The 57,500-nt window shown below is 43.0% G+C and overlaps 4 protein-coding genes and 1 pseudogene across 5 annotated transcripts in view; 4 read left to right on the forward strand and 1 right to left on the reverse strand.

Moving 5' to 3' along the window:
* The window catches only part of bloc1s1 (biogenesis of lysosomal organelles complex-1, subunit 1), a 3,661-nt gene extending 1,011 nt beyond the window's left edge, over positions 1 to 2,650 (forward strand). The window contains exons 3-4 of the mRNA XM_083667452.1: positions 349 to 481; positions 1,546 to 2,650. Of these exons, the coding sequence (XP_083523578.1) occupies positions 349 to 481; positions 1,546 to 1,656 (244 nt within the window). The 3' untranslated portion in view covers positions 1,657 to 2,650. The remainder of the gene's footprint in view (positions 1 to 348; positions 482 to 1,545) is intronic.
* Positions 2,651 to 5,555: 2,905 nt separating this feature from the next.
* Positions 5,556 to 8,209, forward strand: rdh5 (retinol dehydrogenase 5 (11-cis/9-cis); the record flags this gene model as incomplete). The annotated part of the gene is made up of 5 exons (XM_083667670.1): positions 5,556 to 5,904; positions 7,031 to 7,289; positions 7,488 to 7,651; positions 7,867 to 8,088; positions 8,152 to 8,209. The coding sequence occupies 4 exons, from the start codon at positions 5,556 to 5,558 to the stop codon at positions 8,085 to 8,087; spliced, it is 993 nt and encodes a 330-aa protein (XP_083523796.1). The 3' UTR covers position 8,088; positions 8,152 to 8,209.
* Positions 8,210 to 9,177: 968 nt separating this feature from the next.
* Positions 9,178 to 21,169, forward strand: gls2b (glutaminase 2b (liver, mitochondrial)). Its single transcript, XM_083668064.1, has 18 exons — positions 9,178 to 9,222; positions 9,536 to 9,635; positions 10,212 to 10,336; positions 11,968 to 12,097; positions 12,346 to 12,425; positions 12,687 to 12,850; positions 14,045 to 14,103; positions 16,776 to 16,808; positions 17,252 to 17,310; positions 17,450 to 17,516; positions 17,824 to 17,874; positions 18,254 to 18,430; positions 18,802 to 18,933; positions 19,218 to 19,310; positions 19,577 to 19,638; positions 19,890 to 19,966; positions 20,154 to 20,217; positions 20,544 to 21,169. Exons 1-18 carry the CDS (start codon positions 9,197 to 9,199, stop codon positions 20,692 to 20,694), a joined length of 1,650 nt encoding a protein of 549 aa, XP_083524190.1. The 5' UTR covers positions 9,178 to 9,196; the 3' UTR covers positions 20,695 to 21,169.
* A 1,722-nt stretch (positions 21,170 to 22,891) lies between these two features.
* LOC310803033 (chymotrypsin-like elastase family member 1) lies at positions 22,892 to 32,692 on the reverse strand (annotated as a pseudogene). Its single transcript has 6 exons — positions 32,667 to 32,692; positions 32,159 to 32,258; positions 27,521 to 27,665; positions 24,111 to 24,211; positions 23,571 to 23,693; positions 22,892 to 23,060 (listed from the first exon to the last, which is right to left on the reverse strand). The product of its transcript is annotated as a chymotrypsin-like elastase family member 1 (transcript).
* A 13,140-nt stretch (positions 32,693 to 45,832) lies between these two features.
* The window catches only part of asic1b (acid-sensing (proton-gated) ion channel 1b), a gene marked incomplete at its 5' end in the record, with an annotated part of 123,170 nt that continues 111,502 nt past the window's right edge, over positions 45,833 to 57,500 (forward strand). The window contains 2 exons of the mRNA XM_083669100.1: positions 45,833 to 46,206; positions 53,594 to 53,789. Coding sequence (XP_083525226.1) covers positions 45,833 to 46,206; positions 53,594 to 53,789 — 570 coding nt within the window. The remainder of the gene's footprint in view (positions 46,207 to 53,593; positions 53,790 to 57,500) is intronic.

The following is a 57,500-nucleotide window of genomic DNA, read 5'->3' on the forward strand; positions in this document are numbered from 1 at the left end:
TAATATTATTTAGGCTACCCTTGTGGAGAACATAATAGATGTACTGTTATCTGGTTGACTTTAGCTGAGTGATACTCACAGTGAAGCCTTCAGAGACCCGGGGTGGTCAAGTGGTCTAGCAGTGGTCTGTCGGCATGGGTTTAAATCCGGCCCATACTATCATACCCTCACCTCCCTACTTTCCTGTCTCTCCCCACTATTTCTATCCAATAAACTAAACACAAAATGGAATTTGACCGCTAGTTTAAAAATACCTGATGTTTGTTATCTCACCAACTCACTCACCCTCTCTTTAAAGTCATGGACGTTGTTAACCTCCTCTCACAGTGGCTGTGTGCTTCATCTCAGTGTTTCCCAGGCCTATGTGAACCAACGGAAGCTTGACCACGAGGTGAAGACCCTGCAGGTGCAGGCCAGCCAGTTTGCCAAGCAGACGGCTCAGTGGATCGGTATGGTGGAGGGCTTCAACCAGGCCCTAAAGGTACAGTAGGCTAAACAGCAAAACCCTTATTCACTCTACAGAGCCAAACTGAGCTGAGCCAAGCTGAATTGTATATGTGTATATATACTGTGTGTGTGTGTATATATATATATATATATTTGTATATATATATAGGTTTGTTTAACACTTTTTTGTGTACTACATAATTCCATACGTGTTCCTTCATAGTTTTGATGTCTTCAATATTATTCTACAATGTAGAAAATAATAAACATAAAGTAAAACCACTGAATGAGAAGGTGTGTCCAAACTTTTGACTGGTACTATATATATATATATATATATATATATATATATATATATATATATATATATGGCCTTGAATTAGTCTCTATCATTCTATGGTGAATGAGGGATTGTGAAAAGACTACGTGTGTGTTTTTCAGTTGAGATCACATGGAGTATATTACTTTCCTCTTATATCAAAACGTGATGAACAAAACTTTTTTGTGTTCAACGCTTTAGCCCTCCAGCAGATCAACGGGTTGGATATCAGTGACTCATAGAGATACTATTTTACCAAGACTCGTCCCAGCTGTAAACCAATCTCTAAAGGTGTCTTTGTTGTCATTGTCTTCACTAGAGGTGACAATGGTACAGATGGAAATCCAACTCCTTGTTGTCGAATATCAAACAGCATATCCATGCAATTTATGTTTTTGTCAAGTAAACTGAGAGGAGCAAGTACATTTGCTCCCCTGAGGGACATTGGGATGACGAGGATGAACAGAGGGAGAGTCGTGTTGGATTGTCTCATTACCATCAAAAGACCTCTGAGTCATCTCAGTCAAAGCTGGTCTTTGCTTAGTCACTTTACTGAATAGGAGTCATAGAGAGGATGACTTGCAGGTCTGGCCATATGGTGACAAGAAATAGCCTGCCAGGTGCTCAATCATAAAGTTGACTGCTGTATATCGCCCTCTTGTGGTAGAAAATAGGAATATCCAAAGAGGTAAAATTCCTGGCATGCTTATTCGTGGGCTTTTGTTTGCTGAGGTGCTGAGTTGTAACCACTCCTGTCGGATCTTTTGTTTGTTGAACAGGAAATTGGAGATGTGGAGAACTGGGCGCGGAGCATAGAAATGGACATGAGGACCATCGCCACAGCTCTGGAGTACGTACACAAGGGTCAGCTGCAGACAGCTTCCTCATAGCCCAACACTAATGGACTGCTAGGGCTGGCAGCTGTGTACATAGTTGAGACTCTTGCTTTGGAAGAATGATGCGCTAACTAACCGTGGGTACCAGAGTTCTGGTCGAACAAACCATCACAGAGGATTCTCCTTGAGAAGACTTCAGAGACTACCAAGGATACAAGAGTCTACTGCCCCTTTCCTAGTGGGCTTAACCAGTGTTGAGCAGCTTGTTGTTAGGAATGTCTATTGGAAAACAAATCTTATTTCCGAAATATTACCTAAATTGCTAATCTGCAATGTTGCTTTATTTAAAACTCAGACATTCTTTAGCATGTGGATAGCCTATTCTGTACCAAAACTACTGTCAGTGTCAACTGCAGAGTGGAAATGTATTAAAAATCCTCAAACCTTTATATAGAAGTATAAAGCCCCCACTTTTCCCATAGATTAGTTTTTCATTCACAATTAGAGAATAATCCAGTGGGATCTGAATGAAGCATGTTAACCATGAGAGAGAATCATTGGTGCACCAGTATTAGAAAGGTTAGTTAGTGAAATAGCCACATGTGAGATGCAAGCATTGATAATGTGGATGCAAGCCCAGGTGGTGCTTCGATTTGGTCCATGTGAATTTAGTGACAGACCACTTCATAATCTATCTCTTCCATGCACGACTTAGAAAGTTTGATTAACGAGAGCCGCTTCGAGCAGATCCCTTGTAACTGAACAAAAGAGGCTTTGGATGTGAAACTGTAGCGTGAAGAAATAGGATTGATTTGCTTTTAATTGGTTTAAGGGCTGACTGTCCTGTCTGAATGGAGTTACTAGTACGCTTCTTCAGCAACAGTCATCTCAATAATCGCTGATTGCTTGAATTCCTTTGATGATCATGTCTTTGTTAATCCGTTTGTTAACCATATCTTGTGTAGGAGAAACAAATGTTCATCTTTAAACTCTGTATGGTGTTTTAATGTAATGTTGCTTTGCTTCATTGATTAAAATATCAAGTAATGATGGATTAAGTCTTGACATTTGTGTTTTTCTCTTGGCTGTGGGGATGGGGAATACAGTTAAAGATACACTTCTGTCGTAGATTGAAGACCCATCTCTTCAGGCTACATCTTAAATGTCCCCCCTGAAGACCTCTTCATCCCCACTACCCCCCTGTGCAAGTTTCTCTCCTGTATAAAAAAAAAAATTCTTCCTTCTAGCATTGTGACTGCCAATAGCCCCTGGTCCGAGCATAGATTACTTTTTCTTATGATGACTGATGGATAGATGATTCACTTACTTAGACAAATGTATTGTTGCAAGCCGCTTTGGTTAAAGGCGTCTGCTAAATGCCGTAAATGTAAATGTCCGCTATAGAAGTTGAACCAGACAATCATTTGTTTTAACAAACGTTTGCAGAATACGCTGATACCCATGTATATGGAGAGGTGTACTGTATCCCAATTCTGTCCAATGAGGTTATTTCTGGACGTTATTTATGGCTATTTAAGTGGAGCCCTTTTTGGCTCAAGAACACACCCAGTTGCCAAATCTTAAAACATAGTAAATCCGTGGCAGAAAGTAATGTCACAATAAGGCACGTGTTAGTGGAGCTCAGCCACTTCACTACATTCCTGTTTGGTAACTACAGTCCTTCAATTCACTCAGCCTAATGACGTTAGTGTTGGATTATTTGAGCATTACATACGCAGATGTGCGTACACAGATTATAGAAGGGATTGATCAAATTCTATATAGTGTGCTATTTTGGGATTTATAAGCTACACACAAATTTAAAATAATATCCAACATAGACACATTCTTTGAGTTAGTTCTGATACAATCATATTGTGATAGCATTTCTTTATGTAGTTAGAGTCAGCTAATGAGCAACAAAGTTAAGCCTAGTTGGTGACCTAATTTACCAGGATGGAGTGTCATTCAATTAACTTGTACCTGGTGTGGCTGTTTCACATCATGGATATAGGTCAACATGCAGAAGGTGCTTTGCAAGTAAGTTTCAGCTTTAAAATACATGTAACTGTTCAATATTTTGCATGTAAACCAGATTATCTACACATGTTTTAGAAGGGCACATGAGGCTTCCCCACATATAGGATTAATGTGTGTTTATTTAACCTTCTTTAAGAGAAGCATGTATCAAAATATGAGAATTATTTATTTATTTATTATAATCTGTCCCTCTGTATCCAGTAATTCCACATCTCCCAATGCACGCATGCACACACAACACACACACACACACACACACACACACACACACACACACACACACACACACACAGATTGCAGATTAGAAATTGAGGACTTTAGGGATAGACTGAGGGGGATAAAGTCTTTCTTCGCTGGTCACACTCAGAGGCAACAGGGAATATAGTCTGAGAGGGAGAGTGAAGAGGAGCCACAGCTTTGGGAGCTCAATCACGTTTAAAAAGGGCAAAAGGTAGGTTCATATTATATCATAAATCATTGCATTCAGAATATATTATTATATGTCAACAAATATATTTTCTTCTAACACATTTTCAAAAGCCAAAATGTGTAATAATCAAATGAAAGGTAGAGACAATAATTTGACGTATAGTTATATAGCCTTGTTTCATTGTTCATACGTATGTAATGTATCGTAAAGGATTCATTTTCATTGCTTAATGGTCAAAATGTGTTGAGCATGTGTAGGTGCAAAGTTTACAAAGTTGCAAAGTTATTTCCCACAGAGAATAAATTATAAAATACTAATCAAAAGGTAAAAATTAACAATATCAGAAGAATAAAAACGGTCACCCTTGAATTAAAAATCTGTCTGAGTCTTTCATATTAATATTTTATATATTTCATATTAATATACACTCACCAATACTCTAATAGGCTGTGGCATTCAAGCGATGATTGATTGGTATTAACGGGCCCAAAGTGTGCCAAGAAAACATTCCCCACACCATTACACCACCTCCACCATGAGAAGGTGTACAGGTATTCCTAATAAAGTTCTCAGTGAGTGCATATAATCACTAATTCATGTTCGAAGTGATCAATGAAATGCTTGAGTTGTGCTTTACAATTTGTGATTTTGATCTTAAAAGAAAGTTGCAGTGGTGCCAGTGTGCCAGTTGGTGTGCACTACAGTACATTAGTTACCCAAAGCTCCCATTGGTCCTTGGCCCCTTGTTTCCATAATATGAGGCCCTTCTGTGTGTTTTCAAGGCATCACGCTCCCTTCCTCCTACTAATAAGCCTGAAAGCTAATAGGTTTGGAGCAGTGAGAGGCTTACTGAGCTTGGACAAAAGCACTGCATTTATGCTACAAACCAGGGCCCTCTAAACCTCGATGCTCTTGCCAATACCTCTCTTTGTTTCATAAGAGCATTATCCAAAGATTACTCATGTGCTCTCATGACAATTGCCTCATTATGCATGTTGTCATGTAAGACTACAGAATAAAGCACCAAAACGTGTTTAAAGATGTCAAAATAATTACATTCCATAATGTTGCAAAATGTTAATTGGATGAAATACTAGATTTAAAAGTTTCATCAGCTACAGCTTTGTAATAGTTTATACCATCATATTGACAGCATTCCTACACAGGTCCTAAAGAACAGAATCATCTTTCTATTTTACTGGTAACATTAAAACTGTTTTTCAGCAACCTCAACTCTCACAGGGATTCACTTCACCATACAGAATCATCTATCAAAACACAACATGGATATGGATTCTGTGTATGAGTTTTTAGGGTAAGATAGAGCAAATTTCTCCTACTGTATGTATTCTGAATCCTAAATTTAGATCCTTCGATTTATGCATACAGTACATCTTTCAAGTTAGGTTTTGCCATTAGAGATGATGCGAATCAAAATGCCTATTCAATGCATAATCAATCAATCAATAAGTCAATTAACCAAATGATCTGCGTTCCGATCTGCAGGAGGGAGCACATGTGTTGTTATGGCGCCACCACCTTCGTGGTGCTGTGGGTGCTGGTGTGGCTGTACAGGGACAGCCTGGAGACAGACAACATCAAGGAGAAGTATGTCTTTGTGACCGGCTGTGACTCTGGGTTCGGGAACCTGCTGTGTAGGAAGCTAGACCGCCGTGGGTTCAAGGTGCTAGCTGGGTGCTTAACAGAGAAAGGAGCGGATGACCTGAAGAGGGCTGCAGGGCCGAACCTGAAGACCGTTCTGCTGGACGTGACGAGTCTGGACAGCATCCAGAAAGCCATGGAGTGGACCAAGAAGGAGGTCAGAGATAAGGGTGAGAGACTACTGAGGTTTAGGTCTTTTCTATTGGGGTATTCTTGATTTTTGTTTTATTTTTTATGATGTAGTATGATGTATGATGGATGTGTATGTAATGGTCAGACTGGTGAACCCAAGTGCAGAACACAGACTAGGAGCCGAGATCAGTGAAACCCCAAACTGGGGTGTATTTATTGAGGAAAGGCTGAATGAGCCGATATTTAGGCAGGTAGTCTGGTAAGGGTCAGGCAGGCGGTTGGTCAGGTAGGCAGGGATCAAACAGGTAAGCTGGCAGGCAAGACAGGCAGAGTTCAGGCAGGTAATTGGATTGGCAGACAGGCATAGGTCGAGCAGGGAGGTGGGTAATCAGACAGGCAGAGGTCGGGCAGGCAGGCGGGTAGTCAGACAGGCAGGGGTCGAGCAGGCAGGCGGCTAGTCAGACAGGCAGAGGTCGGGCAGGCAGGCGGGTAGTCAGACAGGCAGGGGTCGAGCAGGCAGGCGGCTAGTCAGACAGGCAGGGGTCGAGCAGGCAGGCGGCTAGTCAGACAGGCAGGGGTCGAGCAGGCAGGCGGCTAGTCAGACAGGCAGGGTTCAGGCAAGCAGGTCGGGACAGGAGTCAGGAGGAACTGAGGTCACAGAAACAAACAGGGTAAGGAGGCAGGGAAGGCTAAGAAGCAGGAACTATGAATAGTTGCTAGAAGCGTGACTAACAATAACTGAGGTTACGGTCAGGGTAGTGAAGGTTGAATCGGGTATATATGGCAAACACTGGTAATGAGGATGGGAAGCAGCTGGTCATCTGAGTCCTGCACACCTGACACCACTCCTGAAATCAGCCTGACCAGACGAGAGAGAGAAAGACTGCCCTCTACCTAGAGGTAGAGGATGTGACAGTGTATGTGAGTGTTGTTCTTTTATGAGTTGTCACCAGACAACCTTGGTTGGTATGGCAATAAAGTATTGAATCTTGAATCTTTTTTTAGGGAAGGGGTTACTTTGGCAGCTACTGTTATGTATATGTAACTTACTGGGTTTGAACCTAGGTCACATGCGTGGTAGCCTGCCGAGCTAAAGCCTATATAAAAATAAATAAATAATATATATATAAAGATCATTCTTCATCCTTATTTCATGTTGCACAGGACTATGGGGTATAGTGAACAATGCTGGACGCTCCCTCCCTATGGGGCCGTCGGAGTGGATGAAAGTGCAGGACTTTGACAGCACACTGAAGGTCAACATGACCGGAGTGATAGCCATGACCCTCACCTTCCTGCCGCTCATCAAGCAGTGCCAAGGCCGCATCGTGAACGTGGCGTCCGTGCTGGGCAGGGTGGCAGCTAATGGCGGTGGATACTGCATCTCCAAGTTCGCCGTGGAGTCCTTCTCTGACTGCCTAAGGTACAGGCACTTTCTCAACTCGATTCCCTCAACGTCCTCTCCTTCGTTCTCTCCTTGCTTCCTTCAAAAAGCACTGTCATTGATATACTGTACTATAGTATACTATAATCTATTTAAAGCAGTCAACAATATGGAATGTTGTTTATTGTGGGTTTTTTTAGAAGCCCTGTCAAGCCATGCTATTTCCTTTTTTTTCAGGAGGGATATCCACTATTTTGGGATCAAGGTGTGCATCATTGAACCAGGGTTCTTCAAGACTGCTGTGACCAGTCTAGACCCCATAGAGAGAGAGCTGCATCGCCTATGGAACGAGCTGACACCTGAAGTACAGGCCAGTTATGGCGAAAAATACCTGGATAAGTGTAAGTAGACAGTTGTTGTTTTAGAACCGTTTTATCTTAGATACATATATCACCTAGCAGATGACTCCTTTGTAACGCAACGCAACTGAAAAAACACACCAGTTCCTTGTATATGTTCCAAGCAGTCCGCACCTTCTCCTCCATTGTACAAAAACATTTCCTAGCAATTGTGTCAATATCAGTATTTGTTTTCATTCTCTTCCCAACCTATGTAGATATCAATGTCCAGCGTTTGATCATGAACGCTATCTGTGACTCTGACCTGAGTAAAGTGACCAACTGCATGGAGCACGCCCTGACTGCTGCCCATCCTCGTACCCGCTACAGCGCCGGCTGGGACGCTAAGTTAGGATGGATCCCCCTCTCTTACCTGCCCTCCTTCGTCATTGACATCGCCCTGAAGCTGGTGATGCCGCGCCCTGCTAAGAGTGTGTAGTGTCAGCCAGTTCAGCCAGTTCAGCCAGTTCAGCCAGTTCAGCCAGTTCAGCCAGTTCAGCCAGTTCAGCCAGTTCCATTCAATAGATTTGAATTGTGTGAACCACCCTACTGTGCCTTTTTTTTCTCCACCAATATTTATGTTGCTTATAGCTCAATATTCTTTACTCTGTAGGCAAAATGAATGTGGATTTTATAATCATATTTTGTTTGTTGGAATGCACTGATCAACTTGACATTCAATAAGGGTTATTATTGAAAGAACTGATGTTCATTATATGAACACAAATAATAAAATAAAACATAATGATTAAAGACATTTGGTTTGGGTATGTATCTGCTCCACAGACATCTCTTTACTACGCTATTGTCATTTCAACGCATGTAGCCGGATTCTCACTAAACTGAACGTATACATTTCTTACACATGGCTGTTTGACTACAGTATTTGTCAGGAAAGAAAACGCTTTATTCATAATATAGCCTACTTGCCATAAATGCAATCATTACATCCCTAGTTATAAGTCAAGTTAGACTAGTCAACATTGTGGTGTTGCATCATATAAGTGGTTGATTATGGACAGGTTAGAGGAGTTGATTTGAACTTCCTGTGTCTTTGGCGCCGTTTTAGCGTCGTTAATCATCACCTGAACTGGCACGTGGCTTTATGCTTTATGCTTTCTCATTGGTCACTGCACTGACCAATACCCTGTCAGATACTGGCGGAGTCGTGGCTCTTACGCTCTTCTTAACAGAGACGGTTAACTTCTAATGAGAGATAACGGCATTTTTTATTCCAACCTTACTTCGACGGTTAACCGAACGAAAGTGTGGACTATTCGACACATAACAGTCAAGTAGAAATATCGAAGCAGTCTCGTCACCTTTTATCTCTCTATCTATTGATTACATGCGTAGAGTGACGCCATGCACTGTTTGAAAATATTGCGCTTGACGAACTCAGCAGCTGTGGAGTGCTTGGTGAAAGACGCGACTAAGAAAGTTGTATTGGGTTGTTCTAATGGCGCCTTGGTGGGTTTTCGTAACGTACAACCATCGCAAAGTCTCAATACAAGTTCAGCAAGCCTTCACCGGCGACCTCCCGCAGACATGGAAAACGCGCATCTCAAAGAAATGTAAGTTTGTTTCATGGTCTTATGAGTCCAATAGTATTACCTGTCTAGTGGTTCATTGTGACATTTGCCCTCATATTATAGGGAGGCAAGGTAGATGGTGTCTATTACATTAGTAGGGCATATTATTATTGTCACTATCTTTAGCCTATTGGCACACTTATTTGGTTTGATAAGCCATGTGGAATAACTTCTGCTGCTGTTTCCGAAGCACTGGTCTGTCTATGAATAGGAATCCAATGACATAAGAATTCAATTACATTAGTCTGTCTGTGTTATTTTAAGCTCTCAACTGTATCCCCTTGTGTTGCTGTAGGAGTATGAATGGAAAGGGACTCTTCTCAGGGGTAGAAGATATGCTGTTCTACACTATCACAGAGGGGCAGGAAAAGGTCCCGGTCTCTCACTTTATCTCTGTGAGTCATGCACCCACACACACAACAACCAGGCACACCCTCACATTCCCTCACATTACCTCACACACACACACACACACACACACACACACACACACACACACACCACTGTGCCCTCACACAGATATAAAGACATTAGGTCTCTTGAGACATTTACCATGCATGTTATGCGATGTTCTGCATTGTTGGTATAGCACAAACCTTCACCTGTCACCACTTGAGCTATACATACTCTTGAGTGCAAAGGCTATCTGGGACCTGAGCCACCATGGAATGGTCTCTTCTTGCACTGACACACTCTTTCCAGTGTCCACAGGAAATAGATAAAGTAAGAAATGACAAACAAGTCCCACAAGTTCATTTTTGTAAATGTGCCTCAGGCAAAGATAGCTTTAAGTTAGCCTGGTTCCAATCCAACTGCCTCTTCCAACACACACACACACACACACACACACACACACACACACACAGAATAATGAGTTGTGGTGTTGAATGACAGGGTACTAGGCCAGTGTAGTTGATTGTTTTTGTTTGGCTGATAATAACATGAATGTCTCCTGATCCTAACCCTTGTAGGCCCTGAGGAGCACTGGTCTTCTCACATCCGACCCCCGTCTCCGAGAGTGTATGGGCAAGCTCCGGCGTTCCGTACGGGAAGCCGCCGGTGGTGAGGTCATGATGGACCGAGAGCTCTTCCGGAAGTAAGTTCTGGTCTGAGTAGGGGGGAAGTGGCCCATAGATGCTGATCTGGGCTCAGGTTTGTGTTTTCCCCACTGAGGGTTAAAGGCAGACTCTGGGATATGACGTCATCGCGAAATGCACCTCCTGTATGCTCTGCCATCTTCCGTCAGAGGGACAGTGAAACAAGTGGACACTCTTGTTCACTACAATATCTCTGGTGAAAGTTGCTCTGTTTTCAGAGGTGTTATGTCATATCCCAGAGTCTACCTTTAAGGTTAGAGTTTAGGGAGGGTAAACTGATCCTAGATCTGGGCTTAGGGACAGCGTCCCGGTCAGATAGATCCCTGTCTCTGTCTCTCACACACACTCACCACATTTCTGTCTCCTCTTACCGTGAGGTGTCATGGTGGAACTGGGCTATATTTAGTCTGTCCTCTCTGCATTCCACGTTCGCCAAGGGTCTGTTGTATCTTCCTATCTCTTTCTCTCTCTCTCTCTCTCTCTCTCTCTCTAACATACACATTTACTTTCTATGCCTCTCTCACACTGTCTTGTCTTTTGTAGTGTCAGTATAAGTAAGATTGAGACTCAACAGCATTATGCTGTTATGACTATGAAAGCATTATGTGCTTCTTGTGCAGCATGAATTTGAACCTAATCTTGTCTTGCTATAGCTATAGGGCTCTGGTCAGATTGATGGCTGACAGCTGCTTTCTGCCTCAGGCAACACACACACACGCATGCATGCGCGTACACACAAGCACGCGCACACACACACACACACACACACACACACGCCTGTCTAGCCTTTGAGAGAGGAGCCCCAACTCTATGGCCTACAGTGAAATTGGGCCAGTGTGTGTTACAGTATGTGACCCCTATCCCACTTAGTTGTTGTCGTCGTCGTTGCTTGCTTCCTGATTGGAATTATCATGGAAAACACAGTTAGAGTTGAGCTACGGGAGAATGCAAATTCCATTCTCTGTGCGCACACACTGCTAATTATATATGCTCTGTCCTATCATCCTCCAACACATGGCTTTATTTCCTGCCTGAGGTCTTAGCTGAAAGTGAAAAACTGAGGCATAGCCTATAACCTCACTCAGCCTCTGAGGTTGGAATTGGCTGAGCGTTTTACTCCTTAGCAGGAATCAGAGTCTGCTCATTTAAATAGATAAAATAAGTAATCTCCATAGCTGATAGCCTGTCTTCATAGCTGAAACACTGCTTGGTGGGAAAAGCCAATATCGCTATGAAAGGCCATGGGTCTGTAGAATGTAAACAACTGGAGACATTAGTTAATTAATGGTAAAATAGGATATGGACTGTTTTGCCCCAAGGTAAACAAAGTTGAAGAGTAATTCACTTGTATTTACGGTTAATAAGCAACCGAATTAGCAATTAGACTCTCTCCCATCTTAACATTACAGCCTGTCTCAAAAAATGATGATTTGTTTTATGTTTACATTCTGCAGTCTATGACAAATTGTCTTTCATAGCATATTGAATCCTTCACTTCAACTAGATTTCTGCTGCAATTCATGCCCTAGCAAATATGCTCTATGACTCTCGGTTTGAGTATTGTTCATATCATTATTGGCCAATCAGGTGTGTTGGAGGTAACATCGCTGTGTTGTTGACTCATCCCCAGGTGCGTTGGCGGTAACATCGTCCTCCTGATCCAGGCCTTCAGAAAGAAGTTCATCATCCCAGAGTTTGATAAATTTGTGCATAAAATAGACCAGATCTTTGACAGCGTTCAAAAGCAAGAGCAAGGACAAGTACGTCTCTCTGCCCCCCCCCCCCCCCCCCCCCCACCCACACCCTGGTACAGCTTTCACATCCTGTTTCTGTCTCCTCCTAGCTGACTCTCTCTCTCTCTCTCTCTCTCACATCCTGTCTCTGTCTGCCTCCTCCTAGCTCTCTCATTCCAAATCAGGAGATGACATTACAGTACAAGTACAGTCAGGCAACGTGTGATGTGTGTGTGTGTGGTGTAATACATGAACATCTGCTTCTCTGGATTCAGGTAGCAGATTACATTCCCCACCTGGCCAAGTTCAGCCCTGAGCTCTGGGGCGTATCTTTGTGTACAGTGGACGGACAGAGGTGAGTGGAGCTGGCCAAGAGGTTAAACACAGGCTATGGAAATCTTAGTGCTACGAAGTTTTACGGAAAACGCACTCCTCTATGTTTGTGGCTTAAAGGGGCAATCTGGGATTCAAACAATAACAAAGCGGTTTCGGTTAACAGCTGGGATGGGGCTGGAGAAATGTATACACTCTAAAATGTACACTCTCCCACCCCCCCTGTCCTCCTCTCCCTCTCCCACCCCCCCTGTCCTACTCTCAATCTCTCCCCCCCGTGCAGACACTCAGTAGGGGACACCAAGGTGCCTTTCTGCCTGCAGTCGTGTGTGAAGCCTCTGGAGTACGCCATTGCCATCCACGAGGCCGGGACAGAGAAGGTTCATCGCTATGTAGGAATGGAGCCCAGCGGGCTCAAGTTCAACAAGCTGTCTCTGGATGAGGAAGGTTGGTAAGGGAATTCCATTCTTCTATCTCTGCCTCTGGGTCAATGCTAAGTGGGATCCTTGGGACAGCCGACTCTGACGTCAACCCATTGAAGATGAGATTTTAAACAGTTAAGGTTAAGGTTAGGGTTATGGTTAGGGGAAGTTTACCCGAAATCCATAATGCATCCATAATGCATGGTCAATTCATAATGCATACCGCCTTGAACTATCACCATTTCGGGTGCAGCTGCATCATAGCTATCGAAACGCGAGATCTGTGTTTACTTCCTAGAAAATTGTCATTCCGCATTAAAATACGTTAAACGAGAGTTTTTGAACGTTTTTGAAAGCAACAAATTCACAAGATTACAGGGGAAAATTCCGTTGTCAGGGTTCGGGTTAGTTTTTAGGGTATGGTCATCCCAAGGATCCCACTTAGCATCTTACCACTCTTTCTCTGCTTCTGGGGCTCATTTGTACTGTGGCTTTCTTTTGAGGAAAGATTCAATCCATTTCAGTAAAGCTTTATTGTCCCACACAAACATTGCCCATACATTTTACAAGTACACAATGTAAAAACACGATAAATGGGTTCACAATCACAAATGCACAGACATAGTGATTAGATACCGCCAGTGCAGCCAGGGCCATGTGAGGAAACAATATTGTTCCTCAAGATCGAGTCAACATGATAGCTTTATCTCCTGTTCTGGTCTAATTTCTAGAAAGACTGACTCACCTCTCAAAACATTAAATTATCCATTCTGCTTCCTTGAGTCTAATGTATTAACATTTCAGTCAGGACCCTCATGTCAGTTTAATCAGAACTTGAATGAAAATGGTAATACATTTAACTTTGGCGTAATTGGATGGCTCTGCTCTGTATAGCCCATGACTTATCAACCCCACCCCCCACCCCCCCCCCGTAGGTAGGCTAAATACAGAGCGACCTAGTGGATGGAGGCTGGGGTGGTGGGGTGGTGGGGTGGTGGGTGGGTGGGTGGGACGACCAACAAGGATTACTCATAGTCAGTGGCGTCACACTGTTTAATCATGGTGGAGTGTTGCAAACCCGGCTGCTTTTCAGCCTTGTCCCTGAACATGTGATGTTTTAGCATCCAGGTGAATCAGCTGTCCGTCACCTAGAGTGCCCTGCCTGAACCAACGCAAGCTTCACAGCTGATAACCAACCGACTTGTTTTCTTTCCCTTAGACAAACCCCACAACCCCATGGTGAATGCAGGTGCCATTGTCATCAGTTCTCTTATCAAGGTAAACATGGTTTTACATTTACATTTAAGCCATTTAGTAAACAGACGCCCATGCTTGGCCTTGCATGTTGACGCTCAATCGGCCCATAAAACCACCTCTCTCAATAGTCTGCTCACGTCACTGCATCAAGTCACTGACACCGCGGTCAAGATAACCTGGCTCTGTAGTGTCACTCTCTGTGTCACTGTAGTGCAGTTTCAAAACAAGACTTTCTGATGCACTGATTGTATTTGTGTACAACAAATCTCCTCTACATCTATCCTCATACTGGACCATCTCCATACACACCTGTATGGAGCCTGTACCCTCTACAGTGCCTTCAGAAAGTATTCAGACCCCTTCACTTTTTCCACATTTTGTTGTGTTTCTGACTCAATTTAAAATGGATTAAATAAAAAGAATTTGCCATCAATCCACACACAATACCCCCGAATGACAAAGTGAAAACAGGTTTTTAGAAATTTCAGTAAATTTATTAAAATTGAAATACAGAAATACCTCATGTACATAAGTATTCAGACCCTTTGCTATGACACTCTCAAAATTCTTTTATTTAGCTAAAATGCAAAAATAAAAGAAATAAATAAATACAATCTCATGTACAGTAAATGCTATAATAATGCTTGCATTTTTTGGAGATTCATAACAAAGTGGTATACAGTATAAATGCATGTCACCACTGCTCAGACCACCTAAGTCCATTGGAGGTCCGTTGGCTGAATGTTTGGCAGGTGAAGCAAATGTGAAGTTTTGGGACGGCATCAAAATCCAGGTCACCTGAAAGCCTTTGCCCCCATAACCGACTTAGTGGACCTTGTCCCTGAAACATGCTGTTGGCTGGGGGAGACTTTGGCCACGTGTACAGTACAGCAGTGTAGTGTGTCTCTTCTCTCTCTCTGACCCTGGTCTTCCACTGCCTCCTGTCTCAGTGCTGGGTTCACTCTCCCCATGCAAGGAGGATTAATTAAGGAGCCAATTAATGGGGCTCTTTGTTGAGGGTCTGTGTCTGTGTGTCTGTGTGTCTGTGTGTGTGTGTGTGTGTGTGTGTGTGTGTGTGTGTGTGTGTGTGTGTGTGTGTGTGTGTGTGTGTGTGTGTGTGTGTGTGTGTGTGTGTGTGTGTGTGTGTGTGTGTGTGTGTGTGTGTGTGTGTGTGTGTGTGTGTGTGTGTGTGTGTGTGTGTGTCTGTGCTATCTCCGACAGAGAGAGAAGTCAGATAGACTGAGGAAAGGTTAACTGATAGGGAACAGAGCATAAAGACTTCTCTGAGCTCTATCTAAGTCAAGTGGTAGTGGAGGCAACTTATGCCTTGCTATTCAGAATGCTCTTATCTAAATACATATGTAGGACTAGGTCGGGAATGTATCGGTAGATTAATCAAGTAATAGGAAAACATGTACAAAATTAAAAATGAGTTAATACATTTGTACCTATTATTTGTTTAATCTACCGATACTTTACTTTACAGCCCTAGTCCTACATATGTATTCATATGTAACATTCACACACACACCCTCTACAAGGAGCCCCAGTAATGCTATACAGAATGCTCTTATCTGAATACATATGTAGGACTAGAGCAGTAAAGTATCGGTAGATTCATCAAAAAAAATGTAATGGACTACAGCCCTAGTTTAGTATTATCTAATGCCCCAAAACATGTGTTTGACGTGCTGAGTTTAACAACATGATTATGATCTTGAACCTCGCTCTGTGCTGCATCCCCTGATGACCTCCTGTCTTTCACCACCTTGTGTCAGCTGAGGTTAGGGCTTCAACATGTGGAATCATTTACAGTGCCTTCGGAAAGTATTCAGACCCCTTCACTTCTTCCACATTTTGTTGTGTTATAGACAAATTAAATTAAATTAAATTAAAATAATTTGCCATCAATTCACACACAATACCCCAGAATGACAAAGCGAAAACATGTTTTTTGACATTTCAGTACATTTATTAAAATTGAAATACAGAAATACCTCATGTACATAAGTATTCAGACCATTTCTATAAATCAGAGACCCTATAAAAAATTACATGTTATTATCCTTGCATTAAGATGGACTTAATTCAATTTATTGAGTGATTTGTTGGTGACATTTTTGCATATTAGCTAATTTTAAGAGTTTCATAGCAAAGGGTCTGAATACTGATATACATGAGGTATTTCTGGATTTCAATTTTAATAAATTTACTGAAATTAAAAAAAAAAACTTGTTTTCGCTTTGTCATTCTGGGGTATTGTGTGTGGATTGATGGCAAACCATTTTAAATTGAGTCTATAACACAACAAAATGTGGAAAAAGTGAAGGGGTCTGAATACTTTCCAAAGGCAGTATATAGTCAAATGGATAGCCTTCTATTTACAGTATTGTATCCTGCAATCCTTTAGAACACTGCCCCCCAGTAGCAGACCAAACTAAATGCACATGGGATTATTTGTAAGCATAAATGCACAACAGGGTGTGTATTACCAGCCGGCATCCACACACACTCTCTTCCTGCGGTGTGACACGAACGAGACCACATGTCTGCGCCTTTGACCGCAGCAGAGTCCGTGGTTAAACCACGATTTCGCACACCCCCTTGTGTGGTGTTGCTTTTATAAGCACATTGGTACTGTATGGTCGCCTTTTGTTTACGTGGTTGTTTTTCCTGTCGCTTTATCTCATCAGCCCGGCGCTAACAAGGCAGAGAAGTTTGACTATGTAAGTAGATTTCATGTGTTGTCATTCACTTCACCTCTCTTTCTTACAATCCCTGAAATACAATACACCATACCAGCCACATCGACTCAGACTCATACAGGACACCTTTACTGTTAATAAATAATCATAATTAATTATTATTATTTATTTTTTTAATTGGCTTCTGGCATTACGACTGCCAATGGCCCCTGGTGTGAGCATTGATTACTTTGTCTTATGATGACTGTTGGATAGTCACTTACTTAAACAAATTTATTTGTTGTAAGTCGCTTTGGATAAAGGCGTCTGCTAAATGCCATAAATGTAAAATGTAAATGTACTGTGACAGACTACATACCAGAGGACATGCTCTTCAAAATCAAGGACATGATTTCTACCTCCACCAGCCTCCGCTGGTATATACTGAACATGTTTGTCAATTAGTCCATATTATTACTCCTCAGGTGATGGACTTTGTGAAGAAGATGGCAGGTGGAGAGTATGTCGGCTTCAGCAACGCCACGTAAGTGTGTATGCCATGTCCCACTCGTCCATTTATCTGCAGTTATAAAGTGCTAAAGCAGTGTCAGTTTCTCCAATATTTGCTGCATTATTTATGTTATTGTATTGATTGAGGCTTTTGTTTTTTGTGTGTGTCTCAGGTTCCAGTCAGAAAAAGAAACAGGCGATAGGAATTTTGCAATCGGATACTACCTCAAGGAGAAGAAGGTCAGTGGAGAGATGGGGAGAGAGAGAGAGAGGGGGGAGACAGAGAAGGGGATGGGGGGGAGAAGAGAGAAAGAAAGAGAGAGAGAGAAAGGGGCTTTGATGTTGTAAAGAAAAATGGAAATTGAATCTGTTGGTTTTTTTAATAGGACATTTCACCATCACATAACATAAATAACAACAGAACACACAACAAGACAGCAAAATGTAATCAGTATTGAAACATAGCTCCTGACAGTGAGAGAAGTTGATATTCAAGACATCTACCTGTGTGATATTAATAATTGTCATAACTGATCTCCATCTCCAGTGTTTTCCTGGTGGAGCAGACATGATTGATGCGCTGGACTTCTATTTCCAGGTGAACTACACATGATATGATGTTTGGCTGTTTTTGTACAGCAGGCGAGGCTGGTGGAGGTAGAAATCAGAAGACGGGCTCATTGTAATGCATGGAACGGAATGAGGAATGGTATCAAACACAATGACATCCGCCACATTTGACTACTTCCTCTCCCTCTCACCTGTGGCCCACTTCTTTCTCAAAAAGCATTGAAGGACAATATGTAAGGGGAGGAGCCTCCATCTTCTCCTTTAATGACTGTTGAGTAGCAAGCGAGTGGAGAGGACACAGGAGAAGATGTTAGGAATCGAGTTTCTAACATTTGAGAAAGGGCCTGTATCTCCTCTGTCTGACCTGACCCGCCCTTCACCCCCCCCCCCCCCCCCCTCCACCTCAGCTATGCTCCATCGATGTGACCTGTGAGTCGGGGAGTGTCATGGCCGCCACACTGGCCAACGGGGGCATCTGTCCAATCACAGGAGAGGTTGTCCTGAGTGCCGAGGCTGTGAGGAACACCCTGAGTCTGATGCACTCCTGTGGCATGTACGACTTCTCTGGCCAGATGGCCTTCCACGTGAGTCATCATCGGAGAGGGGATTGGAATGCACTAGTCTAACAGGACCTGACACACACGCATACAGACACACACACTGAAGTTGGCGGACGGATTCTCTGACCCACTCTAAGCCTGGACTAGTCCCGGGCTAGTCCAGGCTTATCTTCAAAGTGTTTGTACCCGCCCTGTACGGTATGGTCAAAGAGAAGTATTCGCTGATTCATAAAAGCACAACATGCAAAATGAACCACATATTGAACTGACCCATACAGTACTATGTTCATCAACTGCATCATATATCCTGTTTCAACCCCCCCCCCACACCTCACCCTTCACAGGCAATGGCTGGATCTTTCTGGTTCTATCCCTCTGCTCTCTCCCTGTCCTAGGTGGGCTTGCCAGCCAAGTCTGGGGTGTCGGGGGCCGTGCTGCTGGTGGTGCCCAACGTCATGGGGGTGATGTGTTGGTCTCCTCCCTTAGACAGGGTGGGGAATAGCGTCCGGGGAATAGACTTCTGTCAGGTGAGACGCAGGGTCAAACATTACTTTTCCATACTATAAATGTTAATTGATTCAATTACTAAAAATGTTTAGAGGGAAAATACACTACGTAATGTTATGGCCATCCAATAATTAGTTTTTCATATTATAATATAGATGATGAAATTAGACATCTTTAAACATATCTTTCTTTTGAGTGAACATACACTACATAATGTTATCCTGGGACTCACTTACACACCCATATAGCTTATCAGATTCAAATAATCCTCTCAACTCTCTTTTTGTCTTGCTCTCCGCATTAGGAGCTGGTGTCCTTGTTTAACTTCCACAACTATGACAACCTGAGACACTTTGTTAAGAAGCAGGACCCTCGCAGGCAGTACGGGGACGACATGGTAAGTGACAGGTAGTGTTGCATGGCTAGACAGCTTACCTATTCTTTTTGAAGATGATGCAATGTTAAAGCAACAGGAAGGAGGGTTTGTTATTGTTAAAGTCAGAACTATGAAGGATGATGATGATGTTTTTTGGTTACTCCGTCTAAACATAGTATTTGTGTCTGTGGTGTATTTGTGTCTGTGGTGTATTTGTGTCTGTGGTGTATTTGTATTTGTGTCTGTGGTATGTGTGTGGTGTATTTGTGTCTGTGGTGTATTTGTAGAACAAGTCTGTGGTGAACCTGATGTTTGCAGCCTACAGTGGGGACGTGTCAGCCCTTAGGAGGTACGGTACCGTTAAAGCACTGTCTGACTGTTTACTGTTTACTGTCTGGTTTTATATGTGGTCCTTTGAATATCCGCTGCTGGAAATGATGGACCCCTTGGGGGTTAATACAGTACTACTCAAAATCAAGTATGCTTTTAGTTCTTGTTTTAGTTTCAACACATACGCTCTGTGCTTTTCATACCCCCTCCAATCTGACACCCATATGATGTGAGGTATATTTGATGCTGTCTCCTTCTCTTGCCTGTCAGGTTTGCTCTGTCGTCCATGGACATGGAGCTGAAGGACTACGACTCTAGAACAGCTCTTCATGTGGCTGCTGCAGAGGGTGAGGACCACTGGTTGCTCTGTCCTTCTTATTGTGGCCTGCTTTTTCAGACCCTTATTAAAGGGGCGGTCTGGGATTGGTACATACATGTTTAGGTTTAATCTGGTTCTGAGATGTTCATGGTGATTATTATAATGTTCATGTTCATTCATCAGAGTCTATAGAGTGACTTTGTGGTTGTGTTCAGGTCATGTGGAGGTTGTTCGGTTCCTGACCGCCATCTGCAAAGTCAACCCTTTTGTGAAAGACAGGTAAGAGGAAAAACAGCATCTTCAACCATCTCCACTCTCTCACTGCCTCACCTTGACATCTTTCATTTACAGGAAATTATATTTCTCTCTTCTGCTCCCTCATTATTTCTATCAGCCAGATGCTCATTCACTCAGTTTTCAGCTTTGTGGAAGTGGATAATATACAATAACTTTATTTTTCAATTGAGAGAACATATTTTTGCAGTGGTAGGCTGGAAAACAAGTGTGTACCTGTAAGGTACTATACTATCCTCCCCTCTCCTCTCCTCATTCCCCTCTCCTCATCCCCTCCTCATCCTCTCCTCATCCCCCTCATCTCTCCCCAGGTGGGGCAGCCTTCCCCAGGATGATGCCATGCAGTTTGGCCATGAGGAGGTGGTGAAGCTCCTTCAGGAGTACCAGCTGCTGTGCACCGAGAAGGAGAGGCCGCCGGAGGTGGAGCCCCCCAAGCTGGAGACTGTGGAGGGCATGGTGTGAGCTGTCACCACCCTACCGCTACCACTACTACAGGAATCTAAACAGAAGGAAGGGTCAGTTACGTCGTAAACCCCAAACTAATGCCGCACTGGGAGCCAGATTTGGAATGGAATGGAATTTCATTGAAATGTGGCATTAGTTCAGGGTAGATGACATAGCTGATTCATTAGGTTTAGATTCCTTGCCGTATGTAAGGAAACAAGGCCAAGATGTACAGTATGCATGTCTAGTCCTATGACTCCCATTCAAGATTTCTCTGCCTGACATTTCTGAGCTCTTCTCTCATACAGTATTTACACCCTCCTCTTCACCTACAATAGACAGGGTGAATTCAAACTCCCAGGACACTTCTGTGTGGCCCTTGTGAGAAATTCGACATATGTACACGCAGTAATTGACAATGACATGCAGAAATTCGACATATGTCATTGGAAGAAAAAAAGAGATTGATTGATGACATGATATGGATGGACAAAAACAGCTGAACCTTTCACCTCGATGAGGGTGATTATGTGTATCACATTAGAGAAACCCTTTGACTTTGCTGTGCGTAGGTGATCCATTACATTGGATACATGTTGCTAAATGTTACCATGTATTTATCATACAAAATCGTAATAATCAAGATTGATTACAACTTCAAGAATATGATTATTATCTAAGTAACATAGCTACTGTCCTTTCAAAATGTATCATACATACAGAGTTTATGTCATGACAGCAATCATTTTAAAAAAGAGAAATGTTTATATATTTTTTTTTTTAAATGGTGGATATTGCGTTTTGCAACAACTTCATTTTGATCCTCATTTTGCTGTATGGGCTCAGTCAATACTAAGGGGTCTACAACACACTATAAAGTCAAATCTCAAAAGTCTTTCCTTGATTCCTCACGTCCTCACTTCCTTCTCGAAACGCATTGGAGGAGAAGTTCTGAGGGGAGGATCGAGGGAAGACTTGAGAGTTGCCCTACGTCTCTGGGCACCTCTAACTTTATGGGGTTTTGTCTCATTGGCACCCAAACAAAACTCCATATTTGCAGTTAAGTATGATTCTAATGATGTGCCCTATGTGCCAATAGAATTCTGTCCCCTCAGTGGCCAAACTGTTGATAAAGGAGTGTGAGGGAAACTGTAGACTACAGCTCACTGTTCATCTTTCTAGAAGACATCAGCATGGGACTTACTGTAAATACTGTATTGCTCAAATGTAAATAAGAAAGTATGTCTTTTTTCCCTGACTATTTTATGGTATAGATTCTTTCCCAACATTGTGTGTACCGTTTAACTTATTCTTCATTACTTCAAATTCACTAAAGTGATTTTTATGTTATGACTCTGAATATGTCTAAATTGTTGAAGAGATGATCAATTACAGAATTGTTTATGTTTTCGTTCAATGTGTACCTACGTTTCTTTTCTCACATGGGATTTCTAAAGTGTTTGATTGTAATTTCAAATGGGATTTCAAATTGCAAATGTATCGCGATGGTGTTAGGCCTAACATCAATGTACAATGTATAGTCAGTAGATATCTGTTCATTTAAATGTTTATTTACAGTAGAACCAATAGATCCTATGTGGAGAGGAGATCAGTCAGTCTTTGTTGATGTTAGACACTCACCACTGCAGTCTTATTGGTTGCTTCTCAATCCATGATCTGTGGTAGGAGGAGCATTGATTAGCAACAGGTACACTATATGAGCAATTACTACTGAGTACAACACATGATGGCAGTTAATGAGTGGCAGTTAATAATAATAACATACAGTTTTAGATGATTTGTATGAGACCACCATCAGTTAAGAATGAATAGGTACAAGTCTTAATACAGCAGATCTTTAGGAACTGTTCAGTTAGTAGTAGGCCTTCATTCACTGGAAAGGAAAACTTAACGGGGGCTCTGGCTGATTCCACTGATTCCTGTTTAATGACCCTTAGCCTCCACCAGGGGGCAAAGTCTGACCATACAACTCAATGCATTCACTCACAGGGGTGTGTGTAACAATTTGTGTATTGTTGTACAACTCTGTATTTTAAATATGTAAATACACTCTGGATGTGTATAATCACAGTTAATTTAGAGGATTGCATCCACTTGTCTTTATAACTCTGTAAATAATTAATAATACTATAGTTCAGTAGATGTAGCATTCTGGGTACTACTGTATAGTTGAGTAAGTGCAACATTCTGAGTACTACAGTCCAGTAGAAGTAGTATGTAACTCACTCTGGGTGCGACCCCAGCCGGTGATGTAACAGAGGTTGTTGTGGGGCAGGACCTGACCAGAGGCAGGCAGAGCACCCATCTGGATGTAGGAGTTGAGGATGGCCTCGGAGGACAGACGTAGCAGGGCACTGTCATACCTGAAGAGTGGTAGAGAGATGGATCAAAGTGAGATGAGGATATACCCGAAATAACCCTCCTCTGGTTCTTACAGACCTTGATAAGAAGAATATAATAATTAAAGCAATATTTTTGCATTCATTTGTCATCGACTCAAGGGAACTGATTTAATTCAGAGGTTTACGTTTTTAATAGACAAATGTGATTAATCAGGCATAACAAATTGTGAAAATGGATTGTAATTCGGCTTGAGGTCTATTAGTCAGGGAGTGTTCACGATAACCTCCTTTTCGGGAATATTGGAAACAAATACAATGACCTCGGCAAATCAATTAACTAATCAAATAATACAGGTTTTTCCACTGACTGGCCCATATATGTGATTGTTAATTGATTATGCATTAATCAACTAACTGATTAATTCATGATTACACTGATAAATGAGATTATTCCAGTTCATTGATTATACTGTAAATGAATCAACTAACTGATTAATTAACACAGATAAATGTGATTTTTCTTCCACTGACCCATTGGCAACACAGTTGGAGTTCCAGTTGGGGTGGATGTACACACGGCTGACTGAGATGTACCGCTCCTTCCCCTCATGCTGAGAGATGTGATCCCCAACAACTACACACACACACATGCACGCACGCACACACAGACACACACACACAGACACACACACACACACGGAAGCGCACGGACACACATGCAAACACACACACACACACACACGTTGGTGAATGGAGATTCAAGAAACTTGTTTCTTTCTTCTGTGTAACTCCTCATTCATGCCTATGCCTATTTAAGGATGAGTCATCTTTTACTTGTGTAGACACAAGACATGTCACACATTCCTCCTACAATAAACCAACAACATGAATTAATTTACACCACCGCCACTAATCCTGTATCATCCAATCTCCCACGTCTGCAGGTCTCTCATAGCTCCAACAGCCGTTAATGGTCGCTGTTTCATACCAGGGATATGTCAAAAATCTGGTATGAAACAGCTACCACTAACAGGTGTTGGGGCTAAGTCTCTCCCCTACTGTTACCATTACCTATCCACGCAGTGAGCAGCCATCATCACCCATCCTCTCCTGATCAGAGTGCCTCCGCAGGTGTGGTGGAGGGAACTGCCAGACTTGAACTGGAGAGAGATCTGAGGAGAGCAGAGGAAGGAACAGCGTGTTTCCTGAACTGAACCATGTCCAAACAAGAGCTAGCTTGGCAGCAACGCAGGGCATATGCCATTGGCACCTCAACCAGGAGTATCTCATATGCAGTGGTGGAAATAGGGAGGAACACATGAGAACCTGGTTCCTAGAGTGAACTTGTTGGTGTTAAAATATCATCATTCCAGTTCCAGCATTTAATTTGCCATGGTTCCTCTAATGAATTTGTTACATTTCCACCACTGCTCATATGCATGCAGTACTGAATCTATGCGGTTGGACCCAAGGGGAGGCTGGGACCTAGGGGAGGCTGGTGGAGGTAGAAAACAGAGGACAGGCTCATTGTAATGCACAGAATGGAACGAGGAATCAAATACGTGTTTGATACCGTTCCTTATTCCATTCAGTGCATTACAATGAGCCCATCCTCCACCAGCCTCCACTGAGCCTACTGTACACCTGGAGTAAAAAGCACTTTCAGTGGAGATCATCTCAACAGCTGAATGGACTACCTACCTATCACTGTGTTATGTGCTGTTTTAGTCTTCTGTCTGGTTACAGTAACTGCTGTCTTGAGTGTATGAAAGTATGGAATCCTGTAAATGTCTACAGTCTAGGTGATGTGTTTGCTGGTCTCTTTATGTCAGCCATGACACCAAACTGCGGCCCGTTGCCCGTTTTTAAGTGGCCCGGCATGAATTTTAAAAATGAAATGGAATATGGCCCCTTAGAAAATAGTCTCTAATAATAAATTGCATTGTATGTACATTGCACTTCTTAGTTTCAACACTAGGGGTCATTTTTGAACAACTACTAGACCGACCATTGCAATGATTGCTCATCGATGAAAACTTTTACCTCAGTTTAAAAAAAAAAAGTACGTTTACCTCAGTTGATTAAACATGGCGGAACCGAAAAGACGGAGAATAGCAAGGGAGTGCGAAACCATTTAAGATACAGTGGGAAAATGAATACTTTTTCACGGAAGTCAAAGGGAAGTGTATTTGTTTGATTTGCATGGAATCTGTTGCAGTGATGAAAACGTATAATGTTCGAAGGCACTACGAAACGAAACATCAGTCAGCTAGCCTGTTAGCTCAACAGCAGTATTGTTTTCGTGCCAACAAAGTACAGGAAAATGCCACAATGGCTAGCTACGAGGTAGCTCAGCTCATCGCCCAGCACGGACAACCCTTCTCGGATAGTAACTTTATTAAAGAGTGCCTCACTAAAGTTGCCTGGATAATGTGCCCAGAGAAAACTCAAGTCAGCTAACTTAAAACAGCAAGTGTCAGGCAAAGCTAGTGCATTTCATTTTTACTCGATTGCATGTGACGAGAGCACAGATGCTACGGACACAGCCCAGCTGTTAATTTTTTGCGGGGAGTTGACTTCAACTTTTGCATCACCGAGGAGCTGCTTGATCTTAGGAGTCTAAAGGGCACCACGACGGGTAAGCACATTTTTTAATCTGTATCCGCTGCGATCGATGACATGAAACTGCCTTGGGACACTCTGTGTGGAGCTACAACGGGATGAGGCTCCAGCAATGACAGGCGAGCGGAATGTGATGGCTTCTATGGTGTGCAGGAAGGTTCACGACAGTGGAGGTGAGGCTGTTAAAATGCACTCTATTATAATATATGCCATTTTGCTGATAATATATGCCATTTAGCTGACGCTTTTATCCAAAGCGACTTACATTGCAGTGAGTGCATACATTTCAGTATATATGGTCCCAGCAGGAATCAAACCCACAACCTAAGCGTTGTTAGCGCCATACTCTACCAACTGAGCCACAGAGGACCACATATTATCCACCAGGAGGCACTCTGTGCCAAGGCAAACCCACAACCGGTGATGTGATGAACGTTGTGGTGAAAACATATCAACCTATTTCGAGCACGAGCACTCTCAGACAATTCCAGGCTTTCCTATCTGAAGTCGATGCTGAATACGGAGATGTAATCTACTACTCAGATGTGCGATGGCTCAGTCGCGGCTCTGTACTGCAGCGGTTTTATTCACTGAGATGTGAAATTGACCAGTTTTTGAAAGAGGAAGAACGACCTCTTCATGAACTGAGTGACCCTCGGTTGTTGAGATGCGAAGTTGTTGAGGCAGACCTGGCTTTTTTAGTTGATCTGACGAGCCAACTAAACACACTGAACATGAACCTGCAAGGCAAAGACCTCAACTGTACGCACACCTGAAAGTGTTCTGTGTGAATCTCCGTCTCTTCAAGACACAACTACGCAACTTCAATGTAGCGCACTTCCCCACACTGTTGGAACTTAAGGCCGCTTTCGCAAATGCCAACCTTTCTGCAAAAAAAGGTGAAATGTGTCTGTGATCACATCTCTTCTGACAGAATTCAATCAGCGCTGCCATTGAGAAAGACGTCAAGCTCTTCACGTTCCCCTTCTCGATTGACGCGGCAGAAATCGATGAGCATGCAATTGGAGGTTATTGAGATCCAATGCGACGATTCTCTGAAGAGTCGACATCAGCTTCTCCCCCTACAGAGTTTTGGAAAAGGCCAGGTTTCCTCTGATGAAGCGCGACGCAGCAAGAATGATGAGTCTGTTCGTTAGCCTTACATTGTTGAACTTATGGAGCACCGGCAATACCTTAATGGACTACCACTGACACACACACTATCTGTTTCTATCTTTGTATTAGAACTTCTGTAACTCTATATATTCTGTCTTTTTTTTGTTTGCCTCTTCAGCATCCTGAAAGACCTATTCACAAGAATGACCTGAAGGACCGGATACTCGCAAGAAAGAGTCGCTCAGGGCTGCTGGAGAGTTGTGGTGGAGTGTTGGAGACTACCTTGTCCCTTTCTTGATCTTTTCTCCTGTTCTTATTTTGCACCCAGTTTTTTTATTTTGCACTGCTTTTTGAATGAGAGTTTTAAAAAGTTTTATTGTATTAATACAGAAATGCCTACTGTAATATGTGAGCACATCAATAAACTACTGTAATGTCATCAGGTAAACTGTTCAGTAGTGTTGTATAGTTATTTTGGTCTAAAAACACAGTTTTTCTTCAGTGTAACTGATTGAAAACTGCCGCGGTTAATATTGTTTGGCCTGTGAGTCCATATATTTTTCTGTTTTGTCACCCCAGCTTTATGTCAATGTATGAGCTGTGGAAATGACAATCAAACCAAATCTAATCATGCTTTTCAGTCCAGAAACCGGCTTGATCTGGATCCCAGAAACCGGTCCTATGTTATGAACAGACCATAGATGGGTCTCTGTGAAACAGTGAAAGAGTTTGATCTGGTTTACCTGGCAAGGGCATGAGTTGGGTTTGGCCACTTAGCCACCTACGACTCTCCTCCACATTCTCTATGTAGCGAGACTGAGGATCCTCTTCTGCAAGCACGACACACAATACAGACAGACAGCGATGAAAACATGTCAGTGAGTGGTCCTGCGTGGGGGTTCAATTCCCACGGGACTATCAGAAAAAGAAATGTGTGCAGTCACTATACTTTAAGTAATTTGGGGTGTTTATATCTCCTAAATAGCATATATTATGAGTGAGTGAGCCAGCCAGCCAGTGAGTGATTGATTGAGTGAGGATTACAATAAGTATAGCTTCCTTTTTTAGAGTTAAAATCTGCATGACATTTTCTGTGTCCTACCTGCCATTGTCACTTATGACAATGTCTGCCCTTGAGAATATCTCTTCCAAATCCCTGTCTCAGGGTGAACCTGGAGAATCCCAGAGACAGAACAGAACAACTTACCCAGCACCACAAGAGCCGTCAGTAGGAGAAACCTCAGCATGTCTAGTTTTGGCAGGGTGACAGGGCTGTCTGATGAGGACACTGCATCTCGGCCTGGCTTGTCTACTCTAGGCCTGTAGCAGGGGAGGCTGGTGGAGGTAGAAATCAGAGGACGGGCTCATTGTAATGCATGAAATGGAATGAGGAATGGTATCAAACACCTGTCCGTACATTACAATGAGCCTGTCCTCTGATTTCTACCTCTGTCAGCCTCCCTTGGGCTATAAGAACTGACTGACCTGTGTAGCCTATGGGAAGTGTGGTATGACCTATCTGTAATGGGAAAGACTAAGGGGACACGCCCCACCTGCGGGTTAGGGTGAGGGTCAGGGTTCGTGTTCTGCAGGTCGAACTTGTCCTCTTAGTCATTCCCTATCTGTGGTGTAGTGTGCCGTGTACTCTAGCTGACGGTTCCTTCACCTGTAACCCAGGTGTGTTTCCCCTCACACTTATCTACTGTGACCAAGGCCAATCTTTATCATAAGGTGTGTAGGGTTAGGCTATACGGTAGGTTGGGAATGTACTTGTACATGTACTGTAAATAGCCATAGGCCATTTAGCAGATGTGATGTAAATAGCCATAGGCCATTTAGCATTTAGCAGGAATCCTTCAAATGTCATGTTGACCATATTAGCCTGGAATAATGCCATCCTATCTTGTTGATGAACACGAGGACAGGATGTTCCTGTTTGAGGGGTCAAGATTGAAGAATGAAGGAGGAAGAGGGAGACTATTTACCGTACCACGCGATGACCCACTGTTAGGGATGCTATTGATAGAGGACAGAAAAGTGTGGTCTTAAAGCCAGAGTGCCTGGGGCACAACATGGGAATGACTGACTGTGCTTACTGCAGCTCTCTCACTGGAACTCTTTAGGACAGTTGTGTGGAGTCAGCAGAAGGCAGGCCACGGCCCGTAGCACGCCACTAGAGACTGGTAGAATGTGTAACCCAGGTGTGTTCCCTCTCACACTTATCTACTGTGACCAAGGGCAACCTTTATCCTTGTGTGTGGGTTCAGCTATACTGCGCAGTAGGTTGGGAATATATGTTATGTGTAGTCATATACCATATGCCGTTTAGAAGACTCTTTTATCCAAAGCGACTTACTTGAGTGCGTACATCTTTAGAATAGAGGATGATCCCAGCAGGGATTGCACCCACAAACTTAGCGTTGCTAGCGAATGCTCTCCCCACTGAGCCACACAGGACCCAATGTTTGATATACGTGGCCCAAATAGTCTGAAACAAATGATCTGTGTCATACAAGCAAGCACAGTGTGAGATACAATACTCAATGTTTGAATTACAATATCATGGCGTTTTGCTATGAGTTAAACAGAAACTTCAGAATTCTGTAGAATTCCCTGGCATGTGCTCAAATGCTGTAGCTTAAGTCTAATCATTTAATAGTAGGCCTATGATCATTTTGAATATGTAAATATGAATCATATCCTTCTAACCTAAACTGCAATATTGTATGTAGGGGAAACGGCACCAGGTAGGGGGTACTCAGCCATGCCAATGGGTCAGGCAAAGTTGTTCATCTATCAACTAAATAACTGTATTATCATAATAATCGGTTTTCTAACATTATTGTGTTGCCATATTCTCTGACATTGTCATTTTTCGTGAAAAATTTGAATAAAATCATCAGAATATATAATCAATATAAATAAATAAACTGCTCTACGGTATTTAATCCACAATATACATGAATGTGTATATTATGAATGGTTCACTAATCTGCTGAGGTGATGCTGACTCAGACTGCATTGAGTACATTAGAACAAGATATATAACCAACGCACTACAGCCCAGCTTGACAAATGGAATGGGAAAATAGGTGCTCAACTAGGATGACAAGGCTTGAAAAACGTTCTTACCCTCCAGGACACTTCACAGTGTGACTATCCCAGAAAAAAAATAAACCACTCCAAGAAATGATATTGAGGGACACAGCAGCACGGCTGTTTGTTCACAGGGTGACAAATGATAATACATAACATGCAAAAGAATCCCAAAGTCTTTGTCCAATTTAAGATATGAAAAGTAATCCCACTTTCCCGGACGGCTCTTTCTGGTCGCGGCGTTCACACTAACCCCCACTTGGCACAGCCCACTGACGTCTTAAGCGTCCCGTCATCGCTACTTCCGCCCTGGGTCCTGACCTCACCTGACTCCTTCGCCAGGTGTGGAGTACGAGATGTGATAATGTACCGTCTAACCTGTGCTCTGTACCTATCTAGCCTAGCTAGTCTTAACACACTCATTTTGTGAGAGCAACCAGGATCGTGTGTGTGTGTGTGATGTATGATGTGTGATGTGTCATGTTCTGTCGGAGTGAAACAGTATGTCTGTGATCTTACCTGTGTTTGTTTCATGTAACCGTGTGTGTGTGTGTGTGTACAGTATGTGTGTGTGTGCGTGTGTGTGTGTACAGTATGTGTGTGTGTGTGTGTGTGTGTGCGTGGGTGCGCGCGCATGTGTGTGTGTGTAGCACAGTTCTGCTGGGGCAATGCTGACTCATTGAGAGTGCATTGAGTGCCACAGAACAAGATACACGCTACATCCCAGGTTGAAAAACGGAGAGGGGAAAAAGGGTGCTTAACTAGGACCATAATACTTGTTTCAGTCTCATGCTTTCCTCAGAGCAGCGTACTGTACATGTTATGCATTATTCTTTGCTCTCTTCTTACTGTACTGTAGGCTCCTTAATGAATACAGAATACAGTATGTTTATTTTATAACTTACATTTTGATAGATTTCTAGATGCTTCTATATGTTAACCATACCTTAGTTTATAGAACAACCAATGAGGTCAGTGCTTGCTTCGGTTGGCAGGGGGGGCTTATTGTAATGGCATGAGGATGAAAAGGATCTCTCACTGGAACTCTTTAGGACAGCTGTGTGTCGTCAGCACAAGGCAGGCCGTGGCCCATAGCACGCCACTAGAGACTGGTAGAATGTCTGTCATAGGAAATAGCCTATGTGAGGAATGTCTGTAATGTACAGTGTGTGGCCAGTACAATTGCAAGAACGATTGTACCTTCTTAATGAGAGTTAGATACTCGTAAAAGAGAATAACTTAGTTAAGTCCCAAAAAATCTTATTATGTATTGTGGAAAAAAGGAGACTATTTTTAATGGCTGCAACTGTCCCCAGCTTAGTGTTAGCATGGAATTGTTTATTTTCCTCCTCCAGGGAAATTATGTTTCACAACTCTTCTGTTAGTGTCGCGCGCTACTGATTCTTCAGCTTCCTTGACATGACATCTCACTTGTAAAATAGATGACTAGATACCAATGGGATACTACTAGTGAAATAAAAGGTTAACATCTCCCAAAGGCACATTCTTAGAATGGAACTCATGGTCTGTTGCACTGACTACTGTGTTTAAGTGGGTTCTATTTTGTGTGGATTCTGGAATCCCAATCTTGCATAATGTGACAGCACTTCAGGCGAATCCGGGTCACGCTAGAATGACGAAACCTGATGTAAGTCAATGACAATCTCTAAGACTGCCTTCCACATTCTCATGCCATCAGTCTACACTACATTCTGTTGATACTCTGCACGACATGCTCTACTTTCTGTAGACACTGCAAATACTGTAGATTCACCTTATTATAAAATGACAGAACTCTACATTTCCTTGTAGTCATGATAAGATTGACCAACTGAATTAAACAAGTGAGGGGAAATGTGTGGAAAAAGTTGAGTCGAGAGTAGATTGATACAGTTTTTTTGTTGTTCAATACAAAGCAACCAAAGATGTCAGAATGGGGAAGCTGTGTGTGAGTTCCAGAACCGTGGATCCAGAACCGTGTCTGGATTACTGCCTCTGCGAAGATCCTTTTCAACCCATGATCTGAAACAGAAAGATGAAGAAGTCAGCTATTGATTTGTTACATTGCCTCAAGGTTGTTGGGAAGACATTCTGTTTTGCAATACCGACCTGTCCAAATGTACTGGAATACACACTGGAATACACACAACTACATCCAGTACATACTAAAATATGAACTCAAAATACGGTCAATAGTCCAACAACTTCCTTTTCATTTCAATGTTATATTTTATGACAGAATACAGCCCCCCCACCCCCACCCCCAGTGTGTCTACAATACTTACCCCGTTCATCCAGCTGATGTAGGCAGAAACGCGGTTGAAGACGGTGGCCATCCACTCAGGGGGGGCCACCAGAGTCACCCAGAATGAAGCATTATCAGGACTGTGTTCAGGGAATGTCCACAGTCTGTCAGTCACAACATATCAATGGTTTGATTTTGTTTTTCTTGCCAATGTGTTAGTTCTTAGTACAAAGGCTTTTCCCGTTGGAGGCTGGTGGATCCGGAAATCAGAGGACGGGCTCATTGTAATACATGGAATGGAAAAAGGCTGAGTGTAATGCATGGAATGAAATGAGGAATGGTACAGTAGATACCATTCCTCATTCCATTCCATTCCATGCATTACAATGAGCCCGTCCTCCGATTTCCACCTCCACCGGCCTCCCCTGCTGTACAGACTGTACTTGGGGATTTCACTCACACCCTGTGGATTCACCTTGGTATCTTTTATGATGGTATTCTATTGGTGACTAGATTCCTACTGCACTGGATGTGTGTTTTCATGTTACCTTTCAACGCAGAGAGCAGCCGTCATCTCCCATCCTCCTGATCAGAGTGCCTCAGCAGGTGTGGTAGAAGGAGCTGCCAGACTTGTACTGGAGAGAGATCTGAGGAGAGCAGAACGAGGGGGGGATGTTAAACACAATGATGTATGCAGGCCCTGCAGGAGGGAGGAGAGGAGTATCGGATGTCAAAACCTTCCAAATGACATTCCAAACGCATATACACTCGTTGTTGTCGTTTTACCGCTTCACATAACGCATAACTTCACCTATTTTGTGTCATATCTTTTACCATTGTTATACTGTGGGTGTGTTGTGACCCTGTGTAAAATGCACGTTCTAAACGAAAATAAACATGAGACGTGAAACATAACACAGACTTATTGCGCAGTACAGTTAGCAAACCCCAAATAGAGCAGTTACTTTCATCTACCATGCTTTGAATAGACTGACTGTAATACCAGGGGAGGCTGGTGGAGGCAGAAATCGTTGGACAGGCTCATCATATTGCATGGCATTGGAATGAGAAATGAATGTGTGGGTCTGTGTAAATGTGTCTGCTGAATGGCCTATATCATACCTGCCAGGGCAGGAGGGCACTGACCTCCTCGCCCCAACCACTCTCTACTCAGCAGCATCTTCCAGGTACCTAGGCTGGGGGAAAACACTCCTCAGACAGCACTACACACACACACACACACACACACACACACACACACACATGGGGTTACAGGTCACGGACATACTGTTTCACTCCGACAGAACATGACACATTCTGTCAGTCTTTGTTAGGGGGACCTTTTCTTCTATGCTGAATAGATAACTTCCGTATGCCTACCATTTCTAGAAATCTCAGAGAGAGAGAGAGAGAGAGACAGGAGAGACAGAGAGAGAGGAGAGAGAGAGAGAAAGAATATGTGTTTAGGCAGTGTCACTTCTTAACCAGGGCTGCGAGGGTGGACAACAGAAGTAGTAGTTTTCTGTACAAAATCTTCCTGTTGTGATACTAGTTGCTCAAACTGTTCACTCCAGACACAGTCACATTGGCATAGTGTAGACCCAGTAGACCCTCGCTATACCACGCCACTGCCCAGAACACTGTCAGCTGTTTGTTCAGCAGGTACCCACCTGGTCTGTCTCGCCAGTTATCACCAGGATAACGCTTACACATACGTTACAGTACAGTACATGGAATTTTCTGATTCCTCCGATTTACTATGGATTCAGGTGCCATGTTTGAATTAGTCAAAACACTCCCCCCTGTCTTTTCTAGGAAAGACAGCTGCAGTAGTTCCACTGGATAGGTTTCGTTCAGTTACGGTGATTTGACACACATTAAAGTCAAGGGCATATTTCCATTGTGGTCCTCCTACGATAAGACGTGTTGATCATGGAGACATTGTGTACCTGTGTGATATGAATAATTGTCATATCTGATCTCAATCTCCAAACCTAAAAAAACACATAGAATGCTTTACCTTGCAAGAATTTATGACCTTAACCATTCATATGAATAAGGTGCCGAAAGACACTTCACACTTGTGGCGGTGTCCACAGAATCAACACATTGCTAATACAGACACTCACTAGGTGGGGCTAAAACACAACAAAACAAATGATACAAGTTCACACTAAATACGTTTGTACAGTGAAAAACATAGTTATAGCTGAGTAGTACCACATGAATTAGCAAACTACATACCACAGTTGGGTCCCTCTTTCTCTCACTAAGTTACAATCCACACTCTTATAAATAAAAAAGAAAACACAACTGGGATTTTGTCCCAGCTTAGCAGTGACACACCCGATTCAGCTCATCAAGGTCTTGAAGATGACTTGATTCGTTCAGTCAGGTGTGATAGCACTAGGCCGGGACAAAACCCACTGCAGCTCTCCGGGACCAGGATCGAGTATCACTGTTCAAGACAATCCAAAGTGCACCGTTGTGTAGTGCGATGATACCCATAGGCCTACTGTATATATATTGTAACTCCACATGACACAGTCAAACTCTCTGTGTAAGAACTTTGAGTCCAAGTTGATATCTCTCAATTCAGTATGAAGGCGTAAATGTGAACTCTTTGACATTGACTTTGGTGGATTAGCTCCTTCTCAACCCAAGTCTATTTGGGAAAAGAACATTACAACTCTTTCACTAGCCGTTTACCAGTTCTTACCGAGCCAGAGTACTGATAGCTGCACACAATGGAGCTCTGGACAAAAGGGAGGTCTCAAATGCGACAGTCCTTTATATATGTTGTTAATTAGAGGGAAAGTCATTAAAAGTGGCTGCATTTTGGATTATGAATCCCTTATCATCCTATTAAAAAGATACCCGTACCGCCTGGTAATTGAGCCAGCACTGTGACACAGGGAAAGGTTTCTTAAAGCGCTGTTCTAGAATCTTGGGAACACCAGGGTTCCAACTTTCTCATGGAATTTGCGGCCCCTCTCCTGTTTTGATCCAATAACTCCTCCTTCTTCCAGGGGGAATAACAAACTCAAATTGTGGAAGATCAAAGAGAGGAAGAACCGTGGATGTTTTAATTAAAGATGTTTGTTCGTGATACAGCGTCGCCCGTTAATGAACACTCAATTCGGTTCCCATAAAGATGTGGAACGCGAGACAGGAAATTGAGGTTCGAAATAATTAATGGGATGCGTTGATTAGACTTGTGATATGAGGTCTAGAGAGGTTATCACAGTGCAAACACTATGCCAAAGTGACTGTGTCTGGAGTGAACAGTTTGAGCAAACTAATTTACCTCATTATCTCCATGTAAGGGCAGCTGTCTTGTAGGTGTGTCAGGTTATTATAATTAAATTGATTGTGATTGTGAATTTGACACAGAAATAGTTTTCATTACATCTGCTAATTATTTGTTCAAACTGAGGGTGAGTACACATTTAAGTTGTACAATGCTATAAAATACAACCAAATGAATACGATAGAGCCTACCAGTCTACCTTTCCCTCAATGGAGCCTCCTGGTTGAACAACGTCTGAACCTCTCAACACTTCCCAGTACACAGTGACTAGATTTCTACATCAACAGGACACATTATTTCCCCATCACCTCCCAGCTGTTTCTCTTCGGTCAGTCAGCCTTTCAGTGTGAAAGAGTCTCTCATATCCACTGTAGCGTCATCCCATGCCGAGCCAGCAGGCTGCGTGTCCCAATAGATGTTGGAGCCAGTGGAGCCATCAGATAGCTGAGAACTCACAAACTCTATCCCACAAACAGGACTGGGGTTGTTTTCCTTTACCATTGAGTGCGCCTCACTGTCTGAGAGTTTGAAGAGGACTACAGAAATGTTTGCTATACTTTAGGCTTTGACTATATGCCAACTACACTTACACACATATACAGTACCAGTCAAAAGTTTGGACACACCTTCTCATTCAATGGTTTTTCTTTATTTGTTATTATTTTCTACATTGTAGATTAATATTGAAGACATCAAAACTACGAAGGAACACATATGGAATTATGTAGTAAACAAAAAAGTGTTAAAAAAACTGAATATGTTTTATATTTTAGATTCTTCAAAGTAGCCACCTCTTGGCAAGGTGTGTCCAAACGTTTGACTGGTACTGTATGTATATGAGACTTCCTGGGTAGATAAAGGTTCAAGAATAAACGACAAGAATAAGCAATGACGCAGGCCGCCTTCAACCAGGATTAGAACCCATTGATTAACCTTCAATGGATCTGACTGTGATCCTTGGATGGTCAATCTCACTGTGACTGTGATCCTTGGATGGTCAATCTGACTGTGACTGTGATCCTTGGATGGTCAATCTGTCTGTGACTGTGATCCTTGGATGGTCAATCTGACTGTGACTGTGATCCTTGGACGGTCAATCAAGTTACATTCGATCCTATTCTATTCTAAGGAATCCAAAAGAATGTCACCGACAAACAGTAACTCAATACATTCTGTATTGGAAACATAGAATTTTGAGAGCACCAACTATTGCAGTGAAAACTGTTATTTCAAATGAAAGATATTCTCCCTTGAACCACTTAATTGTCAGTAAAAGCCTTCATAAAACAGTGCAATGTGGTGAGTGAGTAGCACAACAATTTCCTCAACAGTTCCCAAACAACACATGATATGATATTGATATGATATGATATATCATATTATCAAATGACCTTCATCAGACTTGCCTTTGATACAGACGGTAAAGGTGCTATGCTATCTCAGCTCTATGCGGCCATTTATTGTCTAAAGCTCCTTTGATAAATACTGTGTGGAAATGCTAAGTTATTGCACACTATGACACTAAACCACACAGTGTCCGTAGGGATCCTAAATGTACCATTAGCGGTTTTCCTGCTAGTTGTCTGGGCGTGCTGCGGCACATCAATGCTCCCATGCATCGTAGCGGGTGACAGCCGTGAAACTGATCCACAGGGCTATTTGCAACCTTTAATTGCAATTATACCACAATGGAAACAATCAATATCCACCAACCCCCACTCGTATCTCTCTCTCTCCCTCCCTCACTCTCTCTCTCCTTCCTCCCTTCTCTTCTCTCTCTACCCTCTCTCCAGCTCTTTCTCCTCTCTATCCCTCCCTCCCTCTATCCCTTTTCCCCCTCTCCCTCCCTCCCTCTCTCTGCCGGGTGGGGGTAGGGTGGATGCAGCAGGGGAAGAGAAAGATGATCTGGTGTGTCTCTGAGTAACTGACTGATCCAGAGAAGTGCTGTCATCCATTTCTGTCTTTCAGCCAGTCAGGGCCCTGTGATGCTCCTGCTGGCTGTCTCTAGCTGCCCTGTCCTGGGTGCAGCCTGAGCTGCAGTAGCGGCTGCTGGAGATGGACTGGAGCACTTGTTTGGAACTTCAAACAGAATTTTGCGTCGGTGACCAGAGATGACAGATTTCCAACAGACTCGAGTTGTAGAGTAGTATTTTAAATAAAAAATGTAGCTTTTAAGTACTGTTAGTTCCTGTTACTTACTGTATACTTTAAATATTGTTATTGATGTAGTACTTGTATTGCGCCTTACTTATTGTGTATCGTTGTTATATCATTTGTACTTCTGTGTTGTCAAAGTCAAACTTTATTGTCAGATACAGGTTACAGCGGGCTCCAGACAGTGCAATAAAATTCTAACTTCACGAGCAGCTCTCAACAATACAATATACAGTATAAAAAAAACAATATCAACCTACAGTATCGGGCAATATCAAAACAATATATTAAAAACAAAAAAACTACACTATCTCAAACACAGCGGCAGCAGTGGTAGGAATAAACAGGAGCAGCATTATGGTGGAGAATGTGAAAGTACAATGTCAATGTGGGCAGTAGGAGTGCCAATGGGCAGCTAGGCAGCGAGGCTTGGTGGTTCAACAGCCTGACGGTCTTGAGATAGAAGCTGTTCAGGAGCCTGTTGTTCTTGGACTCGATGTACCGGCACCGTCTGCTAGCCCCTCTACTAGCCCCTACCAGGGTGGACAGGCGGTGACTAAGGTGGCTTGGGTCTTTGATGATCTCTCCGGGTGGGGTGAGTTCGGCCCCAACGATGCAATGCTCTGGATAGTCTTCACCACCCTCTCTGGGGTCCATGCGGTCCTGGAACGATTCATCTGGTCAGGATGCTCTCCATGGTACATCTGTAGGGAGGATAAGTAAGTATTTCATGGTACAAGTAAGTATTTCATGCCAAGTAAGTATTTCATGGTACAACCTGTAGCCTGTGCATGACCAATACACTCTGACTTGACTTAACTAAGTACTCTGTGGTTTGGAAGAAACAAATCAATGATTCAAGTCGTTCTGGTGAGCAGCTCAGAGAAGTCTGTCTCCACAGGGCGTCACTCAGACAGGAAGTCCTTAATTGGACATGATCACTTTCTTCTCCTCTCCCTCCCTCTCTCTCTCTGCCGGGTTGGGGTAGGGTGGACGCAGCAGGAGTAAGAGCCGAGGTAGGGGAAGAGAAAGATGATTTGGTGTGTCTCCGGGTGCCTGATTAACCCAGGGAAGTGCTGTCATCCATTTCTGTCTTCCAGCCAGCCAGGGCCCTGTGATGCTGATGATGCTGGCTGCCTCTAGCTGCCCTTCTATGGGACTTGCCTCAGCTGCTGTGGGGGCTGCTGGAGATGGACTGGAGCTCTGTGTGTGTGTGTGTGTGTGTGTGTGTGTGTGTGTGTGTGTGTGTGTGTGTGTGTGCGCGTGTGCGTGTGTGTGAGTCTCTCTGAGTCTCTGTGTGTGTGTGTGTGTGAGTGTGCGTGTATGAGTCTGTGCATGTGTGAGTGTGTGTGAGTCTCTGTGTGTGTGTGTGTGTGTGTGTGTGTGTGTGTGTGTGTGTGTGTGTGCGTGTGTGCGTGTGTGCGTGTGCGTGTGCGATCTTCTTCTCCCGTGAGCTCCATGCGGTAGGAGGAAAGGTAATTAAGAGCTGCCCTCCAACTTGATTTATCAGCGTCATGCTGTGTCACTGGCAGAGGGGTCGTTGAGCTTGATTTGTGAACCTTAAGAATACATTATGTTTTTATTTATCTCTCTTCCTGCCTTTGGTCCTAAGTATATTCAATGTGTAAAATACCAGTAGCATAAGCATATTGTCTTTTTCGCCCACATATAAATAGCAGACATTTATTAAATTACTGACTTCATCAGTGAGATATGGTGTATGGTAATTAGTTTTATGTTGTTGTTAAAGCATGTCTTCATCATGCTGTAGAATACATTTATACCTGTCAAGGTGTGTTGTGAACTTAGTTATTCCCTGAGGAAAAGGAACAAAGGATTCATCTTAAATTAGTGCTATTTTAAGGATGTTGATCCACTTAAATGTGAGAATATTGGATGATACTAATGATGACGCATGTCAAAGACAGAATGTACATGAATGTAACATTAAGAGAGGAGGTTGAACACTGGTACATTATATTACCAAGTGAAAACACATCTATTTACAATGCAACTCATTACATGTAAGTCAGGTCCAACATGTTCTGTAATAAACCAGTGTAGCCAAAACCTAGAAGGATGGTAAGAATGGTTTTCGTATTCTAGTCCACAATTCTGACATTCAAACAAATCTTTGTTTTCCGAATCCATTGTGTATTCTGTCAATCATGTTTTCCCATTGACATTTGAGAGTACAACCACAGTGCAGGCTCGAGGTTTCATTGGTCTGACCAATAATACCTTGAACTTCATGTATTGATGCAGCTACAGTACAAAACAACTTGCAGCATTACAGAGCACAAATCCAACTCAATCCACACTCTTCGTTATGAGTTTAGTGATGAAACCAAATATTATATCAGGAGAGAACATGGGAAGAATATTTCTGAGAGTATGGAGATGGAAGACCTTGTGGGAGGTGAACAAGAATACACGAGTTCGACAGTACATGGAGGAGAATGAATATAGAGTAGCAAGAAAAAGCGGAACCTGTGCCTGACATGAATCACATAGATTCATATCAGTGAGGTGAAGATCAGACTTGGTTGTTGTGAATCTGTTGCGTTTCAGCCCAAGATGTTGACCTATGCTCTAGTCTCCACACCACCAAACAAATATCTATCTTTCAAGCCAAAAGCGGCTGCTTCCATTCCATATACCTGACTGCCAGCCAACCACAGTACAAAGGCATGATTGAGAGAAGAATATTGCCTGCATGCTTTAAAATAGCTATTGACTCTTTAGACTGCAATGCTAGGTGGCTTGCACAGTGTTGACACAGAGGTTCACAATCATTTTGAATAGAATTGTTTAATGGTATCTCAATCTCAAAATTCTAGTCTAGACAAAATCAATACGAACGTGTTCAAAACGGTTAGCAGTTTGAATGATCCATTTTGTCCGGAATGATCTCTTTTACCGAGCAGCTGGCTGTTATCTGGATGATAATCTGGGCACTGCAAAACAGGGCTAGGACCATTAGAAAAGGCAAATGACACTTCAGAAATGACACTTCTCATTTTACAAATCCATATTCCATACATGCAGTGGTTTACAATTTCCACTCTTGCCCTTTGCTGCAAATCCAGCTGCACCAAGCTACACAATAGTAGACTGACTAAAGGAGAGGAAGGGGGAGGGGGGATGGAGAGAGAGAGAGAGAGCGCTTTGAAGATGTTAATTCTTAATTAAGTGTCCTTGAAAGAAAGTCATTAGCATTAATTATACAGTACTACTAAGGACAATGTATATGTTTTTTTCTATCCTGATTTAGTGAATGTACAATCTTATAGAGGGTTAATCGGATGGAAAAGGGTTCTCGGTAGAACCCAACTCCTCTGCCAAGAACCTTTTTGGAAGCCTTTTTTCTAAGTATGAACAGTGTGTTCCCATTGTGGCCAACCCCCTAATTAACATCACCACAGACAGGTCAGAAAATACTACATCCATTTGTCCCTGCACCATGGTGTATTGTGTTGTGTTAATAGTCATTTGATTGGCTCAAAGACCATCATGTATGCAGTACAGTACATACATTATCTATTCACTACAGGTATGTGGATCCCTCAAGGTCTGGGAGAGAGAGTCGAGAGACACAGACAGATAAAATGTTCAAACACAATATAGTCATTGTACTGTAAGAGAGGGCTACAAATAGTTGTGCTGATATGATACTGAAGCTACTCCACTCAGATTGTTTCACGTCCTCCTCCTCTATCATCACAGACCCGACAAAGATTAGACTAGACAAAGAAAATGCTCTGTCAGAGCTCTGTCCCTTATGTAATACCGACAGGCTTTGAGGTTTGTGTGTGTGTGTGTGTGTGTGTGTGTGTGTGTGTGTGTGTGTGTGTGTGTGTGTGTGTGTGTGTGTGTGTGCGTGTGTAATAATTCAAGTCGTGCTGGTGGATTAATCTGACAAAGGCTTTTTGCTCCTTGTATTCGTCACTCTGCTCAGATGGTTACTGTGCACTTTCCTCAAGCAATTCCCTTTAGGAGTGGCAGGCCTAGTGATCCCCTGCATATGAAATATAGATGTATTGTAAGGGATTGTAAACTTGCTGCTGAACATTATGTTTCCATGGTCCCCTCTTGCCACACAGATCAGAGATGTGATAAAGTCTATGTGGTCATAAAGTCAAAAATACTTTTTTTGGTGGGAAACGAAATAAAACAACATTTAGCTCCCATGGAAGCGCCTAGCTATCTGTGTTCTGTTGAAGCACTGTTGACTGACTCCTGGTATCTCTGGTTGGCGAGGAACAGGAAGAGAGGAAGGTCAGTCCAAGGTGTCTGTCCTTCCGTGAATGTCAAAGTCTATGCCCACCTATCCTGGGGAACCTGTAGACCCCCATGAGGGGTGGAATAGTCCATCTGTCCATAGATATGGGGCATACCAATCCCCAGGCCATTTCTGATGACATCAATGGCAAGTGGTCTGCCAAGACAACAGTTGTTTTGGAAGCAGGTCAGGTGGATCCACGCTTATTTCTAGGGAGGAGGTATTCACCGAACACCACAAGACTCAAGAGCCCCTTGCCACCTCTTCTCTTTCAGGCGCCAAAACTCTACACCTCAAAGGACTAGACAAGCAGTGTGAGCTGAGAGAAGCCTTTATCCGTCTCCCCTGCCAGCTCCCAGGGACTGAGTTGTTTGGCAGTAGCTGGCACACCAGGTTGCTCTGATGCCGAGAGAGAGGAAGGCCAATCTGCATGCATGTCAGGGCTGGCAGACCTGAATACGAGAGCAGAGAGGAGAGCAGCCTCTGAAAAACCCTCTCCATGCCAGTCGGTGCTCTCTTCACACTGACTGTCTGTCTGCCTTCCTGTCTGTCTGCTTTCCTGTCTGTCTGTCTGTCTGTCTGTCATCCCCGTGACATATTGAAGGATGCCAGCAGGCATCAGAAACATGAGAATAAACATGTAGCCCAATGTGTATGCACCACATCTATGAAAAGCCTTGAGACTGCCTCAGTGCAGAGAAATCTCACCTTTATATTGCTCTATAACTACGTAACCTCACTTACATAGAGCAAAGCACCACTTCATTAGCTGTGGAAACCCCAGGAAATGCATCACTGTGTATCCCCATACCAAGTACTTCAGCCTTGGGCATGATGATAAAACTCAGATTGCATGATTTTGTCCACTGCTTTCAAGAGTGTACTTTGGCATGAAACTATTTATCTACTCTTATTAGACCATTTATATACCCAAATAAATCAATGGAAGAGAAACAGCGTCTCATTTTTCCCAGCACCCAGTGGCACCAGGATCGGGTCAATTAGATTTCAATTCAGTCAATTCAGGAAGTGATTTGAATTTGTAAACCTTTTTGGGGGGAAAGCATTGAGAATAAATGCCCTATTGGCAATCATTAAATTGTAATTTCAATGTACTTCAGACATAAACAAGAGGAAACACTTGTGGTACTGAAGGGCTGGACAGTATCTTGTTTTAGAAGTCTCAGGCAGGGCTACCTCATCACGAGAGCGTGATTCCAAATCACCTCCGCTACAGTGGCCAGGGCAGGTGTGGCTGAAGAGGACCTGGATCAGCACCAAGGACAGCTCTGTTCACCAGTACAGCACCATACTGGCCAAGGACAGATCTGTTCACCAGTACAGAACCATACTGGCCAAGGACAGATCTGTTCACCAGTACAGCACCATACAGTGACAGTGTATTTCTGCTCAGACAGAGAAGACAAAATGCTGCCTGACATTGAGACCCCCTTAAGACTCCATCTTCAACCTCCCTCTCACCTGAAGGCCCAGTGAACTCTCTATCCAAAGACAGTGATTTGAATGCAAGTAAAGCACGTAAACATCTTGCTAAGTTTACTATTTGCCATCTTTGTGGTCAGACATACTCTAGTCTACACACCTCCTGACATGAGAGATTTCAGTTCTAATTCATCAAAACTGATGGTCCACACTGTTCTATTTTAACATCAAGTTCTAGTTGAATGGAGAAAGATCAACTTTTCACCATACAGCCCTGATCAATAAAAAATGCAGATTGTATATAGATGACTGCAACACAGCCACAGTCAATACTATAACAAATGGGGGTAATGAACGTATTACGAGCAATTTCATGGGTGGGTTACCCTCATGCCTCATGGCAATAGGTTTCTCAAACTAATGTGACAGTCTGGCGGTGTTTATTCTTATCTACTCAACTGTTGTCTTGCTCACCTTTCCCTGATATATCTATATCTATATCTATCTCTCTTTCTATATATATATATATACACTCACTGGGCACTTTATTAGGAACACCTGTACACCTTCTCATGGTGGAGGTGGTGTAATGGTGTGGGGAATGTTTTCTTGGCACACTTTGGGCCCGTTAATACCAATCATTGCTTGAATGCCACAGCCTATTTGAGTATTGTTGCTGACCATGTGCATCCCTTCATGGCCACAATTTACCCATCTTCTAATGGCTACTTCCAGCATGATAATGCACCATGTCACAAAGCAAAAGTTGTTGTTTCATGAACATGACAATGAGTTCAGTGTTCTTCAGTTGAACCTCCCAGTCACCGGATCTGAATCCAATAGAACACCTTTGGGATGTGTTAGAACGGGAGATTCACAGCTTGAAAGTGCACCTGAAAAATCTGCAGGAATTGCGTGGTGTAATCATGTCATCATGGACCAGAATCTCAAAGGAATGTTTCCAACATCTTGTGGAATCAATGCCATCAAAGAATTTAGGCTGTTTTGAGAGCAAAGGGAGGCCCTACCCAGTATTAGTATAGTGTTCCTAATAAAGTGTTCGGTTAGTGTATATATATATATAGCGGATGTCAGGCTACATTCCACTCAGTATTGATACAGTTTTAAAATGAGATTGTTGTGTGTGTGTGTGTGTGTGTGTGTGTGTGTGTGTGTGTGTGGAGTGAGGGGATGGGGGTCTGCCCACCCTTGGGTGTTTGTGACTAGGTAATGGGTATTGTACCTTGTTCTGCAGACACCTCGTTTAAAGCTCACGTCAGCACTAAGAACCAGCTTCTCTTCAGTGCAGTCTCCGTCTCTCTCTCTCTCTCTCTCTCTCTCTCTCTCTCTCTCTCTCTCTCTCTCTCTCTCTCTCTCAGCGCCCCCACCCATTTTCTACCACTGATGACCATAGCATTTAAACATCAAACTATTCACGTATAAACGGCATAGTCGTGTTTTTAAGGACAAGTTTTTAAGGACCGACCTGTGATTCTAGCGGTTTGGTATTTTCCGACCGACTTCGTCACCCGATGTAAAACACGTGCCGTCCAATCCTGTCTCTCCTATGTATGGCTACATTAATTGATCCATTCAAGACATTCTCTCTGTCGACAACATCGGAGGTTTCCTGTACATGTTTTCCCTAACATGTTGATTTTGGATACCGGTAATCACATATTCTAATGATTATGTTTAGTTTCAGTGCAGCTTTGGCTGAAACGTAGCCTACTCACATACGGAGTTATCACTGCATTGTTGTGGCGGCTATTCTGAAAGAGGAGGGATGCAAGCATGTATGCAGTCGGCTGATGCGCGGCGAGCCAGGGATGTAACAGACCATTCTCTGCTCTTTGAGATGCAACTGCAAATTATTGTCAAGATCCAGTAGCCTTTTCTTTGAAGACAGCTCCTTTAGGTTTGTACAGGTGGGACTGTAGGCTATCTATTGGAAAAGCAGTGTCTGGTGTTCTGGTTAAACTTACAGTATTTTGGAGAGGATATTGTCGCTTTATCTGAATTATCCCCTTAAAATTCGCTCCTGAACTGTGTTCTGATTCCTGACCCTAAACACTCCCAGTACTTGATTTGTGTTTTTCTCCGAGTTGTTTCTTTCGCCTGGAAGAGATAAATGAACTTGGAATTCTAGAATCGTTCCTAAAGGAGCGAGGACGCATTGGAATCCAACAATGCGCGTTTGAAACGGTACGGACTGGACTGTGGGACAAAAGAGTCAGTTGTAAGCGACATCACAACATATGTTTGAGTTTTCCCATCATAATTTCTCGGACGTTACTGAAGACATTTTGAGCGGGAAATAGACTACAGTCTTTGGAATGTTCGGAATACACTGATAGATATTTTTTGGGTGTTAGTGACGCAACATCTAATAGAGCTTGGATGAGGAACATAGAAATACAGGCGTAGAAGGGCGTGAACTAAGCAGTTAGTAACCCTCCTTCCGTTAATAAAACCCCTCCTCGTCTACTATCCCCTCTCTTCTCCTGATACTGCTTTAAGTCATCATGGATCTCAAAACAGCAGAACCCGAGGAGATAGACGTGGACTTCGACAAGAGACCGGCGCCCATCGAAGTTTTCGCCAGCAGATCCACTCTGCACGGAATCTCGCACATGTTCACTTATGAACGGATCTGCATCAAGCGTTGTTTGTGGATTTTGTTTTTCTTGGGTTCGCTGGGGTTTCTGGTGCTGGTGTGTGTCGACCGTGTGCAGTTCTACTTCCAGTACCCTCACGTAACCAAACTAGACGAGATAGCCGCGCCACTGATGATCTTCCCCTCGGTCACCTTCTGCAACCTGAATTCCTTTCGCTTCGGCCGGGTGACGCGCAACGACCTGTACCACGCTGGGGAGCTCCTTGCGTTACTCAATGGAAGGTGTGTGTGTGTGTGTGTGTGCGTATGTATGTGCGTGCGTGCGTGTGTGTGTAAAACTACGTTTTAATTTCACTATGGTGTGTCTCATGGAGACTTATGCCAGGGTTATTTAAATTGGTGTTGCACAATCACACACTGTGATAGCTGCAGTCGTTTTGCTGAGACATGTGAGATTATGAGACTACCAATGTTATTAGGAGCCATAAATATGTTATCCAAGCGAAATCATGGTCCAAAATTATAAATAGTATGATGGTGTTCTGAGAAAGGGTAAACTTAATGTTCAGTCTCTTTCCTCCCCCCCCCTCCTCTCTCTCTGTCTCTCTCTCTCTCACACACACACACACACACACACACACACACACACACACACACACACACACACACACACACACACACACACACACACATACGCACACACACACACACACACACACACACACACACAGACACACACACACACACACACCCTCTCACGTACAAACTCACCTACTGTATGTGTGCAGGCCTGTATACTGTGCAGTTATCAGCGGTTACCAAAGCCATTCAATACACATCACTCCATGGGTATTTTTAGCCTATTGATCAACAACTCTTGTGCCAGGCCCTGTAAGAATCTACCTCTGTGGTACAATAATGTTACAAATGCAAGCTCAATTTCCATATAGAGACTCTTTTTCTTTGTGACCTCTGTACAGTACACATTACTGGACACATTGCTGGATTGTGTTGCATTCGATTGCTTGAGGGTGTATGTAGGCGACTGTACAGTATAGATGAGACATTTAAACACGTACCGTATGATGTTGTAGAAATGAGACATTTGAACATGTACCCTAGGCTGTTGTAGAAATCAGACATTTGAACATGCAGGCTTTTTGTACATCTTAAGTAAACACTGTGTCTATGTCGAGAAGACATTTGTATATCTTAAGTAATGAACTCCTTGAAGGCCCGATGGGTTTTTGAATTTCTGTGTTGAGAAGCTAAAAAAAGGCAAGCCCTTAAGTTTGATGCTGTGGTGCCAAATACAGGGCTTGCCCCATCCGTTTTTCGAGGCAGCATCTCCCAGCAGCCCATTTGATTCTTCACAGCAGGTGTTGTCATGACAGATATGAAAACAAAGTGATGAGTAATAAACACATGGAAAGCTACAGTGAGATGTGTTTGTGACTGTGGGCAGAGCGGACTTCAGAGAGAGAGAGAGGCAGAGAAGATGAGCAGAGGCAATTAACTTGTGTCTGGTAAGCTGTGTGATAAACAAGCCTTTATCCCCGTGTAATTAGTGCTGTTTGTGAAACCACAGTGTTGTCGTGCTGATAACCCCCCCTCCCCCCACACACACACACAAACCACCTTCTCACCCCCTCCAGCCCCCTACCCCCCTGAGCTCCCCCCCGCCACTCCTTCCCTCCGTCCCATTTGGCCTTGGACACGTCTCCCCTGGCTGCTTCCTGAGTTGTGATGTCCCTTGTTGGTGTGTGAAAAACGCCCCAAAAAGAAACTGTCGAGAAGTATACAAACGTTGGCTCCAAGTTTGGCCTTTAAACACTCAAAATAACAGCAGGTGTTTCCACTACCTCTGGGGAGGCAGTCTGACTGTCTGCCTGGCTCAGGTAACATGATGTGATTTCTACACTCTAAGGAATAAAGGTTCTATCCAGAACCTTAAAAAGGGTTCTAAGTCATTTGTTCCTGCAGGAGAACCCTTGTTGGTTCCATATAGACCCCTTTCCACAGATCTCCCACAGGGGAATGGAAGTCTTTTTTATCTAAGAGTGTAGACATGCTATCTCTCCACAGACTCGGTACACCTTCTCTGCTGCCGAAGCAGTTTTTGGGGAAACTAATTGAACAAAGTGGTTCTCATCTTAAGGCAAAAGTGGTTCTCATTTTAATCAGAAATGGTTGGGATTATTAGAGTAAATAGTTTGTAGTCTTTTTAATGTAGAACTAATTAAGAATAAAATGAAGCATGTATGAATTAATACTAACTAGAATTGGGCATGTATGAAAGTTACTTAAAAGACAAAATTGCAAGTGGCTCAGGCAAAAACTTTAGACGGCTGACAACTTCCCGTCCCCAGTGTTTACTTCCTACGCCCCCAGAATCTCAATGAAAAGATGAGATTCTGGGCTCCCAGATTAGACGTGATCGGTCTCATCAGATCCTATGGCACATCTCAGGAAGTGCTTTGAAAAGAACAGAGGGATAGACTGTGATGTAGACATTATTCCTAGGAAATAATGTTCCCGACAGTAATGAATTTTACATTGTTTTTATGATTGTGGTGCACAAATCCCCATGGAGAAGGCAGTGAAAGAGGATAAGTAGGTAATTGTGTAATAGGATATTGTGTGGTAATAAGTGTTTGTGTGTATCAACAAACAACGATTTGGCGACCTGCTGTTCACTTTAGATCATTGGCCTCATTTGGTGTTGCTTGTAAAAAGTGTGTATGAACAGGTTTCTTTTGTGTCTGGTTATGATAATAAAACAAATTAATGTATGGTATTAATAAGACGTCCCTCAAAAAAGGGTATATATTTCTTCATGTGAAGTCACCGTAAATCTCACAGACTGTGGCTTTAACAGAGTTCAGCAGTGATGGTGTCAGCTCAGCTGGACTTATCTGTGTGAACCTCTTTGATAAATAAGCAGCGCTGGTTTATATTTACTCTCCTCTCCCGAGGTGGAGAAGTAATGCAGATGCTCCTTCCTTCGTTTAGCCCGCCATCATCTGAAAATTAAAGTGCTTGTGGCCCATAATCCAATTTAGTCCCCCCCTCCTCCCACTCCTCCCTCTCTCCCTCCTCCCTCCCTCCCTCTCTTCCCCACATACTGTACTGTAGTGGGAGCTGGGCTGTGATTGCTTTAGAGAGCAGTGGCAGGGCAATATTAAAAATCCTCACATATTATTGTGATTGTATCCGCTTGCTTCCCTCCCCTCCACTAAAGCCCTGCTGCTCCCGACTCTGGGACCTTAACACAGCAGTCTTAAGTGGTCTCCTGGCAGCTTTGTGTAGCCTATAAGATGCTTGGAAAGGAAGCTCTGGGTACAATTCAATTAAGTTAGGGAGGAATAAACCACGACAGACTGAGCGGTTAAGTTTTATTAAAAATACCCCCCCCCCCCCCCCACCCCCGATGACAAGGTACTGATGCGGTCCTAATTCCTGATGCACAACGCGGGGTGAACCATGTTTGGAGCGTGTTTGAGCCAACTTTGGAGGGTTTAAACTTTCTTGATGATGATGCGTAATGTATGGTTTTGTATGCCCTGATTCTTTGTACAAAACATTTCACTTTTTAGACTGTAAAGTCTATTGTGTTTGACGGCTGCGTTATTTAATTAATGTCTGGTTTTTATAATGTTAATATTTCATTATTTCATATACCTTACATGTAGCATAGTTTGCAAAGTTGTAGTTCTACAGTAGTAGCTTTTTTCCCATGGATTAAATCTCTTCCATTAGCATAGTCTATATACAGTGCCTTCGGAAAGTATTCAGACCCCTTCACTTTTTCCACATTTTGTTGTGTTTTAGACTCAATTTAAAATGGATTAAATTAAAATAATTTGCCATCAATCCACACACAATACCCCAGAATGACAAAGCGAAAACACGTTTTTAGAAATTTCAGTAAATTTATTAAAATTGAAATACAGAAATACCTCATGTACATAAGTATTCAGACCCTTTGCAATGCCACTCTTAAAATTAGCTAAAAAGCAAAAATCGCATCAACAAATCACTCAATAAGTTGAATTGAGTCCATCTTAATGCAAGGATAATAGTTCATCTATTATATCTTTGTTTTTATAAGGTCTCTGATTTGCATAGTTATCAAAAAAAGTCTGAATACTTATGTACATGAGGTCCCAATCACACTCAGACCAAAGATGGCCCAGTAGCTACAGGAAATGTATCAAGGCCACATTCCTCATACCAGAGCTGGCCCACAGCAAATTGCCAACTCTCAGCCAGGGCTGGCCCCCCACATTTGGACAAGGTCTGGCCCATGTACAGTAATACTTGTAGTTTCCAGCACTCAGCCATATGTGCCACCATGAGACCAGATCTGGCCCACAATTGTCTGCTGACTGGGTATTTCTGCTATTTCAAGTGGTGACGTGGTGACTCTTTCTTCTGCTCTAAGAGGGATGTGTTCTCTCTGTGAAGGACGGAGAATTATAACGTCCTGTAAGTCAGACATCCGCTGCCTGACAATGGGTGATTTCACTCGTCCTGACCCTGAAAATGTTGACTCATATCAAGTCAATATTTTTCATCAGATCCGTAAGTCAATCGATAATAAGTGTCAACTCCACAGCCCTATAGATTTGAATTAGATGAATTACAATTACTGTTGATTATATTCTATAATTGTATTGTTGTGTTTGCGGCTTAATCAAAACAACAACACAACAGTGTTGATTGCCCTCTCAGGCGTACTGTATTCACTAACTCAGTCAATGTGTAGGGCAAACTGATCACTCACAAATAACAGGTTATTTAATATGCATACAGAGAGAGAACAGAATGGCTGTACTGTAGGCAAGCGTTTATTAACTAAACTGTTACAGCAGTGCTGTCAGAATCCTAAACCGCACGTAGGAGATTCTCACATTAAGTGTGTTTGGAGCTTTGTGCAGGTAAACTAGATTAGAATATATTTACAGTACAGAAAGGTATTCCATCACCATAATGTTGTTTTGGTGAAGTACCTCTTCAATCTTAAGTCTTTAACATGTAGATTAGCAAGATCGGCATTGGATGTTCACATGGTGTATGCCTTTAATCACAACAATTTATCTTTTCCGTTATTTTTCATATCCTGCAACTTCTAAATTATCTCAATGGATTCTTATGTGAATCCATTAACTCTGTGCTATAATGTTTGTCCTCATTTAAACTATTGTGTTCAGTCTTTGTTTCTATCTGGATCTAAAGTTAGCTAGATGTAATGAATATAGTACGCAGGCAGAGGACTCAAATGCACGACTCAGAGACCAAAACCTAAAATCCAAAAAGAATAGTCTTTACTTCCAGAAAAGGTTTGATACACAGGCAGGCAGTCAATAGGTAAAACAGATAATCCAGTAAGGGGTAGGCAAGGCAGGGTTCGGTACACAGGTAATAATCAGAATAGTAGGTAAACAATCCGTCAGGGAGATGTCAACAAGGAACGTCAGAAAAACAAGCGCAGATCAAAAAACCGGGAATACAAAAACACTAGGAGAATTGCTGGTAGGCTTGACACAAGGGACAAAGACGAACTGGCAACGAGACAGGGGGAAAACACATAGACTAAATCCACAGGGAAGGATGATGAGGAACAAGTGAAGCCAATCAGGGCGGGGTAGACGATCACACAGGCGGGAAACACACAAGGGCAGGTAGTGAAGTGTCTGGAACGAGAGACAAGGTGAGGAACACAAAAATAAACAGGAAACAACAAATGAAATAACATGAAACAAAGACGAACAAAACTAACAAACAGGACGAGATGTTACACTAGACGCATTTGATGAAGTGTGTTCTATACAATAATGCACTTCTATACAACAATCATACAGTATGATTCAGAAACCAGTGTATTGATACTTCGTATTTAGATGTGTGTGTGTCCTCTGATGGTCCGTTGCTCCGTAAGCGTTTTAGATGGTCATCCTGTGTGTGTGTGTGTGTGTGTGTGTGTGTGTGTGTGTGTGTGTGTGTGTGTGTGTGTGTGTGTGTGTGGGAGGGGGGGCACTAGAGTTGATGGAGGTTAATTTGTGTGTGTGACTAGCTGTGAGCAGGTGTTGAGGGTTGATAGATGCAGGCAGGCACGCAACACAAATAGCCCCCTGTTTATCTCTCTGATGTGTGGGCCGATCTTGGGCTGACTAGGTTTTGATCATTCCGGTACTGTTTCCATTACAAATATTTAAATGGGGAAAAAGTGAGAGATGAGGGGATGTGTGTGTGTGTGTGTGTGTGTGTGTGTGTGTGTGTGTGTGTGTGTGTGTGTGTGTGTGTGTGTGTGTGTGTGTGAGAGAGAGACACACACACACACACACACATACTCTGTATCTACACTTCTGAAATGATACCAGATGGTATGTTAAGTATTTAGCTTTGAATGCCATACTAAATGATACATCTACCTACCCTCAACTTGAATTGCAGCATAACAAGGAGCTCTATCTCTCTCAGAGTAGACTCTATCACTGCAATTTGTTAGATTGTATGACAGAATGAGCATATTGATTGTGTGAGAGAAAGTCTTGGGATACTGATGAGCTATTCTCACCTTGTAGGACCTCCTATATCGCACTCTCCACTTAATTTAACATCTCAGTCGAACTGACACTTACAGACAATATGAGGATAATATCCTGAGGGCCCAGAGAGTGCAGGGCTTTGAGTGCCTTGACATGCACATACCTCAGAGAACAATACCTTTCCTCTCTCTCTCTCTCTCTGTCTCACACTCTCTCTTTCTCTCTATCTTCCCATCCGAGACACGCTGTCTGCATGTCTCCACTGCTCTATTAATCTTTAACATGATAATCCCAAACGTGCTCTAAACCTGTCTGTTTCTAGTTCTAGAAGGTCATTGTCTACCTCTGAAGTCTATCGGACTCCCCCCACAAGGCATTTCTACTTTTTTGTAGCTGTTTCAGATGTAAAAATGGACTGTGCTTTTGATGATAATTGAAACCCAGAGAGTCTTCCAAAGTAAAGGACTACAGGCTATTATTTTCAAACGTGAATTACTCTAGTTAAATCCACAGTTTGAAGGGAAAAATCCTTTGAGAAGTAGGGCTATTTAATCAGTTTTATTGAATAATGGACATGGGAATCAACACACAAGCTTTTAGCAGGGAGAGGAAATACTTTGAACACACCAGGAGTTAATAACCAACCATTTTATTTCACATTTGTTACTGAATAAGTGGATGACTGGTCCGATCAATACTATGCTGGCTTGGATATTTTTCTTTCACATTGTCCTTTCCAACACTGTTTAAGCAACTATGGTGGATGCATTACCAGACCAGCCCAGTACATCTCAGCTCGGCTCAGCCCTGTAGTGTGAATTAGGGTTAACTATAGCATTCTGCCCCCAGGTACGAGATCTAACTGTAGTCTTCTCCCCAGGTACGAGATCTAACTGTAGTCTTCTCCCCAGGTACGAGATCTAACTGTAGTCTTCTCCCCAGGTACGAGATCTAACTGCATTCTCCCCAGGTACGAGATCTAACTGCATTCTCCCCAGGTACAAGATCTAACTGTTGCCCTCTCCCCCAGGTACGAGATCTAACTGCATTCTCCCCAGGTACGAGATCTAACTGCATTCTCCCCAGGTACAAGATCTAACTGTTGCCCTCTCCCCCAGGTACGAGATCCGGGACACACACCTGGTGGAGGAGAGCGTCCTGGAGATTCTGAAAGACAAGGCGGACTTCGACAGTTACAAGCCCCGCCCCTTCAACATGCGTGAGTTCTACGACCGGACGGGCCACGACATCAAAGACATGCTCCTGTCCTGCTACTACCGGGGATTGGAGTGCAGCCCTGAGGACTTCACTGTGGTGAGTCTGCTCTGCCGGTGGCGTGGACCTAGCGGTAACACGCCTGACATCTACGCATACATATTGTACTCAACCCTACGAAGATCATGGGTTCTGGACCCGGGTCTTCTCCAATGTCTCTCCTCTACTCTCTTCTGTATCCCTCACACCTTTTCAATACTATACGGAAGGGGAGTGGGATTCCCCTTTAAAAAGGGTGCTGAGTCTAGGTTGTGTTGGGTCTGTTTTTTTGTGTGTTTTGTGGTTGGTCTAATGGTGAGTCTAGGTGGTGTTGGGTCTAGGTTGTGTTGGGGTCTGTTCTGTGTGTCTTGGGGTTGGTCTAGTATTCAGTGCTGCTGCCTCAAGCATACTCTCCTGGACATGCCTATGTCTGCATGAGGTCCAATACTGGCCATGCTGCTCTTCTAACTGTCTATCTGTTATGATGCACACTCTTAAACACACACACACACACACACACTCTCAACACTCACTCACAGCTAGTCACACACATAGTACCCCCCCCCCCCCCCCCCACACACCCACACACAGCCAGCCCCTCTCTAGAGTGTGACCACGCCTGTCAGACCTTTCCCTGTAATGGATTTACTGATCCACAGTGACTCCCCCACAGAGCACCTTACTGTACAACGCCAGCTTTACCTTGTCTGAGTGGATGTGCTATGTTGAGAATGACCTTACATTGACCTTCTATCTGACCTGTGGCCAGTCAGTAACTTCTCTGTGTCTGTCTACCCACACATACACATATACACACACACTCAGGCACGCACGCATCACGCATCACGCATCACGCACACATGCACATGCACATGCACATGCACATGCACACGCACACACACACACACACACACACACACACACACACTCACTGTCTATGTACCGTAGCACTAATACATGTATTCATCATGGGAAGTAGTATAGAGTGAAGTGAATGTAGTGAAACTAACGTGTGTAAATCTGTGTCATTTATGACAGTCTTGAGCGAGATGATGAGAGTTTTTTCCTATTTCAATGAAGTGGAGAGGGGTTGCCTTGATTTCATTTGTCAACTCTTCACAGTCACTGAGTTCTAATGAATGTCATTGAGAATAAATGATGTAGGCTATGCTATGTTAGCAGGAGGCTGATGGAGGCGGAAATCGGGTAGGGTGGGCTCACTGTGGTATCATTGCTCATTACATTCCATGCATTACAATGAGCCCGTCCTCTGACTTCTGCCTCCACGAAGCCTCCCCTGGTTAATTGCGAGCCACACTGTTCTATCTCTCTGTTAAGAGCTACATTATAAACTAGTTTGGTCAAGTGCCAGAAATCATTACCCTATATCCCATTGTAATTGACATGACATCACTTACTGTGCTGGTCAAAATGCTGCCTCAGGCCTTGGATGCAGTCTTCTGCTGAATCCCGTAGCAACCTAGCCTGCAGCCTTAAACGCCTCACCCTGGGTCACTTCTTAATATCTGCAAGGATCAAGGCTCATTGTAGGAGTGAAGAATGAGTAATGGTATCAAACAGGCGTGGGAAAAAAAGGTTCTAGAAAGTTCCAAAAAAGGGATTCTTCATTTGTCCCTGTTGGAGAACCGTTTGAAGAACCCTGTTGGGTTCCACATAGAACCCCCTTTTGGCTTCCATGTTGAACCCTTTCCACAGAGGGTTCTATTTGGAACCCAAAGGGGTTCTAAATGGTACCCAAAAGGGTTCTTCAAACGGTTCCCCTACACAGAGAAAACAATAACACTTTTTCTTCGAAGAGTGTGTCCAATCCATTCTAGAAGTTTCTAGGAAGTATAGAGCTAGCGGCCGATGTGGAATTGGCATTCATCCTCTCCATCTCTCCTCTCTGTGCCCTTCACTGTGCCTCTGGGTGAGGTAAAATCCCACGCTCTGAGAGCCTGGCTGCTCCCAGCAACCCATAAAAACTAGCAGCGTAGAATACAGTACACCTCCTGCTACAATGTGCTGAGCAGGGGAGGCTGGTGGAGGCAGACTCCCGAGGACGGCCTCATTGTAATGCATGGAATGGAATGAGGAACGGTGCATTACAATGAGCCCGTCCTTAGATGTCTGCATCCAGCCTGGAGGCAGCCTCCCCTCCCTGGTGCGGATGTGTCTGTGTTTAGTTGTGCTGATGAGGGGAACAGGCTGAACTTGTCGTAGTGGATCTGGCTAACAGCTAACAGCATATGCACTCTACACAATGTGTAGTAGCAGTCTGGGTCTCTCTCTCTCTCTCTCTCTCTCTCTCTCTCTCTCTCTCTCTCTCTCTCTCTCTCTCTCTCTCTCTCTCTCTCTCTCTCTCTCAGGCTTTCACCCATTTACCTGGTAATGAAGAACAGCAGGGATGAAAAATTACCCTCAATTAATATTCAAAAGTGGCTTAAAGCTTTTCAATTACTGCCCGCAGGACTTCATTAAAAACACAATAAAAGATGACAGAAATCCAAAGATCAATGATTACATTTCGTGACCTTGTATTTAATTGAAGGGGACACATTTAACATAAAAGAAGAATCATCCATTCTCACACAGACCTACAGTACCAGTCAAAAGTTTGGACACACCTTCTCATTCAATGGTTTTTCTTTATTTTTTTTATTATTTTCTACATTGTAGATTAATATTGAAGGCATCAAAACTATGAAGGAACACATCTGGAATTATGTAGTAAACAAAAAAGTGTTAAAGAAACCAGAATATGTTTTATACTTTAGATTCTTCAAAGTAGCCACCTTTTGCTTTAATGACAGCTTTGCACACTCTTGGCAAGGTGTGTTCAAACTTTTGACTGGTACTGCACGTGTACCATAATAATGTAAACAAGGGACTTATCTTAAATATATTGTATGGTGAGTGGACATTACTCTCCTTCCAAATGTTTTCCCCTATTCATGTAGATGTATATTGGGGGGATAGATAGAGGGACGCAGATTTACATTTACATTACATTTACATTTAGGGCATTTAGCAGACGCCTTTATCCAAAGTGACGTACAACAAATACATTTTTATTTTTATTTTTTATATATATTTTATTAGCAAGAGAGAACTTGTACAGGGGGGTAACAGGGGAGAAGACGTCTCGGGGTTAGGGTTAGTATAGGGGGGGTAGTGAGGGTGAAGCGGTCTTTAGGATAGAGGAAGGGATTGAACGTTAGCCTCCAGCAGGACAGCACTCATGTGCTATGAGCCTCAGCAGCAGCTCCCCTCGACCGCGCCTGAGGCACAAACAAATGACTCTGAAGATGCTGTTCGCCTCTTAAGGACAAAAACAACAAAGTCTCCTTGAAGATGCGGTATATACAGTATATGGCTCAAGGCAGCAACGCAGCCCATCAAGAGCCAAACAGGTTTGATCTTATTTAACCTCTATGAGATTACTGAACAAAAAGCCGTGTCCCTCCCTTCACTGGTGGTCAGTGGTCAATCTCATCAGAAGGGTGCAGCTCTCTTAATATACGGCTCTCGCTGGCTGCATCCCAATATTGCTATCCCAGCTAGCAATGCTCCCAACACAGAGAATAACAGCCTTTTCCTGAATAAATAATAACAAAGCATAACCTTGCAAGTTAGTGATATAGGTTTGAGTTACAGTTTAGAAATAGCAGAGGCATATGTTTATTGTATGTATATCATCTAGGGGAGGCTACTGGAGGTAGAAATTGGAGGATGGGCTCATTGTAACGTGTGGAACTGAATGAGGAATGG

Source organism: Argentina silus, assembly GCF_951799395.1.
Source record: "Argentina silus genome assembly, chromosome: 4".
NCBI lineage: Eukaryota > Metazoa > Chordata > Actinopteri > Argentiniformes > Argentinidae > Argentina > Argentina silus.

Excerpts from the sequence above, each read along its gene's own strand:
- gls2b (XM_083668064.1), top strand. The coding sequence starts at position 9,197 with ATGGAAAACGCGCATCTCAAAGAAAT. Across the intron at positions 18,431-18,801 it reads CTGGCCAGATGGCCTTCCAC|GTGGGCTTGCCAGCCAAGTC; the intron begins GTGAGTCATCAT and ends TCCCTGTCCTAG. Across the intron at positions 18,934-19,217 it reads GGGGAATAGACTTCTGTCAG|GAGCTGGTGTCCTTGTTTAA; the intron begins GTGAGACGCAGG and ends TCTCCGCATTAG.